Source organism: Haemaphysalis longicornis, unplaced genomic scaffold (assembly GCF_048455015.1).
Source record: "Haemaphysalis longicornis isolate Haplotype H1 unplaced genomic scaffold, Haemaphysalis longicornis Haplotype H1 scaffold_5, whole genome shotgun sequence".
NCBI lineage: Eukaryota > Metazoa > Arthropoda > Arachnida > Ixodida > Ixodidae > Haemaphysalis > Haemaphysalis longicornis.
Genome location: NW_027526385.1, coordinates 395,313 through 466,826, shown reverse-complemented (window position 1 = coordinate 466,826; position 71,514 = coordinate 395,313). Strand labels below are relative to the sequence as shown.

General features: G+C 50.0%; 2 protein-coding genes across 4 annotated transcripts; both read right to left on the bottom strand.

Annotated features, from left to right (window-relative positions):
* Positions 1-28,315: 28,315 nt before the first annotated feature.
* Positions 28,316-29,737, bottom strand: LOC144137756 (ER membrane protein complex subunit 8-like). The gene has a single exon (XM_077669700.1). It carries the CDS (start codon positions 29,635-29,637, stop codon positions 29,026-29,028), a length of 612 nt encoding a protein of 203 aa, XP_077525826.1. The 5' UTR covers positions 29,638-29,737; the 3' UTR covers positions 28,316-29,025.
* A 1,990-nt stretch (positions 29,738-31,727) lies between these two features.
* On the bottom strand, positions 31,728-66,557 carry LOC144137755 (mitochondrial glycine transporter A-like). Of its 3 annotated transcripts, XM_077669698.1 has the most exons (11): positions 66,165-66,557; positions 65,392-65,572; positions 64,618-64,705; positions 64,065-64,135; positions 61,565-61,704; positions 53,990-54,059; positions 49,787-49,885; positions 47,958-48,133; positions 46,858-46,950; positions 41,085-41,143; positions 31,728-33,649 (listed from the first exon to the last, which is right to left on the bottom strand). In XM_077669698.1, exons 1-10 carry the CDS (start codon positions 66,228-66,230, stop codon positions 41,129-41,131), a joined length of 999 nt encoding a protein of 332 aa, XP_077525824.1. In that variant the 5' UTR covers positions 66,231-66,557; the 3' UTR covers positions 31,728-33,649; positions 41,085-41,128. The 3 variants fall into 3 exon arrangements, with proteins under 3 accessions (XP_077525824.1, XP_077525822.1, XP_077525825.1); XM_077669696.1 differs by lacking the exon at positions 41,085-41,143 and having other exon boundaries at positions 66,165-66,554; XM_077669699.1 differs by lacking the exon at positions 41,085-41,143 and having other exon boundaries at positions 61,565-61,670; positions 65,460-65,572; positions 66,165-66,539.
* Between the last annotated feature and the right edge of the window lie 4,957 nt (positions 66,558-71,514).

The window sequence follows — 71,514 nt, the reverse complement described above, 5'->3', positions numbered from 1 at the left end:
GTGTATGTATATATATATGTATATATATATACATACACACACAGAAAGAAATGCCAGCAGTCTACAACGCCAAAGAAGGCATAGGGGAATGGTTAGACCATTTTTTTTACCGTTAGTGACGTTACATTATTATTTTTTTATTAATTACGTGAGAAAGAAAGAAAAACACGCGCACAGAGTGGGGACCGAACCCACGCCTTTCTATATGCCCTTTATACGCCCTTTCCACGCCCTTTATATATATAAATATATATATATATATATATATATATATAGTTAGGAAATGAGGGGCTCGTTAAGGAAATACAGAAAGATATGTCGGCAGTCTACAACGCCAAAGGAGGCACATGGGTGTTGTTAGGCTCTTTTTTTACTACGGTTAATGAAGTTCACATTTTTTTAATATAAGGAAGAAAGAAAGAAACAAAGAAAGAAAAACACGCGCCCAGAGTGGGGACCGAACCCACGCCTTTCGATTGAAATGCGTGGGTTAAAAGTAAAAAGTAAAAGCAAAAAAACACAGCAAGAACAATAACAAACAAGGTTTACTTACGTAGCGGCAACGGGACTTGCCTTCATCCGAGTACAGTTACATGATTTTGTTGTCACAAACATTTGGAACACATTTCTTATATAGCTTAAAAGAAAACTGTGAGAAGGAGCGGAAGATGTTTCAGAAACAGAGAGTATGCAGAGAGCCCGCAGAACCCTACCTAGATATAAGCACTGGACCCCTCCCACACAGTGTGATAGTTGCCTCGACATGTACATCAAAGCTGTTCAACGCGATGTGCGAAAAGCATACGAAACACAAATTTCTTTCCACCACAACATGACTACCAACGAAAAGAAAGCCCTAGAGGAACTCGCAAGCTGTCCCGACACAATTATTAAACCTGCCGACAAGGGAGGCGCCATCGTAATCCTTGACAAAACCGACTATGTTAACGAGGCCAATAAGCAACTATCGGTATCGACGTTCTATAAAGCGCTACCCAATGATCCCACTCAAGACTATAAGCAAATTGTCAAAGATAAACTTGCTCAGCTTGTTAAAAATAAAACAATAAATGAAACCACGGCTCGTTCCCTGATCCCCTTAAGCCCGGTAAATTCTATCTTCTCCCAAAGATTCATAAGGTGAACAACCCAGGGCGCCCCATTGTTTATGGCATTGGCACTGTTACCGAAAACCTCTCGCGCTATTTGGATAATCTCATTTGCGACATTCCGCCCAGCTTTCCCTCCTTCATTTAAGATACCAATGACTTTCTCTCAGACATCTCAAAAATTGAAATCCCTGATAACTGCCTCCTATTCGCCCTCGATGTTGCGTCACTGTATACTAACATCCCCCATGAAGATGGCATCGCCGCTGTATCCCTTGCGTATGAGCAGTCATCGTGCGACAAACGTATTGATTCTTCTGCTCTCCAAAATTTCCTTAGGCGTATTCTTAAACTTAACAATTTTGAGTGCGACGGAGTTCATTACGTGCAAGTCAGCGGAACGTCAATGGGAACTCGAATCGGACCTAACTACGCCAATATCTTTATGGCTCACCTCGAATCAAACTTTCTTGACACCCAAAATTTAAAGCCACTGTACTATAAAAGGTATATTGATGACATATTCATGATCTGGCAACACGGTGACGCGGAGCTCCTCACCTTCATTGAGGCATTTAACCTAGCCCATCCTAGTATTTCACTTGCTCATTCCTATTCGGAACACAGTGTAAACTTTCTGGACGTCACCGTTACTACCTCCCAAGGTCGGCTGCAAACTAAACTGTATAGAAAACCGACAGACACGCGGCAGTATTTGCACTTCCAAAGTAGCCATGTCAGACACTGCAAGACAGCAATACCTTACAGCCAAGCCCACCGATTTAGGAGAATTTGCTCAAACCAAGCCGACTTTAATTACTCAAACTGTAGAGAACTCAAGACCGCCCTACTGAATAAAAAATATCCTGAACAAGTTATCGACGACGCTATTGTGCGAGCCAACCAATTGACCGTAACGAAATCAGTAAGAAAAAAACCCCGAACGGTAACCCGCAAACTAAGTTAGTTTTAACCCACTCATCGTCCGCTCCAAGAGTGTCAACATCGTCCGCTCCAAGAGTGTCAACCGTACTAAAAAAACATCACAATATCCTAATGCAAAGTGACCGCTTAAAATGCCTATTCCCCGAAACATACGTTGTCTACCGGCGTAATAAGAATTTAGGCGACTTTCTTACTAACTCTCGTATCAACCGACCGGAAACTACTGGCTGCATGCCCTGTAATAAACCCCGATGCAAAGTATGCCCACACATGACCACTACACAGCGCGCCACCAGCACGGCTTCAGACTACGTAAATATAAAAGGTAACTTTAACTGTGACTCGCTAATGTCGTATACCTTCTAGAGTGCACTGTTTGTAGGCAACAATATATCGACCAAACTGAAACGCCCTTCCGAATACGGTTCAATAATCACCGCTCTCATGCAAAAAGCTGCCCTTATTTGCCCCTGTCAAGACATGTGAACAGTCCCGGGCATGCATTTGAACATCTTAAAGCAACAATTTTAGAATCCGCCTTCAAAACCCACCACGACCGCGAGGTTCGGGAATCTTATCTCATTTACAAGTTCGGGTCAGCGACGCTTGGAATTAATGAAAGTTACGGAAAACTAACGTGCTTATCCATCGATTAAAATTGGCGGCCTCATAATTTTTATAACGATGTTCATTAACCTACCCTTGAGTTTCCCATCAGAATTCGCAGAAACTCTCCAAATACAGCAGCTTTATTAGCCTAATGCGGCTCAACAATGCCATTTGTCCTCGGGAAGGAGGCCGCGTTCCCACCGCCACTTAGGAATGTGTAACCCTTTGTGATCTATAAACCCTCCCTATTTCCTGTTAAGTTGCTAGCTTCTGTGAAATGCCCTTTTGTGCCCTGTATCTATTCTCTCCATCCGTGGGGGGCACACACATCTTCGCTTCCGGCCCAACCAGTCTCCACAACCACTGAATAATTCCTTTTGAAACCGCGATTGTCCAGTTTTCGCATTGTCTGAACTTGCAGCCCACGCCGCGTTCGTGCCCCGTCATGGTGCAACCTTGAACGCTGCTTTGATAACACTCTCTGCATACTCTCTGTTTCCGAAACATCTTCCGCTCCTTCTCACAGTTTTCTGCAAAGCTATATAAGAATGTGTTACAAATGTTTGTGACAGCAAACTCATGTAACTGTACTCTGATGAAGGCAAGTCGCGTTGCCGTACGTAAGTAAACCTTGTTTGTTCGTGTTCTTGCTGTGTATCCGACTCTTTACTTATACTATATATATATATATATATATATATATTGTGAGCTGAGTTTGTGTCTTGCTGCCTGCTAGGAGATATTTGTCCCAATTGGTATTAATCATCATCACCAGTAGCTTGCGGCTACCGCATCATCTGCTGTACATACTCATCATCACCGGCACAACCTCGTCTTCGGCTAATCATCATCAGCAGGGACGCTGGGTCGCCATCTTGCTTCGTCCCCGCCTGACGCTTCGGAATAAAGGAGCTGCGGAAGCAACGGTCCCGTCACCTTCTATCTACGGCCTCACAAGTGGTGGAGTTGCAACTCGATCCCGAGCTGTACCTCTCCTTCGACACCCCTGGAGCTCCGTTCAGGTCGCCGCTTGCCCTCAGGACCAATGTCCATGTCGCAAGACACTCCGAGTAGCGCAGCCTCTGCGCCTCTGCGATGCATCGTCACCACTCCCCAGCGCGACCCGCCCGAGTTCACTGGTCTTCGGGGCGAAGACGTGGAGGAGTGGCTGGACAGCTTCACACGCGTCAGCGAGTTCAATAGGTGGGATGATCGCCTCAAATTGTTCAACGTTCGCTTCTCTCTGAAGAAGATTGCCGAGACGTGGTATTTAAACCACAAACATGAATTTACCGACTGGGCTGGCTTCACCACGGAGGTGCAAAAGATTTTTGGCTCCCCTAAAGCGCGGAGTGACAACGCGAGGAGGGAGCTGGAGGTCCGCGTGCAGCAAGCTAATGAGACATACACCTCATACATCGAGGATGTTATAGCGCTGTGTCGCCGCGTCGACAAAGATATGCCGGAGTCTGACCGTGTTCGTCACATTCTCAAAGGGATCGGCGAGTTCGCTTTCAACGCACTTGTCCTGCAGAACCTTTCCACCGTAGCAGACGTAAGAGCCTCCTGTCAGCGTATCGACGAACTTCAATCCATCCGCCTCCCACGGGACACGGCGTCTACTCCTCATCTTGGGAACGAAGACCTTCGTGCGATGATTCGAGCTATAGTTCGCGAAGAAGTGTACGGCAACACCTCTCATTTTCCGCATGGTGTTCGCCAAGCCGCTACGGCTCCTGGCCTTCGCGAGATGGTAAAAGAGGAGCTTGCGGCTATGCCTGTGCTAGTGCCGCCTGTCCATTCAGTTGCCCCATCAACACCGTCCTACTCGGATGTCGCTGGCCGGACACCTCTGCCGTTGTCCCCGATCATGAGCCACCCTTCGTCTGGCTATGTTGCGGCCATGCCCCACGCGCCGAGCTCAAAGCCCTACTTTCCACCAAGTCAGGATGCCTTCTCCAACCGGCCCGTGTGCTACTATTGCGGCATTCGAGGTCACATCTCCCGCTTTTGTCGACGCCGCCAACGGGATGAACGACGTGGTTATGCTGCCTATGAGCGCGAGAGCGTACCCCCGAGCTACTACGGCTACCGGCGGCGTGCGTACCCGTCGCCTCCACGCCGCTCCCCGTCTCCGCCTCAGACTGACGACGTCCCTCGCAGCTCCCGTGCGCAACGACCCCGCTCGCCTTCGCCAGGTCGCCGTTCAGTTTCCCCCCTTCGTCCTGCGTCTTACATCGCTAACCACCGCCAGGAAAACTAGTTAATGCAGTTTTGGGAGGGAAAACTGCATCTCCTGCGAAGCTTACAAGTCCTCCAGAGCGTCCGTCGAACTTGCTATCTGTTTTGGTTGAAGGTGTTTGCGTCGATGCCCTTATTGACACTGGTGCGAGCGTTTCAGTGATAAGTGCGGAATTGTGTGCTCGTCTACGCAAGGTACGAACACCTTACACGGGACCTTTTCTACATGGAGCGAATAGCAGTGTGATTAAGCCATCCGGACAATGCACAGTGCGGATTGTTGTTGGTTCTCTTCGGCATCATGTTCAGTGTGCGGTGTTGTCCCCCTGTGCTCATCATCTTATTTTGGGTTGGGATTTTCTCTCATCCGCATCCGCCGTCATTTCATGTGATCACCCTGAAATTCAACTCACGGATACAGAGCAGCTCAGCGGCATTTCTGAAGTACCACAGCTACACGTCACAGCCAGTGAAGATTGTGTTTTAAACCCCCGCCGCGAGACGGTGCTTTCCCTCTGCTCAAACCGAATCAGTGACGGAGACGTGCTTATAGTTCCCTCTCCACGTTTTCTGCCCAAAGGTGTCGTCATCCCGACATGCCTCGTCCGCTTCTCACATGGATCAGCACAGCTTCTGGCTACAAACGCCACTTCCGAATCCATATTGCTCCCCGCGGGTGCTACTATCGCTTCTGTTCTGCCTGACGATACGCTCTCATTAGTTCCCCTGTGCTCCGTCTCTTCCGTTCCGACGCCTGCAAAATCTGAGCCAAATATTTCCACACTTAAGGCTACCATCAGCAAAGACCTCTCAGAAAGCGAAACAAACCAGCTACTTCAACTCCTGGATAAACACAGGGACACATTTGACTGCCTTTCTAGCAAGCTGGGGCAGACATCTGTGACAGCGCATCGGATCGAGACGGATGGGACCCACATCGTCCGCCGTCGCCCATACCGTGTGTCATCGTCCGAACGGAAAGTCATCGAAGAAAATGTAGCGGACATGCTAGAACGAGACATCATTCGGCCGTCTTCCAGCCCATGGTCTTCCCCCGTGGTTTTAGTCCGCAAGAAGGATGGTTCCGTGCGGTTTTGCGTGGACTATCGAGCCTTGAATAAGATCACCAAGAAGGATGTTTATCCAATGCCGCGTATAGATGACGCGCTCGACTGTCTGCAGGGGGCGGAATTTTTCTCCAGCTTAGACCTGCGATCTGGTTATTGGCAAATACCCATGCACGAGCCTGACAAAGAAAAGACAGCGTTTGCTACTCCAGACGGCTTATACGAGTTTAACGTAATGCCGTTTGGTTTATGCAACGCCCCAGCCACGTTTGAGCGCATGATAGACACAGTCCTTCGTGGCCTTAAATGGAAGACGTGCTTGTGTTACCTGGATGACATTGTTATTTTTTCGTCGAATTTTCCTGAACATCTCCGGCGTCTCGATGAAGTTCTGACCAATCTGGCCAAAGCCGGCCTGACTTTGAACACCAAGAAGTGTCACTTCGCCCGCAGATCCATCAAAGTTCTCGGTCACATTGTCAGCAAAGATGGTATACGGCCCGACCCAGACAAAATTTCCGCTGTGGCTAATTTCCCTCGACCTCAAGAACAAAAATCCCTTCGCAGTTTCCTTGGCTTGGCATCATATTTCCGTCGTTTCGTTCGCAATTTCGCCACCCTGGCCTCGCCCCTCAATCAGCTGCTGCATTCCGGTAACCCCTTTGTCTGGAGTGACGACTGCGAGAAGGCTTTTCAAAACCTAAAGCAAGCACTTACTTCCGGGCCTGTACTTCGCCACTTCGATGGCACAAAGCCAGTCCTTCTTCATACTGACGCTAGCGGGCATGGAATTGGCGCCGTCTTGCTACAGCGCGATGCTCACTCGCGTGAACGAGTGGTTGCCTACGCAAGCCGCTCTCTGACGTCCGCAGAAAAAAATTACCCCATCACAGAGCAAGAATGTCTGGCTGTTGTGTGGTCTGTTCAAAAGTTCCGTCCATACCTTTACGGCCGACATTTCACAGTCGTTACAGATCACCATGCCCTGTGTTGGCTGTCTTCTTTGAAAAATCTGTCAGGACGACTTGGGCGCTGGATTCTCCGCTTGCAAGAATATGACTTCACGGTGATCTATAAGTCTGGTCGCAAGCATCTCGACGCGGAAGCGCTTTCCCGGTGTCCGCTGGTGAAGTCTTCAGACGACGTTGCCCGACATTCTAATGTGCCGCCTTTGCCCATTGCACCCATCGATATTCCTATTAATGATATCCCCGACTTGGTTGCCCTTCAACACGCCGACAGTTATTGTCGGACAATAATCGATCGGCTCACCGGCTCCACACAACCACCGAATAGCCGCCTACGTCGTCAGCTGCACCAGTTCCAGCTTCTTGATGGCGCACTGTACCGCATCAACCACCACACCGATGGAGCCAGATGGGTTCCGGTTGTGCCCCGTTCCCTCCGTCCACGCATTTTGGAAGCGTTGCACGACGACCCAACTGCAGGCCACCTCGGATTCCAGAAGACCTACGACCGTGTCCGAGGGCGCTTCTTTTGGCCAGGGCTTTCTACGAGTGTCGCCAAATACGTCGCCTCTTGTGCGCCTTGTCAGCACCGGAAACGCTCCACGTCACCCCCTGCCGGTCTACTCCAGCCCCTTCCGTGTCCAGCAAGCCCGTTTGAAGTGGTCGGTATTGACCTTTACGGTCCCTTGCCGCCGACAGCGGCCGGTCATCGCTGGATAGTTACGGCAGTGGACCACCTGACTCGCTACGCTGAAACCGCTCCACTTCCTTCAGCTAGCGCCACCGAGATCGCTCACTTCTTCTTAAACAACATTTTGCTACGCCATGGAGCGCCCCGCGTTTTGCTAAGCGATCGAGGCAACACATTTCTGTCTCAAATTCTCGCCGACTTGCTTCGAGCTTCCAACACCTGTCACAAGATGACGTCCAGCTATCATCCCCAAACAAACGGCCTCACAGAACGCTTCCATCGAACTCTCTCTGATATGATCTCTATGTATATCCAACCTGACCATCGCAACTGGGACGCCATCTTACCTCCTGTTACCTATTACAATACCGCAATTCAGACCACAACCGGATACCCCCCGTACTACCTTGTATACGGCCGCCACCCTTCGCACACTCTGGATACCTGCTTCTTCGCCGCTCCCGTGTCACCTTCTGCGACGTCTCCTGAACAATTTGTTGCTCGCGTTGAACACTGCCGCCAACTTGCCCGCATGCGCACTGAAGCGAGCCAACAGGATCGAAAGCAACGCTACGACGCTGTGCATCGCTCTCCTCAATTCCGACCCGGTGATGAAGTCTTGGTGTGGACGCCTATTCGTGTTCCGGGCCTATGCGAGAAGTTCTTGCACCGTTTCCTTGGTCCGTACAAGGTTCTCGAGGCGACCTCTCCTGTAAACTTTCGCGTCACACCGGTTTGCCCAAGTTCCGACCGCCGCCATCGTGGCACCGAGATAGTTCACGTTTCCCGGCTCAAGGTTTTTAACCGCCGCGACGAACTCTGAAACGCGGCCAGGTGGCCGCTTCTTTCAACGAGGGGGATAATAGTGTGAGCTGAGTTTGTGTCTTGCTGCCTGCTAGGAGATATTTGTCCCAATTGGTATTAATCATCATCACCAGTAGCTTGCGGCTACCGCATCATCTGCTGTACATACTCATCATCACCGGCACAACCTCGTCTTCGGCTAATCATCATCAGCAGGGACGCTGGGTCGCCATCTTGCTTCGTCCCCGCCTGACGCTTCGGAATAAAGGAGCTGCGGAAGCAACGGTCCCGTCACCTTCTATCTACGGCCTCACAAGATATATATATATATATATATATATATATATATATATATATATATATATATATATGTAATGGACCTCGAGGTCCACCGGCTGCCAAGCCGTCGAGAGAGAGCGGAGAGCGCACGTCTGATGAGAATGAGGGCTTTAATGGAACTAGAAGAAGTGGAGCGAGCCGACGCAGCCACGAGAGCATGCGGCAGCTCGTGAAAAGCAGCATGAAATGATGATGATAAGTGTCTTCTGCTAGGAGCGAGGAAGTCACAACAGTCTCCCCCGCCGACAGATGACGCTAGGTGGCTTCCAAAGGGTGGAGTAGCTGTACGGGGCGCTTGACGGTAGTGCCAGTAGTGCCGCAGGGCAAACGGAGATAGCAGGATCTGACAATGCCGTCTCGTCCGGCGATCAACTCTTCGATTCGCGCCAAAGTCCACAGTTGTCTTGGACGCTGTCGTTCACCTAGTAGAACAATACGGTCCTTCTTCAATAAATCTGTCCTTTTAGCTTTGTTGGATGAGAAATTCCGAAGCTCATTAAGGTACTCTTTTAACCAACGTGACCAGAAGGCTTGCCAATCTTCTTCTCTTTTGCGCCAAAGATTCTTTAGTTGATCGGTGGTCGAGTCGGTGTTGATTGTTGGATCGTACGGTGGTAATGCTGTCAGTCGCCTTCCGACGAGAAAGTCTGCTGGAGACAGAGGATATGGTTCCCGAACGTCATTGAAAACGTAAGTTAAAGGCCGCGAATTCACGACGGCCTCCACTTCTGTTAGTAGCGTGGACAACTCTGTCTCATTTACAAGCCGCCGTCCAAGCATCTTCTTTAAACAGGTTTTTACAGACCGTACGAGCCTTTCGTAAAACCCACCCCACCAGGGAGCGCTCGGGCATATGAATTTCCATTCAATTGCTGAGGATGAGAAGAAGGCAAGCACGTCGGGGTTTCTAATCGTTCTCCAAAGCTTCTGAAGTTCCTTGGAGGTCTTGACAAATGTTCGTGCATTATCACTATACACAGTTTGACACTATACACAGTTTGACAGACTACACGGGGAGAAGGGGACCTTTTTTTTCAACCCCCGGGGCGTGACGCGAACGTCTACAGCCTGTCATGAGCGGTTAACTGGCGGGAAACCCTCTTATGCTACTTCGGCATCAAGGCTGCCAGAACCGAGGCCCTCGCTAAGCTTTCGCACGATAATAGGGTTTGGAAATGAGGGGCTCGTTAGGAAATACAGAAAGAAATGCTGGCAGTCTACAACGCCAAAGAAGGCATAGGAGAGTGGTTAGACTTTTTTTACCGTTATGGACGTTACATTATTTTTTTTATTAATTACGTGAGAAAGAAAGAAAGAAAAACACGCGCCCAGAGTGGGGACCGAACCCATGCCTTTCGATTAGATCTCGAATGCCTGAATGCCTGATTAGATCTCGAATGCCTGATTAGATCTCGAATGCCTGAGTGGCGCTGGCTACCACCCTCAAGCGTCAGATACAGTTGTAGTTAATATAAATACCCCAGAAAGTGAAGCGGAACACAGTCGCCCAGATTGCCGAATTGGTAAGGCATTCGAGATCTAATCGAAAGGCGTGGGTTCGGTCCCCACTCTGGGCGCGTGTTTTTCTTTCTTTCTTTCTCACGTAATTAATAAAAAAAAATAATGTAACGTCCATAACGGTAAAAAAAGTCTAATGCCTTCTTTGGCGTTGTAGACTGCCAGCATTTCTTTATATATATATATATATATATATAATTATTAGCAAACGGCTAGAGCGTGGTAACGGGGGATGGTTGTACCAGAGGCCAAGCTAGCTCGGGAGTCCACGCGCAGGTCTCTCAGCAAGATCGTTCTCGATGGGGCTGCTCCGATGACTGAGCCTTGCACATAGACCCAGTTGGGGGATTGACGCCACCTGACAGTCAGCCTCGGTCTCAGTTGAGCACACACCCCTTTGGCCACACTGGCGCGCCTGCTAACGGCCACTATCTCTGCTACAATATATATATATATATATATATATATATATATATATATATATATATATATAATGAAGAAAATGAAAAAAATGAAACACGTCGAAAGAGGATAGGTTTTTAGGTTTTAACGTTTCGGCCTTCGTCAGAATATATATATATATTATATATATGAAAGGGGCAAAGCACCTGGTGAGGATCAGATAACAGCAGACCTCTTGAAGGATGGCGGATAAATTGTACTTGAAAAACTGGCAGACCTGTATACGCAATGCCTAATGACCGCAATGGTACCGGAATCTTGGAAGAACGCGAACATCATCCTAATCCATAAGAAAGGCGACATGAAGGACTTGAAAAATTATAGGCCGATCAGCTTACTGTCAGTCGTCTACAAGGTATTTACCAAGGTAATCGCTAACCGAATCTCTGCAACCTTAGATTTCAGTCAACCTAAAGAACAAGCAGGGTTCCGTAAACGTTATTCAACAATGGACCATATTCACACGATCAATCAGGAGATAGAAAAGTGCGCTGAGTATACCGAACCCCTATATATAGTCTTCATAGATTATGAGGAAGCATTTGACTCGGTCGAAACCCTAGCAGTCATTCAGGCATTACGGAACCAGGGGGTAGATGAGCATTATGTAAGAATACTAGAGGATATCTACAATGGGTCTACAGCTACCATCATCCTCCATAGGGAGAGCAGTAAAATACCTATAAGGAAGGGTGTCAGACAAGGAGACACAATCTCTCCAATGTTATTCACAGCATGCTTACAAGAAGTATTCAGAACGTTGGATTGGGAACAGGTGGGAGTAAGGGTTAATGGAGAATACCTCAGTAACCTCAGATTTGCTGATGACGTTGCCTTGCTAAGTAACTCGGGGGATGAATTGCAAAGCATGCTTTCTGCACTGGGCGAACAGAGTAGAACCGTGGGCCTGACAATTAATATGCAGAAAACTAAAGTAATGATCAATAACCTCGGGACAGCACAACAGTTTGAGATAGGAGGCGAGGCAGTGGAAGCGGTAAGCGAATATATCTACTTAGGCCAAGTTGTGACCCCAGATCCCAACCACGAGGCAGAAATAATTAGAAGGATCAGAATGGGGTGGGGTGCATATGGCAGACATTCTCAGATAATGAATAGCAGCCTACCATTGTCGCTGAAGAAGAAAGTGTATGACAGCTGCATCTTACCGGTACTCACCTACGGGGCAGAAACTTGGAGGCTCACTAAGAGGGTTCAACTTAAATTGAGAACGACTCAGCGGGCAATGGAGTGGAAAATGATAGGTGTAACATTAAGGGACAAGAAGAGAGCGGATTGGGTCTAGGAGCAAACTGGTGCTAAAGACATATTAGTAGAAATTAAGAAGAAGAAATGGACGTGGGCAGGGCATGTAATGCGAAGGCAATATAACCGCTGGTCATTAAGGGTAACAGAGTGGATCCCTAGAGAAGGCAAGCGCTGCAGGGGGCGGCAGAAAGTTAGATGGGCAGATGAGATCAAGAAGTTTGCGGGGATAAATTGGTCACAGTTGGCACAGGACCGAGATAATTGGAGAACAATGGGAGAGGCCTTTGCCCTGCAGTGGGCATAGATAGGCTGGTGGTGATGGTGATAATGATGATATATATACACATATATATATCGTGGGTTCGGATCCCACCCGGCGGGCATTTCTTCACCACTTTCTTTTCGACTCAAAAAATTCTTCATCTCTTTCTATGACCCACCACAACCTCCCCTTTGCTTTCCGAGGTTTTCTTGACTGCCAACCCTTATTTTCTATATATATATATATATATATATATTGTGAGGCCGTAGATAGCAGGCGACCAGACCGTGGCTTCGTAGCTCCTTTATTCGGAGGCCAGTTGACGAGAACGCAAGATGGCGAACCAACCCCAGCACTGATGATGATATCCGAAGAAGCGGGCTCATCGATGAGGATGAATATGTACAGGAAATGAAGAAGTGATCACCTCAAGCCGGTGGTGATGATAGTGAGCAATTGCTACCTACGGTGGCAGACAAGCTGTAGCCTCGAACAAAGCTCACACTAATGCCCCCTCTTGGAAAAAGCGGCCGCCTGGCCGCGGTTTAGGCAGGATCACGGCGAGTGAAGGCCTTAAGCCGGGACACGTGTACAATCTCTGTACCGCGACGACGACGGTCTGAAGTGTCACAAACTGGGGTGACGCGATAATTTACGGGTGAGGTCGCCTCGAGAATCTTGTAAGGGCCAAGGAAGCGATGTAAAAATTTCTCGCAGAGGCCGGGAACGCGAACCGGTGTCCAGATCAAGGCTTCGTCACCAGGCGAGAAGAGAACAGATCGATGAGCAGTGTCATAGCGTTGTTTGCGGTCCTGTTGACTAGCTTCAGTGCGCGTGCGAGCAAGCTGGCGGCAATGTGCGATGCGAGAAACGAATTGTTCGGGGGACGATGCAGAAGGGGAAACCGGAGCGGTAAAGAAGCAGGTATCCAAAGTGTGTGAAGGGTGCCGACCGTACACAAGGTAGAATGGGGTGTATCCTGTGGTGCGTTGAACTGCGGTGTTGAAGGCAAAAGTAACAAAAGGTAGGATAGTGTCCCAATTCCTGTGTTCAGGCTGTATGTACATCGAGAGCATGTCGGAAAGAGTGCGGTGAAAGCGTTCCGTAAGTCCGTTAGTTTGAGGATGGTAACTCGATGTCATCCTGTGAGAGGTGTTAGCAGCTTGAAGTACATAGGAGAGGACCTGCGACAGGAAGCTCTTGCCCCGGTCACTTAGGAGGACGCGAGGTGCGCCATGGCGAAGTAAGATATTGTGCAAGAAAAAGTGAGCGACATCAGCAGCGCTGGCCGTACGAAGTGGAGCCGTCTCCGCGTAGGCTACACGAGGCTACAGCTTGTCTGCCACCGTAGGTAGCAATTGCTCACTATATATATAGCCTCCACTTTTTTCTCTCCCCTTTCCAAATTCTTCATCGGTTTCAATGACCCACCACATCCTCCCCTTTGCTTCCTGAGGTTTTCTTGACTGCCAATCATTTCTGTCTTATTCAACGAGCCCCTCATTCTATATATTTTATATATCTATATACACTTTTTATTCTATATATATATATATATATATATATATATATATATATATATATAGAGAGAGAGAGAGAGAGAGAGAGAGAGAGAGCCACTTCAAAGCCCAGGGAAAAAAATTACCTTGAGATACGTACCCCTCCAGAAAAAAGGCCCTCCGGTAGCGTAGTGGGCACCGCACCAGACGCGTATTCTGGAGACCGTTGGTTCGGATCTCACACGGCGGGCATTTTTTCTCTTTCAAAAAATATACCTGACCTACGACATTTTCCCCGTTGGTTTCCATATATATATATATATATATATATATATATATATATATATATATATATATATATATATATATATATATATATATATATATATATATATATACACACATACAAGAGAAGAAAAACTTCGAACAAGGTAGAAGCACGATTGTGGCCTACGTTTCAGCAAAGAGAACTTGCTTTCCTGAGGAAAGCAAGTTCTTCAAAGTTCTACTACGCCCTGGATTTTATATATATATATATATATATATATATATATATATATATATATATATATATATATATATATATATATATATGTATAGTGGAATCTTGGTGATACAATTTCGCATATTACATCTTTCGGCCTAACACGTTTTTCTTCTCGTTCCCGGCCAACGTCCCTAGAAATAATGCATTCTCGTGCGGTTATTACGACCACATTTTTTGCCGAAAATTGGATTATGCGATCGCAAAAGCGGATCTCGACCGACATTTCTAGTAACCCTACGTTTATTCCTCGGCATACTCGCTCAAACCGCAATCCAACAAGCCACGACCTGCACGCTGCAGAGACACCGAGGGAGCGGAAGCGCCGGTTCTGCGCAGAAGCATTACTGCAATGCGTGGCCCATACCTCGGCAAAACTGGGCGCCACTCGCACTCACGCTCACTACGCGCCCTGCACCACTCGCGCTCCCACTCGCCGTGACCACTTGGCGAGTGGTCACCCAGACTCACGCCCGCACTGCCGCGACATCAACCTCACATTTTTTGCCTGTAGGCACACAGCACCACACTCACAACGTGGGCTTGAGAAGAAAGAAAAAAAAAAGTGGTATTTTAAAGGGACCTAGAAAAGCTTTGTGAAGGTGGCAATCAAATGCATTCAGGTGGTAGAACACATAACGGGGGATTTTTGAGCGAAGTGTGAGCCCCATACGTTGCACGGATAATTTGTAAACAATTTTTGAAGATAGCCTTTCTCGGATGAGCGAGACGCCGCAGCGAGCCGATCGCTGCTGACGCAACGGCGATCGCGGATGACGCAACGGCGATCGCGGATGACGCAACGGCGAGCCGCCCCCTGATTCGCCCAATCGCCAGCGAGGTCGGCCGCCGGCGACGTCACTGCCACTGGCTTCCGGCTGTTCTTCCTCCTTCCTGCGCGATCCTGGGGCCGTGTCCCGGGGTAAAGGCGGGTCCGCAGCGATTGACGCGTGCCTCGGCGCAGATATGTAGCTAGCGCAGAACGGAAGTAGAGCGTCGCGATGTTACATGGCTATTCCCAGAGTTTCCAGCTGCTTTGAAAGAAACAGAGAGGGAGGAGGAATCGATCGGCAAGGGGGGGAAAGGTGCAGTTAATTGCTTCTGGCGCAGCTAAAACTGAGTGTAGATCAGTAATTCCAACGGGATTGCAACGCTAGATTGGTGCTACGCGACAATACAGGCCTTTTGTAACTTACAAAAGGCTTCTCTGGGTCCCTTTAAGTTGGATTTTATTGGCGCAGCAGCCAGATATGACTATAATGCGCTAGCCACAGGGATAAATTCGATTTCTCTAAGGTAAAATGATCACGTAATAACGGGGTACAATAGGAAAATCAAATTTTCTGCAAAAGCTTGATTGCACTCAAAAATTTAAAAATATTCTCAAAGGGAAGCAAGGGTTCATCACCGAGCAGAAAAACAGGGTGCAATGGAATGTAAAATTTATAAAAAAAGAGAAAAGGATTCACGACGCTTGCTTTCATAACGAGGACACTCAACAAGTATGTGTATTACTGCTAGACGTTTCCCACATTGCTCACAATCTGGCGGGTCTTCTCCGAGCAAAAGAAAGTTGTGGGTCAAGCGCGTGTGCCCGAATCTTAGGCGACATAGCACCACCTCCACAAATCTTTCGTTATGTCTGCACCTCTGCCACTCTCTCAGGTGCGGCTTCACAAGGTGTAGCTCATTTAGTTCCGTCCCTTCCGACTGCCATATTTAAGTTACTGGCACTTTTAGCCTCCTCCCGTAATTCTTGTAGGGTAAGGTTTCTGTCACCTCAAGGTCCTTTGTCTGGCCTGTGAGGGCATCTGCCTTTTCATTGCCGTCAATTCCTAGATGACTCGGCCCCCAACAGAAACTCACGTCTAAATGATTTTTGCCACAGTTGGTTGATCACTCGTTGAACAAGCGGATTTTCGCTTTTCTTCCCTCAACACAAGGCTGCTAGTGCGCTAAGAGAGTCTGAGAAGATGATTGACTGCGGTGTACTTTCAGCGCGTACTCTGCTTGTATGGCAATTCTGCGGTGAAGGTACTAGAGTGATGTGTAAGCTGTTTGCATTCTGCATAATAAGGTCCGACTGCAGCCGCTCCCACATGTGTTTTTCCTTTAGAACCATCCGTAAAGTAGGTAGCACGTCCGGCATACCTAAACTTGAGATCTAAAAACTCTTGCTGCAGTAGTTATTTTGGAATGTTGCGCTTATTGTACTTGAGCAAGGAGAAGTCACGGTATTCCCAGGGAGCATAACCAGTTCTGCGGGTGACACCAGCGTGGTATCATCAACGTGAAAGTCAAGGGCTTCGTTATTAAAAGTTCGCTGCCCGAAAAACATGGTTGGAATAGTCCGAGGCCTGTTGGTAAAGGGAGTTTCAAACCAGGGTTAATCCGAAGACAGCTGTCGACAAGGGTGAGTGGTGCAGGGAAGGATTCTCATTGTCTACGCGTTTCCAAGGAGTACTCTTCGTTTGTTTAGTGAGCACTGATTGGTTTCTGCCTACAGGCTTTGTTCTGGGGATGCCCGGAAAGCAAAGCTCCTGCGCTTATTCTCGAGCCCGAGAGGTGAATTGGGTCGAGAGCTTTAAAACCAGATTCGCGGCCGGATCCATAGATAAAACAACCATAATCAACCTGGGAACGAATCAGACTGTTAAACAGCCGCAAAAGACAGGTACGATCAGAGCCCCGTGGTTATATAAGATGACGCTTTAAAACATTCATCGATTTCAAACATTCGTTTTATATGATTAATGTGGCTTTTAGGTGTCAACTTCTGGTCGAATATTAAACCAAGAAACTTGCGCTCACTGCGTACAGGAATTTTGGCCGATTTAATGCACGATTGAGGATTCAACACAATCCCTCGGTACTGGCTGAAAGGCACACAGACCATTTTTTCAGCACAAGCGTTATTTCCGTTTTTGTCGGCCCACTGCACTAGACGGTTTATGCCTATTTGCAGTTGCCTTTCGCAGGATGCTAAGTTGCGTGAGGAATAGCTGATCTGAATATCGTCCACACAAAGCGAGTACATTAAAGATTTCGGTATTACCCGGGCGACAGAGTTCAGTTTGATCAGGAACACGGTAACACTGAGAACACTTCCCTGAGGTACACCATTTTCCTGAGTATGCACATCTGATAGTACTGTTCCAAACTTCACTCGAAAAGACCGATTCGAAAGTTAAATTTTCAACAATTCCGAGCACTCTGCCTCTTGTACCATATCGCAGCAGATCTAGTACACCATGCTTCCATGTATCGTAAACCTTCGACAAGTCAAAGAGTACGGAGACGCAGTGCTGTGGTTGTACAAAGGATTCCCTAATTCTAGTTTCCAAGCGAAGGAGGTGGTCAGTTGTTGAGTGCTTTGCCCGGAGACCAAACTGAAAGGCATCAATAATGTGGTTTTCTTCCAGACAGTGCGTGAGCCGCTCGTTAATCCTCCGTTCAAAATACTTCCCGAGGCAGCTTGTCAAGGCAATTGCTGGTTCACCACGGTCTTTGGAAAGAAAAAAAGAATGGCTCAGGCTTAATCCTTCCAAACCTAGTTGTCACAAGCGAAAGCAGACACTACGCGCGCAGTGCTTCGTGAAAGTTCGCCTTTGCTTGAGGTTTTGCAGCCTGCCGTCTGACTAGATCTCCTGGATGAGCGGAATAATCCTTTCGCTGAGGGGCCGGCGACGCAGCCTTCACAGCTTCTCGGATTAACGGCTCGCTCGCGCTACGTGGATCTCTTGCGCCGAAGCGCACGCACAGCTGGCCGGAGCTGAGAGATCATGCGCAGGCAGAGCGGTCGCTTCCCCCTCGCCGAGTCACGTGGTACCGCCGCAGCGCGGCTCCCCGAGAGCTAGGCGATAAAGGCGCCTGAAGGTGACGTGCGGCGCGATGAATGACCTTGAAGGATGTAGCGTATAGTACAGCTTTCGCTCGGATGACGAGCAAGTGCAGGTCAGTATGCAGATTTACACGCGCCCATGTTCGACACATGCATGTACAGCAGCACACAACGTTGCAGTTCATCTGAGCATGCATCGGTAGCGTACCTGCACACGCAACAAGGTAGCCTCAGCCCCGACAGCCCGGTCGCTTTAGCCCCGCCGATTACGTGAACATTTTCAGCTGCCTCAAGGCTCGTGCAAGCGAAGGTGCGACGGGGTTCACAATACTCACACTTCACTAGCGTCCCATCAGGGCGCGCACTAGGGGTATTTGGGGAGGGGTTTTTTTTTCCGGCCTTTGGTGTGTTTGTACTGTGACAAGATGGCGAGATTTTAAAGTAAAGCTTTATTGTCCTCACTCATGTCGTTGTACGCCAATACGCCCTGCAGGAAAGCCAACATCCTGGGTGAAATGAAAGAAAAAAACGCTTCCCGTGGCCGGAATCTCTCTCGCATTGTGAAGCCGGCGCCTCCGATGGCTTTATTTCGACATGGTCAAAGCGGTTTGGAAAACTCGGACGATAACCAAAGAATTTGCCATGCGTGCCGTAAGGCTGCTAGACACAAGACGTTAGGCCTAACTTCCCATTTTGATGTTTAGGAAGTTAGGTCTTGGGGTTTAACACCTCAAACCGGCACCCACTCAAACAATCGCTCACTGAAATAACGCCAAGCAGCTGGTACCGATTCGCGCCGCACACCCCAAACCCAAACGTTCGTCCAGGGCACACCAGAGAGTTGGTGTACACGTGGGGGGTATTCAGAAAAGTGGTGCGCGCCTCCAGAGTAGCGCGCATGCCCGCAGTGTGGTACTGGCCACCCAAAGTGTCCACCACGAGAAAGTTTCGCGTTCAACCACTGTCGTCGTAAGGCCTTGATCGCCCTGCAAGCTAGCTTCCTTGGTGCCCTATAAAGATCCAAACAATCGGCTCTTAACTAAGTATAAGCCACGCGACAAGATGCAAACAACACCCTACAAAACAGAGATGAAACGCGATCCTCGTCCACATCCTATACGGCTGCTGCAGGTGCGTGCGTGCATTTTCCCCCTTTCCGTTGCGTCAGCACGAATGGCTACCGGAAACGTTTTTGGGCAGGGAACAAAAAAATTTGCGGAAATTCAGACAATTGTCTACTAATGCGTAGCACGCTTAATTACGCCGCTTCCGCATTTGGAAGAAACTTTTTACAATCAGATTTGGATATATGTTGGGTTATTTTATTGCTTTCCAGTTTTCTTTTCTTTCTTTTCGCCAATGGTGTGTGCCTTTACACCATTATAGCCATTAGGTGACTTTACCTCGCCAATTGTGTGTTTTTTCACAGATGCAAAGCGTTACACGGTAGGCAGGTTTTCGCTATTTTTTATTAGCGTTCCTGTAGTTCTTTTCCGGGCTTTTTTATTTAATTTTCGTCTTCGCTTTTTAGGATATGTACAAGATGCGTATTTTTGATTTCGCAAGATAACTTCTAGAATTTCTTAAGTTTTCTACTTTTGGCTTGTTTTGGTTTTTCACGATTATGTTTGACGAATTATCGCCATTTTATAATGACTGAGTGACTCCGCCAGTCACATGCAGTCCCTGCATGACTGGAAACGACAAGAGGAAACGAAGTCGAGCGAGCCATATACAGCTTCCCGCAAAATGAAGATCCCTGCCACCTATTTCTCACATGCCTTCGTTGATGGACTCATCAGTCAATCAATTATTTAGATTATTTGACTAATTAAAATGATTGACTGATTGGTTGGTTGAGATATTCAGTCATTAATCACAGCGTTGTTATTCGGGTATGGGGAAAATTGCCCTTGATTAATAAAATGCCGTCGGGGGGTCGAAGCCCCTTAGGGGCTCGGGCTGCCGGCGTCCCGTGTCACCGTTGTCATCGTATCTTGTATCTTGTGGTCACGGTCCTAAAACACCGGGACACTCGTTTTCCAGTGCCTCGCGCTAGAACGTAACGCATACTGAACGAACGCACCGGGACACTCGTTATCCAACGCTTCACGCTAGAACGTTTCATCTCCGTCGTCAAAAACTCGTACTAAAAAAACACACCGTGACACTCGCTTTCCAACGCCTCGCGTTAGGACGCTTCGTGCCTCAAAGACACGAGACTTACAGCAAAGCCATATATCCTACCCCCAAACGGTTTCACCTCCGTGGGAAAAAACGCCAAGCCGCCGAGAATACCCTTCGCCCCTCCGAAGGTTTCCCGTTAGTGGAGATGGCCCGGGATTAGTTTGCTAGACATGTGTAGGTCGACTCCGCGTTCTTTAAATGTACGTGCACAGAATATAACTTGCAGAAACGGCCTGTACAGAAGGTTTTGTAGCGGAAATAATTCGTCCAAACGTTTAAATGTTCGATGAAACGGCCGCCCGGAGTTCGATAAAATGGCGTTTGATAAATTGCCGGGAACAATTTCGCAGCCCGCCCACCTGCTCTCTCCCGTTTCCATTTTACAGTGTTATCTTTCCCGTGAGTGCGCGTTAAGTAGTTTTAAATATTTCCCGATGGCAATTTGAAAAATCTCAATTTGCAGCGCCAGTATCGCGACACAAGGAAGAAATCAAGAAGCTCGCCCTGGGAATTCGAAAACTTTAGGGGGGCGAGGAACCAACATTTTATGCTCTGCAGGGCTGAAATTTTACCTGTGAGTGTGCTTCAAGTAGTTTTGGGTATTTCGCGAAGGCCTTTTTGAAAATCTTTCTGTGCAGCACTATCCGCTAGTATTGCGAAACAAATCAGAAATCAAGGGCCCCGGTTGGAAAGCTTTAGGTGCGCGAGGAAGCGGTAATTAACGCTATACACTGCTCTAATTTTCCCCGCGAGTGCGCTTTAAAGGGGCACTGACACAAAATTTTGAAGGCGAGATAACTTCGGAGATAGATTGGTGGGAACACATATACATCATCTGCAAAATATCTACGGCGAATACAGCCTAGAACATATTTAAAATCAATTTTGAAGTGTGCGAAACGCAACCGAGCAGCCAGCAGAGGACCACGCGCAATTGCAAATAAACAACATCCAAACACGTCACGAGTTTGTGTTTGCCGCTTCCGCACTGCCGGCGCTTTTCGCCGGCTCACCCGGCTCGCCGCTCCAATCGGAGGGCCGGAGGGCGGAGCTTCTGCTCTCGAGAACGAACGACCCGATCGTTGGCGGCGGCGGCGGCGCCGTGAATTCGTCAGCTCATCGGGCAGCTTGTAGCGACCAAAGTTCTACAGCGATTCCAGGCACTCTGTTTCTATTAGGTACTTTTGATTTACATTGGACGCGAAAACGCGCCGGAGGCACGAAAAGCTCACTGAGCTAGCCGCACGGTCGCTGCGCAGGCGGCGGCCACGGCCGCGAAGTGGCCCAGGCCGGCGCAGGTAGCTCGAGTGATAGCTTGTTACCGCTGCACGAAATTGTCCCCAAGTCCCGACCATTGTGGCTTACATGAGAAAGGAGTTAATGATGCGATGGCGGGTTGCCTCTTACGAGAGCGGCACTCGAATATCCGCCGCAGTGCTGAGCCGAACACATCTGTAGGCGGACCTGTAGGCAGACCGGCCGGCTGCTCCCAGCGCGCGTCTTGCCACCCACCGTCTCGAGCGTCGCGCGTCGTTCTTTAGCCGCGGTAGCATTTGCACTCGCAGCGCCTGCGTCACATCCACGGTCGCTTTTTAATTAAGCGCCTCACGAGATCAGTACGTGGGGGCATTCGCAGAAACTGCCGTCGATGCGGATTCGACAGTGCTACGGCGGCTCTGCTCTGTGATATCCCTCCGACGGTCACGTGGTCAGCTTTGTTCACACAAAATCCACAAAATCCATCGTTTCGCGGCACTCGCTGAAACCGAAACTGCGACTGGCCGCATTGAAAATTCCTCTAATTAAACAACCGTCGCACCCTGAAGCAAACGAGGTTTCTACAGGTTATAAGTAGGTCACTAGCTACTTATCGCAACAAAAAAAACAAGATGCAAAATTTTTGTGTCAGTGCCCCTTTAAGTAATTTTAGGTATTTCATGAAGTCCTTTTGAAAATTCTGCTTCCGTTCGAGAGCTACGATTTTTTTTTTTTTTTTTTTTTTTGCTCCCTCCCATTCAGTTACGCTCGCCGTCGACGGCTGCCGCCGAGGAGAGCGCTAGGCGTCTTCGGAGGCGCGTGTCCCCGAAAGTTGGCGATGCGTGTGCAAATGCAGGACGCTACACGGTGTGGGCTGCAAGGGCACTCGGAACAAACAAACGGCGCCGCTTGCACTAGCGGTGCAAGGCTGGAGAGACAGCACAGCTGGCGGGGCCCCTTCGTCGGAGACCCGGCTGTGTCCCGAACAGAGTGTCCGCAGGCTTTCATATCCCTCGGGGCGAAAGAGTACCGCGTTAGCACGCGCTAGAGCCCGCGGCAACCGGCTTCGCGAACTCGGCGTCTGTGCTCTCCACTTAAGGCGCGAAGACACGTGAACTGGCGAGGATAAGAGCACGGGAGAGGTCACGCCACGAACGCTGGCCAGAGTGTTCTCGAAGACAGAGCTGCCTGATGGCGGGCGCGCCTCACGAGGCGCATGCTCACGTGCGCTCGGTAATTTTCTTGGTATTTTTGCGCGCTCATCACGTGGCACAAGCCCACGTGGCACAAGCGCACGCGCAAGCACTCCCAAATTAGGAATAGCAAGCTGCCCCTGTCACCCAAAATGAAAAAAAAAAAAATGTACAACCAGTGCACGCTGCCAGTTGCGACGCATGGTGCAGAAACTTGGCGCCTCACTAAACAACTGGAGAGCGAACTTAGGTCGGCTCAGCGGGCCACAAAACGAATAATGTTGGGAGCAACACTCAAGCACATGTAGGAAACGAGCGACCTGAACCAGAGAACAAATTAGAGTAGAAGATATCATAGTTCAAAAAAAGAAGAAAAAATTAACTTGGGCTGGTCATGCATAGTTCATACCACAAGCTGCATGCATGCACTGTGGGGGCGACATTGTTTTTTTGGGGGGACCACTGGATTGTGCGAAGAGAGGTGTCTCATCTCCTACTCGGATTCTTGCAGTCCACGGGACTAAGTGAGCTGTGGTGACATTGTGTGTCGGTTATTTTAGGACTAAGTGAGGTGTGATGACTTTGAGAGTATCTGATATTGTATCGGGGACGACTAGGCGGAGCAATTGCCGGCAGCTATGCAAGGCTAAGTCCGCCTCATTCAGCAATACTTACTACACTGTTGTCAATAGAGCGTCCAGAGAGGGCGCCTAACTCACCGTGAAGGGGGTTTCGAAAGGACCTTTCAGTCTCCCCTCTGGGCAGGTGGAACCGCAAGGCCATCGCTTTCCTTCGCGGCGAGTTAGGCCCCCTCAGTGGGCGCTCTATCGACAACAGCCTCCACAGCGCTGCATGCAGCTTGTAGGGTGGAGGCCAAGAGATGGGTCCAGCAGAAGGGGGAGGCCATTCACCCGACTCGAGCGGCGCAGGGCCGGAGCGGTGTGAAGTCCTTCGCCCTGCAGCTATTCTGCAGCGGACCCGAGCAGGCTGATGATGAGCGGTCGCAAGTTCGATTAAAAGCCGGGGATGGCGACGAAGGTTGACAACAAAAGCGACATGTGCACACCGAGACCTATCTAACCGACGGACCTTCCTGCACCGCCCGCCCTGTTACAGTGCCCCTGAAAACTGCCAGCGCGAGCAGACGTTTGACACTGCCGCTCTCGCTATCTGCTCCCGTGTCAGCGGGGAGCGCGCGAAACAATGGCCAGCGTAGCGTCCGCCTCGTCGCCTGCACGAGAGAGGAGGCTGCCGCTCGCGCCCGTTGTCCGCGCGCATAATTACCCCCGCTTATCTTCCGCAGACAGCTGTTTCGTGCTTATCTCCTGTCGCGGGCACCAATGCGCCCTGCAGCTGCTGCAGTCGCAAGACGCTGCTCACCCTCAGGGCGGCGGCCGCCCTGGCTTTCCTTCGCCACGGGGTCGTCGTTTTCAAACTCGCATTTTGCGGGTTTGACGCGCCCAAGCTATTTTTGTCCACAACTAACACCATTGCACCCCAGCAAAGATACCCAAGAAAACACCACCTGAAAGGGTGTCATAAACGACAAAGCGGGTATCTTATTCATTTTTTTAACTGTTTATACTGCGATCTTTGTTCAAGGTCTTGGCAGGGTGGGAGAGAAATAACATACACAATATTTACAGAAAAAGATGCGTGCGACTCGAAGGCAGATAGTGATTTTTCGGTTACCGCCTAGTTCCATTCGACAATGGTTCTTGAGAAGTGAGAGTGTATTTGAAGCAGTTGTTGCGTGCTCGATGCGCTGTGATTTAAAGCGCGTGTGGGCGTCTTGTATCGTAACCTGTTGGAAAATTAAAGATGTTGGAAGTGGCATACTGTCGCGTAGCTATTTGACAGAAAAATTTAGGACGTAGGATGCGATTCATTTCAGATACTATAGGCAGGTTGCTCTTAAGTGCAGCTATCGATGGGCGCCCGTAAGAATTGTATATAAACCTGACCGCCTTCTTTTGAATGTTCCCTAGTTTTTGCAATATTGGTTTGAGTGTAACGATCCCAAATAATTACCGCATACTGTAACATGGGACGAATAATTGTGTAGTGAGACGCACGGAGGGGGTCGAAAACTTCAAAGCACGCCTTAAATGAAGACTTTTCTAAGAGCATTAGCGAAGACAGCATCGATATGCTTAGTTCAGTTAGCATCATTGGAAACCCACAAGCCCAGGTACTTACAGTGGTTCCCTTCTGTCAGAGTAACGTCACCGGCAGTACAGATGTGTGAAGGACGGGGGCGTGTTATTTTCATGAAAATAGTTTTGCCAAAATTAATGCTCATTAGCCCTTGCCTACGCCAATCCGCAAATTTTGCTAGGGCGTAAAAGTTTTAGCTTTAAACAGTGAAAATTCACCTTAAGTCATTCGACAGTGTATACCTGCTACGAGGGGCGCCGCGCAGTGCGGAGCTCGGGATTAATTTTGGCCGCCTGTATTTCGACACACGCTTTCGCTTTTCGCCCCCATCTGAGAAGCGACCGGGGATCGAACAGGCGTCCTTCGGCCCGCGGCAAAACACTTTGGCCACTGAGCGACCGCAGCGGGTGCTGCGTGGGTATTGCACAATTTTTCGCTTTTTTTTTTCTTTCTTTTTTTGGGGGGGTGGGGGGTGGGGGGGGGTCGATGTTCGCGCCCCTGTAAACAACCAAACTCGATATCGCGATAATCAAACGCGCGTAACGTATCAGGAAGGCCTAGCAATTTAGCCGTTTCTTCCGCTTCCTCATTCATACTCGGGCCATTACGAGCAAAGGCAGAATACGGGTAATTTGGTCAACTGGAGACTCGTTACGTATCAGGAAACCCGTTCGCGGCGCCGACCGTGCCGAACGACTGTCCGTCCGCAGAAGCGAGAACCTCGTCACGGTGCACTTGCGCAGCAAGACAGCGGCGTGTTCACTTGTCGCTAGCTGTTTCTGCACCGTGCATTCCCGCGCGGCCTTCTGAGAAAAGAATGGCCGTGGAGATAAGCAGGACGAGGAGGGAAATGGATGGGCGCAACTCGGCTGCCGTGCCGTAGAGACGGGACTTCGGGGCCAACGAAAAGGGTGTCAACGTGGAGTTGCCGCTTTCGCTTTCTGCGGAAGCGCGCTCGCACTCCCTGGCTTGATGGCCCGGGAAAGACCCGAAGGCTCGCGACAACGGCAGCGGCGACAGGGTGACGAAATGGGCGCAGTATCTTTGCGGCGCCTGTTTCCTTCCTTCTTTCTGGTTCGACAAGCTTGGAACTAAACTCGTTTCTGTTTGTTGCGGTCAAACACCGAATCCATATACGCGCCTCCCTGTCAAGAGATAGTCATAATAAGGGCACGAGTCAAGGTTAGATCTTATGCAGCTACTCGGAGTGCTGTAAAACAAAAGGTAGCGCAGGGCATGCACGCGTGCCAGAAACTGGGCCTCGTTCAGCGATAACGGTTGTATAGGAGCGCGATCTACAAGCGTACACACACAATGACAGCAGGTCAGCGCCGTGCTGGCTAACGCTACGGGCATTCAGTGCCGGGATGGTGGCGCTGACCCGTAGGGAGGTGTTTGCAACAAAGAAGTGTGCGTTGATTGATTGCGCTCGGTGTACAACCGATAAAGCAATACGCTGGACATCATTTTGAGCCGTTTTGCCACAGTGCGCTTAATTATGCCTGGATGCTTCCAGCTACGTACGGCTGGTGGCCTGCTCGACATGGGGGAATCGTCCTTAGTGAAACTAACGGCTACAGCGCACCTGTTTGATGCCGGTAATTCGCTCACGCAATGAAGCCGATCACTTCGTCCAACAGAAGTGTGTGCTTTTAGATTGGAACTGGACACTTGCTTCGTGTCGGGATTCGGTCGCCCTGTTCCACGCGCGCGCGAGTACGGCAGCACCGGTTCGGCCAGCTGACACTGAGTGCCAACCAAACTCGACAAACAAATGCTCACTCACCGCACAGGCGTCGCGAGCGCGTCGCCTGGGACCCTTTGCTTGTTTTGAGCAGCGTCGAAGCGACACAACGCGAGAAGAGAGCGCTTCGAGGTCGGACTTCCTCGACGGATCCGGCGGGACGGTTTCGCTGCGGCGAACAGCTGCGCTGCTGGGACGGGCCGCCCGCTCGCTTGAAGCCCGACCGTCGGTACGGGGGAAAAGCGAAGGCTCGCCGGTGCCACACAGCACTTCACCAAAGAGACAACAAACTTGTTCGGCTTCCGGCGCACCAGAAACTTTTGCCCCCCTGCACAGCCCGAGAGAAACTCGCAACCTGGGGCAGCAACACTGAGCGCCCAAGGGGAAGCCTGCCCCTATTGGCTGAGAGTGGCGTTGACGTCACCCACAGCAATCGGCCGTCGTCTGCGAGCGGGCGCAACAAGTGTGATAGCAGACGACAACGCGTCCGCTCCGCAGCGCGGAGGGGATTTGTGTTTTCTTCGGAGATTACGAGAACTGCTTCTGTTCTCTTTGTTTAGTTTTCTTTGGCGCTTCTTGTTCCGAGAGATAGGCTCTCGGGGGAAGCTACTGTGCGGACTTGTGCTCAGCACAAAAGGTGTAAAGGCGGTTGCTGCGAATTTTATGCGCAACATTCGGAGGGAGATTTTATTCAGTTCAGAAATATCTCATTATTCACGAATTTCAGAACCCACAAAACCGTTGAAAAATAGTCAAAAATACGCACTCAAACTTTTACCCGGTATAACCAGAGCTGAATAACTGCGGAAATCTGCTGAAATAAAATTACCTGGCAGGGCCGTTCATACTTTCCTTTTTGTACGTTGCTCGCAACGCCTTCTGACGACACCGCAAGTTTGCTTTCGTAACAGGCTCAGTGTAACCCCCCCCTCCCACCCCCTCCGCAAAGTGGAAGCTTACCTGTGGTTTTCAAGGCTATGCACTTTCGTGTGCTTATTCTAGGCGTCTTTCTGGCTGCTGCGCGACGTTTAACAGGCTTGACAGCGGAGGTTGAAATCCGTTGTGCAACCGCGGCGAAGAGCACTTAAAGCCCCAACATTTAATGCTGCCCGCGAACACGACTCGATTTAGCCTTGGTTATGATTACATGACGCGGACGCCAAACTCTCTTAAATGGAATCAACGCCAATCATCGTTCGTATGCACCGTTGATGGAGCGCTTTTATTTTTTTCGCCAGAGCGTTCCTTAGCTATATTCACCCTACGAAACCAATGGCGTACAAAATTGGCCCCAGCTGCGTTTTTTTTTTTTTTTTGAAATAAGGACAATGCCAAGACTACATATAACGTAAAATCAGAGGCTAAGCCGCTTGGTTCAGCATTCCATAAGGTATGTTAACTTTGTTCTGTCACCAAAGCTGCTTTCCGAAGCAGTTTGGGCTCTGTGCATGCATTAAGTGGCAAAATAATGTACTTCCTCGAAGGTGATCTGCACTTTCTGCGCGAAACTTTTTTGTTGGATTAAACTGAAGATCCCATTCTGCGAACCACTCTTTACTCTCCCCCACCCCCACCCACAATCCCCCTCCCCTTTTTCCAACTAGGACTATCCACTTTCGTAACAACGTTTATTCAATTCACTTTCTGAGAACAAGGTTCAAGGGCAATGGAGCTCACACATGGCCCAATAACACATTGAAACAAAGCCTCAACTCATCAGCGAAAAAAATGCGATTGGAATTCTGAGCACACAGCATGTCGCAACTGATAAGCAAAACCCACAATATATAGTCATAGCAGAGTGCAAAACCGTTCGGCGCGTGCGCAGAGGCTTCAAAACTGGTCCTGCGCCTCAGCAGGTGTACCAGGTACCGTACCGGGACCGGTTCTCCATGTCTAATACGCCGGACATGCCCTGTACTACCATATCTTTTTGTTCCAAACCTTTGCAGGACAAAATTTGTTGCTAAATAGCAGTCCCCAAGTGTCGAACATTTACTTAAGTAGGCATCTTCATGTTTCTGCACCCACAAGCGGCCCCTACAGTTCAAAACGACGCCGAAACGTCGAAAAAAAAAAAAAACGACAAGGAAAAGGGGGAATGGTGAGGGAGGGGATTGCACCGACAAGTGTTCAGTCTTTTCGAGCGGGCCGACGTTATCAAACATTTCCATCAGGAGTTCTACTCCTCACGAAGTGGTGACACCGGGGAACTTGTCAAGTTGTCAGCCGGCCACGGGAGAAAAGTTTCGTCTCTCCGCTCCCTCAGAGTTTGGAAGAGAACCGGCCTTTGCGGAGACCAGGGCGCGGTGCGGACGACTAGAGACACCTGGCGATCTCGTCGTTGATCTCCCGATTGGCCCAGTCGCGGCGGATGTCGTCCAGGTGGTTGTCGAAGTCGGTGAGGGCGCGGTAAGTCTTGGCCTGCAGCAGGGCGGCCGTCACTCCGAGCGTCTTGTCGGCCAGGGCGAAGGGCCTCTCGCGCCACCGGCCGTCCTGGCAGCCGAACACGACCACGGGCGCCTTCTCGCAGTCGGCCGACACCAGCTGGTTGTCGACCATGACGAGGCAGGCGTCGGCGAAGTTCTCGGCCACCTTGTCGGCCACCCGCAGGGCGACCTGGTCCGGCGCGGAGTCCCTGAGGTGCTCGTTGGCCTGGTAGTAGCCGGCGATCACCAGGCCGGCGTTCTTGCAGTGCTGGTCGACCTGCACGAGGGCCACCTCGAGCATGGGCGTCAGTCCTAGGCACTGGTGGAACAGGGGCACGCTGTCCACCACGTGCAGCTGCCCGGGGTCGCCCGCGCGCCGCCGCTCGTCGGCCAGCAGCAGCCCGTTGATGGAGTGCTGCGGGTACTTGAGGCAGTGCATCAGCATCTTGCTGAAGGCGCGCACGCCGATCTGCACGTCGCCGCCGCTGCCGCCGGCCGCCATCGCTGCGTCGTTGACGGGGAAAACGGAAGCAGCTAGCGGCAACGCGAAACAGGAAGCGGTGCGTCGCCTAAAGAAGTTCGTCAGTCGACCGCCGTGCAGCCATGCGGCGCTAGTAGTTTTGCGAAATTTATGGAGAAACTTTTACTGCAAATTGATGGTGAATTTTTTTACAATTTACTCGCTTAAAAGGAGCGAGAATTGGGTTTTGCTGAAGCAAGTGTGGGCTATAAGACTTTGACCGAAACATTTTGTGTCCTAGTTTGTGGCGTACTTTCAGTTTCGGATCCGAAAAGGCACTGCTGGCGCTGCGCGCATGCATTTGAAACTAAACAGTGTTTGAAAAGGTTCTAGGAATGTGAACAACAAAAACAGTACAGTGCACTACAGACAGCTCTACAAGCTCCTTGAGTTTTCTTCTGGTTTGTGCACTTTTTTACAAACGCCTACCCTGTAGAAGGGAGGCCAACCAAACGCTGGGATAGGCTAATGAGGGAAGCGTTCGTCGGCGTATCAGTACTATTTCGCGCACTATTTCGACTCCAAAAGCAGTGTAGCGCATCTGCTAGCTGACCCTCAATTTGTAAACTCGAACGCTCGCATAAATCCATTAATTTAGAAGCTAAAACAGTAAATTTAGGTGCAACTGTCAATCACCTTTTCAGTAAAAATAATTTATTCAAGTTTACAAGGCAAAACGTTGCAGCTAAAGCACGCTCATTTCTTTGTTCCTAAATCTGCTTCATGTGGCGAAAAATATGCGCAAAACAGTCAGCCTCATTAAAAAGTACCGCATTTATTCGAATATAAGGAGGTTTTCTTTCACACACACACACGCCTTATAATCGAAAACTGTAATTAAAACTATTGCCTAAATGTAATCCACAACACAGGACATCTCCAGTTCCAAAAGACACGACACCACCCATAAGCAAGGAGCATGTCTAACAGGCTTTCCTGATCCAATTTCAGTAATCCCTCGTTATAAGGAAGTCAGCAGGACGGCAAAAAATTTCGTTAGAAGCGGTATTTAGATATAAGCGTAAACTACAGTAGTTGAGCTTTAATTGCTCCACAACTGCGAGGGACAAAAACAATGCATTCAGAGAAGCAAAACTTTACTTCAAGTGCAAAAAAGGCAGTGAGCTTCGACCATTTCTTGCAGGGCGCGAGCAACACCTGCTCCAATTTGACGACGCCTTGCATGAGGCTATGGTCACCGTGATTGGGCGCCGTGAAGAGCTGTGACTGGCGTCCGAACGCCTTGCAGACTGGAGAGCGAATGAGGAGGAAAGACAGTGGCAACATTTATAGGGGCACACAGGCGTCACGGAACGCTAAGAGATTTTCGTTCTGGAAAAGGAAGCAAATGTCGTGGCTCGAGTCTGAGGTTGTGTTTGTGATCTCAAAAAACGACTACCCGCTCATTCTGGGTCAGAGCGCAATCATCGAAACAGACCAATTTTGCACTAGGGACTTTGCGTAATCAGTGGACAATTTTTTTTCCGAGGTGTGCAGCCGGGATCTTTGCAAAACAAGTTTTTAGGTGCCCCGTTGTCGACGACACTGCGAATTCTACAGTTCAAGTGCCGTACGTGCACTGTCGCGTCCACGCTATTGACCAATGTCTGGGAACGAAATTCGATGACCCTACCACACATCTGGACTGTTTGTCTAAAGTCGGATTGCGCGAATTGAGCGCGACTGGTTCGAGAAAATCGCCGGGGAATCACCAGCTTGCATTCACCCGACATGTTGACAGCCTAGCCTGACTCGCTTCTGGGCCACCGCCACTCAAGACACACCCCCGCTCGCCTCTTCGCTCTAAGCGGGTCACGCTCTTTGTTCGCTTCGAGTAATGTGGTCCAAAATGCATGTGTTTGGGTTGGGACCAGAAGAAATTTCAAATAAAGCGATATTTCGAGTGAAGCGATTTCGTTATAATGGGGGATTACTGTACTTATCATGCAACAATATCTTTTGCAAACTCGCTTTATGCTAATGCTCTTCATCAACTCCATATTGTGAAATCAACATTCCACCGCACGTATACAACCCCGCACACTGGAATTTCGTTCAGAAAGACACAGGCAGGCGCTCCAAGAATATTCTCTTTAATCCGCAAAAGTATGCTCAATCTCTTGCAAGTCCAAAAGCAAACAGACAAACAAGTCATCGCTCTGGTAGAAGCATCCACAGATGTTGCAAACTTATCACAGTACACAGCAAGACCAGAGTGCATTATATCGGCACCAAAAAACACAGGTTTCAGGGCCGTGCTACTTAAAGCTCGGGTAGAAGCAGCTTGCTCTTTCAACACACTAGAGCTGCACGTAACTACCCCAGCGTCAGTCCTGTGTATTCCTCTGATGTCTCTTAGTGCTACATAGCAGCACGTCTTCATGAACTTTGTACAAGACTTGAAGCTAGAAATTGCGACAATTGACTGAAGGCCGTTAGCAGACAGTGGTAGACACGCACACACACACAACAAGATCATACTTCCCTATGTACAAAGGCAGAAAGGAAAACAAAGCAGCCCAAACAATCAGAGGGTCATCCCACGTAGTGAAACTGTATTTCGTGCGAGCATGCTTCCATTTCTGCCCGCAGTGTTCATCGAATATTTCTATCATTTGTGAGCCCACTTCCAGACAGCACAACTAGGGTCATTCTTGGTGCTGCACCAACTCTTGCCACCGAGCTTCATACACCCCAACCTTCACGGTGCAGGCACATACATGCTCACGCGCAAAACCAAGGGTGCCTTGCTCAGGTGAATGCATGCAAGTGGTAGCACTCGAGCGGGGGGGGGAGGTATGCATGGTAGCAGACGAAGTGCTTCCGCCTGCACTGCCACCACATCTTCTTCCCTCTATATAGCCTCGTCGGTTGATGAGAGGCTTCACACTCGGCCAGAACGATGCTGTCAAGTAAGGCGCTTCCTTGGCTGCTGCCCACGCATACCGATACCTCAAAACGCCCACATATTCATTTTCCCGTGGCACACGCCCTGGATATTTGCTCACCGATTTATTCATTCAACCTGCTGACTGACTGAAAGGGCCCAGTGAAACCGTCCCTGAACGTACTAAGGCACTGCCTGATACGCCTCTGCAGTATACATGCAGCCGTGTGCGAGGATAGAAACACCGGCCCATCCAACGGCACAGGCCCTCAACCGGCAGGCTGCACACATTCAGGTGCACCGCGAACCTTCAAAGTGGGGCAGCACACGCACAAGGAGTGATCGTTAAGTGGCAACGCTCACTGAACTTCCTAGACACGCAGCTGCTAAGAGCCAGTGCTTGAATGCAAGAGCCAAGTTCACCGGCCGAACAGTCACACTCGATAAAAGACCCACTTGAAATTCCTGCACACACTTCCACGGGCAAGGCACGTAGGGTAGAAAATTGCAGGCACTCGCATCAGTATCGAAAGCACTGCGCAAACCTCGAGAACGTCTATGACTCCAGCAGCCTGAAAACGATGTCTTAACCAAGGTGCTGCAAATAGTCGCTACAATGCACCTCATGAACAACCTTAGAAGGCAAGTTGGTACACGTGGGCAAATGGTTCATCCATTTGACACACAAACAAACGATTCACGAGATGGGGACATCACTGAAATGATGCGCAGCTAGAATCCCTTATTCTGCTTGGATGTAGCTGATGAGGCTAACACAAAGGTAAATGCTGGCTGCTACCAAAAGTGGCCGCTGCGCATTTCCCCCCAAAAAGTAATTGGCAAACGGCCACTGGGCCCAAACGACAGATGCTGGGGTAGACTTCCCACCTGGTGCGCAGTGTGGTCTACTCCAAACGGCATGACTAGACATTCTAACACGTGTCCTATGTCCAGAGGCAAAGGGTTTCATCGGTGGGACAGAACGTGAGGGCCCAGCTGCCTGGGCGACTGTTGTTGCCAAAGGCAGACTGCTTCCCTCGACTACGACTCGTTCCAGCACTTTCTGAAAGACCTAGTACTTCATTTCTTGACGAATCCTTTGGTCACCTGCACAGAAGAGACCATTCGGAGAAGTTATTTCCAAACCTGCACTCCACCTGTGACGTGTGAAGGGAGAGAGAGAGAGAAAGAGCTCGAACAATGCCAGAGGCTGGCCCTTCTCTTGAAATGCTTCACAAAAGTAAACATTGTCACATTCCTCGGGAAGGATTTATGAAAAGCTACGTCTTGCACGCACTGAAATGCCACTTTAAGGAGACCTGCACTTCTGTACTGAAAGACTTGCGTGCATGTCCTGACAAGGCCTGACATTGGCCCAAGTTGCGACTCTGCACAGTCATGAAGGCACCAAGAAACAGCACAAAGTAGGCTTCCAGAAACAGGGAATAAATACACACTTCCATGCAGCTTATGGCAAACACACTCTTTCAGCACTGTTTGGTCCCATCTTACAACGGACACGACAGCTTCCTCAACCCAGTTGGCATCTAACTTTCTCCCCCTAGCCGTACCTACTGGTTCATCGCTCGCAATACTTTAGCGGTTGTCAGGACCAATGCCCTGTGAAATTTCCAAAGACCATCGAATCCGAGCAACATCACATGGCCTACTCCAAGGATTACCCGGCAGCTTGGTTTGCCCAATTCTGGTGGGCAGAGAATGAAACAAAGGTGCGAGAATTGAGGAATCTGGAGCTGCTGAAAGAAAACTGCAACACCAATCCCTTTATTTCTTCTGCTGTCTCTATTTCCTTATACAACTGAATGACACCTAAGAAAAGCGACAGTGAAGTCAAGTAGTAAACACTGTCTCATATCGTTACCAAATTGAAGCTTTCCGGCCGATTTACATGTTTCTTGTTCAATAATAAAAAAAGCGCATTCTAGAGTGCGATTTTCCTTGCAGCATCCTCACTGCCAATTGGCTCACGTCTGCTCTGACGACACAGTGGCAAGTCCATGGGGTTACACTACACGGATTGCCTGCACGCTTGATGCTCCCCCTACCTGGGCACGAACGCGCTAGTTGACACACACCACGAAATGGCATTGGGTAAAAATCTGGGACACCAGCAAGCACACACTGCTTTCACTTCCGCCGTCCACTCGAGGCAAACTAAGGCCCCACCCACCAGCTGAGTAGTGAAGTAACAAACTGCACGGGTCGCACTGCTCGGCGCAGCCACAAGCGCCACTTGGACAAATTCACTCCAGCGTCCCCTTGGAAGAGTGCGCCTTCCGCTCCTGCAAGCACTGCCACTGCGACGGCAGTGGGGGGGACCGCCAGCGTCCGCACACGCGCTGTGATGACACAGACGATTCCCTCCCAGAGCAACGCTCGCTGGCCAGGGGAAACGAGGGCAGGCGCTGACACCTCTGATGTGGGAAAGTGACGCACTGCCCACCTGCAAATGCAAACTCATGCCAATGGGGAGGAGGCCCCATTAGGAAGAACGACAATTCAATCACACCGAGAGTTTGTTCGTGACGATAATGATTTACTCAGCCCAAGATAATCGATGGTTGAACAATGGATCCGCAATCCCAACATTTTGGTTTTCTGTCCATCGTCGGCCCTTGCGAAGAAGTCATTGAATTCGTCACCTCTTCCGTTTCTGCTGATGCATGTGCCATCGTGCCGTGCCGCCGAAGTGTAGCGTATGACAACCAGACTGGGCGAATAGCTCCCTCAAGCGTTTTCAGTCCTGCAGGCTTGTATAAACTGTAGTAAAGGTGGTGTCGGACAATTCTTAAATTTTTGCTGGAGCCGTAGGTTTGGTGTAGCGAGTAGAGTGGTGTTCCCCAATCAGTACGTCGCATGCCTAGAGTTTTCCTTTTGGTCTTTTCCACTTCTGAAAAGCCTGCTTTCGTGCTTGGTGTCAGTACTGTGCAGCTGTGCTGCTTCTTCACCACAACTCACTGTTTCTTGGCACTGACAAGCAGTGAATAGCAAGGTTTCTTCTGCAGTTTCAGTTTCAGTTTGATGACAGATTCGCGCGTGACTGCAGCCTTCTCAACTACTTCGACGGTACGAGCTGGCCGGGTCTCAAGATGTTCCAATAAGGATTCACCCTTGATGAAGTTGGGAACGAATGTGTACTCAAACCCAAACTGCGGAGGCTCTGGCTTTTCTTTCCCGTCCTTAACCTCACCTTTTTCGTCTTCCATTTGGATGGAAGCAGCCGAATCGTCCCTGTCTGGGGCAGGCGTAGCCTCGCGTTCTTCACCCTTGCCTTTCGTTGAGACGCTCGACGCTACCTCGGTGTTGAGTCCCGCCTGCATGTTCGTGCGTTCAGCCTTTTGGTATGAAGAATCCTGCGCTGCGACGACAGCTTTTTCCTGTACGGAGACTTGCGAGACGTTACCGGGCAAATTGTTCTTCACAGTATTCTCTTCTGGCAGGAACAAGAATCGTTTCCCCGCATCGCACGTCGCATTGGATGTAGCGTCTTCTTGCACCACCCCCATGGAGACGCTGCACTTCGACGGACCTGCTGGCCTCGCACTATCCCCAGTCGCGGCCGAGTGCGTCGTGATGTGCGCAAAGGGACATAACACCTTCTCCCATCATTTTTCGGCGCCATAGATGGAAACTGCTCCCTTGCCGGATCATTCGTTGATAGCGGGTATAGCTCACGCTGACGATCTCAGAAAAGTCCCTTTGGTTACGGGTTGTCGACTCGAAATGGTTCCCAGACCCCTGCCATTCATGCGGCTCACCGCTAAATGTTGCATCCCTGAGCCTTGGCACGACAATTGGCGAGGTCGCTGCCCGTGAGTGGACGAGAGAGTCGCCTCGAACGGTTGTTAGGAGAGTGCTGTTGGCCACAATGGTCGAAGGAAATTTGGCTCGCTTGATGTGGGGTTCACGGTGCCTCTCATGCGGGACGGGACGCCTTCGGGACCTTGAAGGCATTGCAAAGCCGGTTGAGGGCACGGCATACACCTCCTCGGTACGCCAAGGCCTCAAAATATTCGGGATCGACTTCCCCATGGCCAAGAAGGTCGACGATTTTCTGGCCTATTTCGTACATTGCGGCACCTTTGCTCTCCAGCAGATCAATGGTCTCTTGCAAGTCGTGCAGAGATGGTGAAAAGACTCGCAAAACCTCACTCGCTGCCTTCAGCAGTCTCGCAGCAGCGCCGCAAAGGATGCGTTGCTGCCGGCGCAGCTTATCCATCCCACACTTACTGTCGGTCATCACTGGACGGTCAGGGCCAGCCATGCCGACCTCCGGCTGAGGGCGGGACTGATCAGCGCAAACAACAGTCAAAATTGCGGGGTTCTAGAAACCTCAAACCAGAGGGGACGTCGGTGGTCTCCTTTGTCGTGTGCGGCCATCCTCCCAGGTTTAACCGCACCAAAAAATGTAGTGGAAGAACGACACAAGCGAGACCGCGGCATGGCTGCCCTTAGCGGGGATGACACATTTAATGACAGTGCGAGTTTGTTCATGATGATGATAATAATCGGCCCATACCCAACGGGAGATTTAACAGTTGTCACCACAGAGTTGCTCTAGCTTTTTTAACTTTGATTACACACTGTTCAGTTGCACCCTGGGAGCGAAGCTGGCAGCTGAGCAGCTCGAGGACCCCTGACAATTTCCACGACGTTCTGCCAATTCCACCGAACTCAAACGCCATCGATCATTGTCAACAGTGGTTGTGCAGCCACCAGTTGTTTTCAACGACCACTCAAACACGTGTGTCTTATGGGACGGATGTCGAACTGCCAAACAGGCAATGCCCACAAGATGACAGGCGTTGGCCTGCAGTGTTCAATCAACCGGGTTTCCCTTCCCTCTTGCAAAGGTCATGTCAAAGGGCAACGCGGGCTTCGTGACTTGAACCTTTTGATTCCGAGCTGGTTCGTGCCAAGGGGCCACTCAGTGGCCCACATGTGGTAAGTGGGTCACAAACAAATCGCACCCTTGCAGTTTGTCAGCCCACTAGCTGTCTACTGGGCACTTGCATACCATGGGGTTATACCCTGGAAAGGCACGGCAACGAGCCCCGATTGGAAGGAGGTGGCCAGTGTTCCAGCAGAACACCCCTCAGAGCCATCCAACTCTGGCCAGTCATAATGGAGCCCTCCTTCAAAACTTTGCCCCCTCCCACTAAGGAAGCAACTGTGCGAGCTTAAACCAGGTTTCCTTCATAGAGTTTCATACTAATATATACCACAGGGAAACCTGGTGCCACTTGTCCTTGGCGTGGCTCATGAATAGGCTACAAAATTGCCTCGGGCTGAAAACAAAGCAACAATATTACTGGGGAAGAATAACAGAATTTGTTTTGTCATTGCGAAATTGAAGCTCCAGAAAGATTTTGTTCTCGGGCATCATTTAGAAGCTTCATGCAAGATGAACAAGAAAATGATCCTTGTTGAATTTGGCTTCGAGACAAAGCAGAAGCCATGTGTGGCAAGGAACGTCGCTAGCTGCAATGGCGGCACCCCATGACGGCCCGCCACTGCAGCACCAGATTTCCCTCGGGTAAACGCTAGTATGAAACTCCCGTATTTACTCGCACAATGAACCCACTCGTGTAATGAACTCTTTCCCCACTATTCCTGTTGAGAATTAACTTTTTGTCACTTTGAATAAAAAATGCAGCAGGAATACGTTTTTATTTCAGCATAGTTGCTGATGCTGTAGGCAATCGCAATAACTTGTTATCGCGCTACAGTACACACAGAAGTGCTAAAAATTAGGGGTGTGCGAATATTCGAAACTTCGAATATTCGATTCGAATGTTTTGGTATTCGATTCGATTCGAACGACACTTTTATTGTTCGAAACATTCGAACCACCCAAAACTCAAAAAATAAATTCAGAGCGTGTCTCAGCAGCAAAGTTGTGAAGCATGTACACAGCGAACGGTATGTGCTTTCGCAGACTGTATCGGTGTTTATTCGTAGTTACAGTGCAATCTCGATGATACGATTCTGGGGGTGCTAATTTCGCGATGGTACGAATTTCCGAAAAATCCTGGCGAAATTGCATTGTTTGCAATGGGAAAAAAATTCGGCTGTTACAAACAGACCTGCGCGGCCCGGCGGAAGATACAAACGAGCCGCCGAGGCACCCGACTGCCGAACGAGCAAGTGACAGCTCTCGCTCCCCTGTTTGTCACTCATTCTCCAGAAACGGCCAGGCTGTTGTTTTCTGCTGGCGAAAACGCTCTGCGCACGCCCAACGCGCGCTGACACCGCCACAAAACCACCCGCACGTTGCGCGCGGCGCGGCCGGCGGCGTCAACATGGCGTTGGCTCCAGCCGCGAAGTAGCGCGGGCGCTCGAGGGACCGCTTCTAACCGCTCTTTAAAATGTGGCTCAAGGGAGACACGAAGTTGCTTGTGCGCTAAAGGAGCTGATAATGCATGCGAAAATGGTACTATAAAACATCAGCCGCGCCGCTAGTGGAAGCGCCCATGAAATATTTGCCGGGGTGCTAAGCCTAACCATCTCCAGCGGAGCCAAGCCGGCTGTCTCGATCTCATCGCAAGTAGTGAGTGTGTAGTCAGGCTCCTCCATTCTGCCGTGTGCGTCATGCGTCATTTTCTGACCGAGGTAGGCGCTACCGCGGGAGCGAAATCATCGATGCGGGCGTGAAAATACAGCGCTCGCACAACCGAGGCGGGTGAATCGCGTGCAAAAACGCACCATGTGGTTCACGCTTGACTGTTGCGGCGTGTAGCGAGCTTGGGCACAGCGATTGAGGAGACAAGAGCAAAGCTTTATGTGCTCCAGAAAGGACTGCTTTGGGACTTGGGGGTTAAAAAAAGCAGAAAAAAATCGCGAATTTCTTCACGTGAAAGTAAGAAAAGAAATAAACGAAAACTTTTTTCAGCGCTCAATTTTTTGGTCTGTGTTGGTTCATACGAATTTCGGATGATACGAATATTTTTCGCAGTCCCGCGAGATTAGTATCATCAAGATTTTACTGTATCAGCGCGCGGCAATGTGCATGGGCTCGGGCATGCCAGCTACTAGTGTCTCAAGTGAGCGGCTGTTTTCGGTATCTGGTGGAGTCGTGACGAGCAGGAGGTTGTCACTGCTCCCCGAACATGTCGAGCAGTTAACCTTTCTCCATGTTAACATTTAAGTGAGTGCAGACCTTAACCAGTTGAGTGCAATGGTATTGTGTAATGCCTAATTTTACTTTGTGTGATTTTTTGTGCAATAAAGTTGCAGTTTTTGTGTCTCTAGATGGTGAAAACTTTAATTTTACAAAAAACAATAAGTATTCGTATTCGAAAAATGTTCGAAAAATATTCGATTGATTCGAACTTTGTTTTTATTATTCGAATTCGCTTAGAAATAAAAAAATTGATATTCGCACACCCCTACTAAAAATGCATAAAAAAAAAAATCTCAACAGTAGCCGGAGACGTGAGCGCGAATGCCGTGGCTAACAGTGTAAAAATTGCGCGCTTGCGGAGTGCCACCTGTTGAACGCAAAACAAACCTTGCGCCATAAAAACGTTGCTGTGTGCGAACAAAGTCAAAGCACTAAACGTACTCCGCACTCCTCTGCTCTTGCTGTTCCGCGACTTCGCCATTACGCTCTGTGGTTTTGTTGTTTAGCTGTGTTCCGACTTTCTTTTGTGCTCCTGGCGCACGCCCTACAATGGGACAGTACACGAGCTACACAGCCAGTTTTAAACTGAAGGTGCTGGAGCATGCGTGGGTGCACATGGAAATGGCGGTGCTGGGTGGCACTCCAGCTACGGGTGAAAATGAGAAATTTCCGGGCGGTGAACAGGGATCGCCGCGTGCATCGTGGGCCCATAAAAGGGAAGTTTGCAGGTGTCGGAAAAGAAATTTTGGAGTGCCTTAACAGCACGGAATACGGTGACAACAAATGTGAGGCCGCAAGCGACTTCAGTGCGGAGGAGGACAGCTCCATGGCGAAGGGGTACGATGGCGAGTTGCGAATAAAATTTAAATTTCATTACCTAATTACCTACTTGTTTTCACAAAAATGGTAAGGCTCTGGCAGCGCTTCTCTTTGCTACAACTTCATTGTATGGAATGTCAACTGTTGCAATTTTTTCCCGCAAATTGAACCCTCTCCCCCAATTCATGCCGAATTTTCTGGAAAAAAAGTGGGTTCATTACGCGAGTGAATACAGTATATGGTTTCCTTGTTCTGGATACCAGATGCCACCAGCCAACACAGTGCAGCTGAGAGTTCGAACTGTGAACCGAAAAATGTCAGGATGCTCTCAAGGGGTCGCGTTTCCAGCACTTGGCACTTGTTTCTGAAGGGAACAAAAGTGGATGGCTCAAATCGCACAGCCTTTTGCTAGCTAGCACATTCCACGGCAATGTCTCCGGCACTGCTTTGCAGACATCGCGGCAAAGAAATTTTTCACACACAACAAAGCTTTTGTGCAACGCTCATCAAAGTGCACCAACATCCAAACAAACACACCACACACGGGAGCGCACAGAGCAGACAAAAGACACTACTTGCCAGCACACAACAGGGAAAAAGCTGCCCACTGGGTAAAGCAGACGTCACGATGCAGTGGCCTGGAATGCAGACATGGGAAAGGGAAAAACACCAGATGAACACTTCACCCAGAACCCTCTGGTTCATTTCACTCGAAATTCGCAGTTCAAAGCTATTGGCAGTGAGATGTTTGAGTGGCGCCCCCTGGCTCTGACGTCGGCTTAGGGACTCGCGCCGCTGTCGTCTGCTACACTCCACTAGCAAGAGGCCGCAGTGCCAGTGCTAGAAATCGACCGCTTTGATGGTTTAGTGCCTTAAAAGGCGTATTTCTAGTAATTCAGTTCTTTTTGCCAGCTTCTGACACATCTGAATAATTTCCAGCTGTATCACCCACAAGTTTGCAACACCCGAGGAGAGAGAGAACAACTTTCTACAGAGCATCGGTCAGAAGATCGTGTGTCACTCGGCCTTTCTAGCGTATTCGCGAGGTTCACCGCTCAGACCTGCTCGGTAAGTATTCAGAATGCCGAGGCTTCCCTACATTATTTTTGAGATGCTCTGATGAAGACTCAACAGTCTAATGCTACGTACCAAGCAGCGGGCACGTAACAGAAAATAAAGCGGCTGTGTTCCATTTCTTTCGTTGTTGTTGACTTGTATCAAATGAATGGTTTTTTTTCTGTGCCCAGCGAATTAACTTTCTGCGCCGTTACAAACTTCTTATTTGTAGTTCTGGGGATTTTGGAATGTTCACAAAGGTCGTGTGGATATTTCCCTCAGGCTGTATGGCGTACATTCCGTTCTTCGCAAATTGGCTTTCGTTATGGCTGCGTGCAAGAAGGGGCATATCCCCAGCGTGCATTGTTTATTCACATGCAAATACTATGAGAAGGTTTCTGCTACGCACCGCGATCGCGCCTCAGACAACGTTGTATCGAGTACTCGAAGGCGGCTTTTCTGCTCCGAATTTCTATAGTAAGCACCGTTATCATAACGAACTGACTCTCAAGCCAAACAGTTATGACATGATTACGGTGCTGAAGCCTTGATATACTTGCTAACGAACTCAATAAATAGTATATATGCATATTATAACTATAATCGATACAAATGAACATGTCCAAGCAGCTCTTTGTTGTTTTCCAACCCCTCCAGGCGTAAAGAACAAATCCTGGTCTACTCGGGATGATATTCTATGAACTGAAGAAAACTATTCTTGCTCTTTTTGCCTTCACTGAGGAGCCCACCCACTAACCAGCTAGATTTTGCTTGCCTGTTAAGGAGGGATCTGGCTTTCAACATCAACTTTTTTATTTCGCAGTGGATTTTGATGAAAATTAGCACAGCAACTGGAAATGCTTCTGTGATAACACCATAAAAATTTCAAAGCAATATTTCGAAAATATTTTTATTTATTAAATTTTCTTTCTGTTCTGTTTGTACCGAGCTTGAGCCGCTTATAAAACACAATAGAAATCTTGTTCGAAGTGCTTTGGATTCCCAAATGAATGGGCGAGGTCGTGACAGTTCTAGAATTTTTTGTTTACAACACAATGTTTTTTAGTTTTCATTTTTTTAGAGGTCAATGTGTAACAGGCATGTCGACTGTGAACGACTATTTGAATAAAAAAATCACAAAAAACAAATCTGGAAAACCAGGAGTGTTACGACCTGAACTGTTCACCAAAGAATGTAATGCAAGAAACGGAATCAAAATAGACCCAGCGGTCACGAAGAAATCCCTGGAACAAGCGACACAGGTGGTAAAAAAAACTGTTTCGAGAAAACGGCTTCCAAAGTTACAACATAGTTTTCACTCATCAAAAGTCGTCAGGGCTGTAGCCTTTCGTGTCCTTTTGAACATGAGGCTTCTGGAAGGCCTTGCCTTGAAATTGGAGTGGCTTTTGGAGCCTTTCTCTTGCCACAAAACATCATTTTCACGATCACTTTCACATCACTTACACAATCATTTTCAGCTCCTCTGTGAAGAGTACATAGCCCAGTTTGCAGACCAAATGGAAAGGGAGATAGCTTTCAATGCAAAGTAGGTTAGCTGGTTGGCTGTATCGCACTGGACAACCTCCCTTTGCAGTGTTGTCACCATGGCAACAAGTGAAGCATCTTTTTTACTTAAATTTGAAAATTTTTGGCTCCTTTAAGTTTTATCATCTTGCCTGGCGCAGCAACTTAGCACTCATACGTGCAGGTGTTCATTGCCAAAAGTTTGCATACCACAAGGATGCAAATGAGCTACTTTAAAGCTTGGTATAATATTCTGCATAACTCCCAACCTCAATGCAAGGGCATTTTTTTTACTAATTTTGACATTCAAGGCATCCAATATTTCTCGCAGCACAGCCAGTAAGCCCTAATTCCATAGATGTATGCATTGGTATCCATAATTTCCCTAAAAAATTTACTGTTAAATGCTGCGACACTAACGTACATTTTTAACGCAGAGAACATATTTTTATTCCTATATTACTAACTCAAACCTGTTTGCATGATTATTAGAAGTGCACGGGAAACGTTGCGCAAAAAAGGCAATATAGCTCACTCGCATCGCACGCTTACCGCGACATATCGTACTTTAATTATCTCTGATAAGGCTGTCAAGCCGCTTTTAAGAATAAATCTAACGTCGCAGGCATTAATTACAACTACTGGTGTTCAATCGTAACCGGTTGCCCAGTCATGTGATGCTCCAATGCGCGTCGGCTATGCCGTGCGCACCGCAGCGTTTCACGCGTCGACCGTTTCTTTCCCAAGGCTAGCGAGCCCACAGTCAAAACACAGCAATAACTACGCGTATAAACTTCGCAAATCCGACTAAAAGTTCACTTCACGAACTCCTATCGCGAGCGCACACACCGCGTCACCCTCCGGGGTCTGGCGACGGTAGAGTCACGCGCACCAAGAAGCGTTCGATGACCTCCGCCTTTCGAGCCACACAACTTCCCGTAATCTGGCTCGTGATCTCAGGCATTCCTATCGCGATAACGTCCGTTTTGAATACCACCAACTGAATAGAAACTTGGCCGAGCGAAGTACTGAAAATGAACTCAAACCGCACGCTCCGCAGTTCTGGCGGCCGCCATCTTGCGTTGCGCCGCGACACCCAATCATGAGGGTCGTCTTAGTGCGCCCCAACCGGAGGACCAATAGCGCTTCAGCATCTATTTCTAGCTTCGTTTGTGCGTCGTTTCTTTTCTGCCGTTTGCACGTTTGTAAATGAATGCAGATAAGAGAGATGAGCGGAACCGCAAAGGCGATCGCTCGGCCGATCTAACGATATCAAAATGGCCGCGCCCGGTGGCACCGTTGCGGAGATACACGCTCCGAAAATTGCCGTTTTTTCGGCCTTTTGCGCTAATACTTCGTCACCGCGCCTGGCAAAAACATTTTCTTATGCCTCTTTGAGACGCTTTTCAGCGGAAAAACTATGCAGACGCACAGAATAGGAAACATAGAAGCCGAATATGTGGGTTTCAAAAAAACAATGTTTTGGTCATTTTTCCGAAGTTGAAAGCCGTGTCAAATAATGTTTTCTCCTCCTCCTAGTCCTCCAGCTCCTGAGTTAGTGTTTTACTACAACAAAAATCTGAATTTTGGGAAGATATGGCTTCGGGAAATGTACCAAAATATCCCTCCAGATCTGAACAAACATCGCGTTACTGTATTTTTACCGTAAACGTGACTCATTTTGCTCAATAAACTTCAATTCTGGTTAGAAGCCTGATATAAAACCAGCACGCGCCCATACACACAGTGGGTTATTTGGAACTCAACCTGCAGTTTCTGCGGCCCATAGTGCCTGTCGGCATAGTTTCATGCCATGACAACGTAAAGTGATGTGATGCAATACTTTCGAGCGTTCGGCAAGGTCGCAAAAACTGTTTTACCTTACGTACGATTACTGCGAATCGTAATGCCTTCTGTCAAAGCCGACAGCCCCGAAAGCCTGGAATTTCTTTTGGTTTTGCATTTTCGCTGTTATCGGTTACTAGCAGCTTGCTCTTCCCTTTGTTCGAAAGATTACTTAGCGCAGAAGCTGACGACTAGCTCCGACTCTTCGCGCTCTGCACAGGACTGGCTTTGCAGGGAAAGGGGCGACGCCGGCAATCTTTCTTCCGTAGCGTTATCCAAAACTATACTATAACTCACGCCTTGAGCCAGCGTAGGTGATTTTAAGTCTATTATTACGATAAAAAGTTACGCACATGCAAAATCTGGGACGGACAAGCAGCAAACGTGAAGCGAGCGCAAAGCAACAGCAGGGAGAGCGAGCCCGACTGAAGCAGACGACAAATGCGAGAATCCCTAAGCCGACGTCACAATGGCGCACTTCGCAGCGCCGCCCGTGGTCGCGCCCAACGCCAACAGCCCTAGCAGCAGAGGTTGGTAAACCGGGGGCACACAATGGCAAAATTATTCTGGCTTATGAACATGGTTTCCCCGACAAGGTGCAACCAAAGGCACTCGATGTTGGGATTAACTAGCCATGGGGAAAATATTAGCAGTGCAGTGTTACTGCACACACGCTCAGGGCAAACACTGCTGGGTCTAGGGCATTTACAGTCTCCTGGACATCATGCCACTTGCTGTACTTGCACAGTTCATGAAACAAAAACGGGACACTAAACAGAGGTGCCAAAGCACAAGACTGTGTAGCTCACGTTCCAAGTTTCAGCAACACTTTTATCACGTAGTTTTCCGCAAGAAAAGTGAATTGAAATGTGCCCTATCCCCTGTGTCAGTCTCCTGACCCGATCTGATTGATTGATTGATTGTGGGGTGTAATGCACCGACGCAACGCAGGCGATGAGGCACACCGCAGTGGAGGGCTCTGGATTAATTTTGACCACTTGGGGACCTTTAACGTGCGCCGAAATCTCGAACACGGGCGTTTTTGCATTTCGCCTCCATCTGAAAAGTGGCCGCTGCAGCCCAACACCTTAGCCACTGCAGCAGGTTCCTGACATGATCTGGTTTTGCGTGCTGTGATGGCAGGCTCAAAAGATTTTAGGCCCGTGGTTTAGCTTGCTCACAGCACTTGTGCCATGTAGAAACTCTGCCCAAATGAGAAATAGGCGCAATTTTTTCCGATTAAATTAAACTTTCATTTATTTCCGACAGGCGAGAAGTGCATTCAGGCACGACAGCACATCAATTCTAACCAAGAGGTTCCTTCAGGTCGTGGGATGCAAAGCATGTAATCACTCAACTGCCTACAGCCACCTTCCACGAGGGATCGTCAGTGTCGTCTGATAAAGCGAGTGTGCATTGTGCAACCAGTTTGAGTTCGTTTCCACGAGCCTCCACTTGTGTCCGTGCCACTTGTGTGACACACCCACTCCTCTTCCCAGCTCAGTCAGTCGCCTGGCCCTGTTCGCAGCAGAGCATTCTCCCACCTGTCTCCTATTCATTGGCCCATTCTGTGCTTGGAGGTGTTGGCCACCTTGTGGGCCACTGGTCGCTCATGACGCTGGACTGCCCATGACCCCTTGGTGGCAATGCATTTGCACTTGCGAGCCCACCCGATGCCGCTGCTGCAAGGGGCACCTGGCTTATGCCCCCTACTTCATCCTCCGAGCTCCAACTCTCTACACTTCAGCCACATTGCAAACACAAAAGTTTCCTCGAGAGTCCCACCACACAATGGGGCGCCACTTGGCATGCCAACAGATCCCCTCCGGTGTCCCCTCACTCGGGCCGCACAAGGGGAACAGAAGTGCTGAAGTGCCCGAAAAGAGAGAAGGCACCCAGGCAGCACCAGAGCCAGAGGAGCACTCGCCTGCTCGTAGAAGGACCAGGCCATGGCGGTCACCAGCGTCCTGCGCAGCATGCGGGGCACCAGGCCCCGGAAGTAGCCCACCACGCCTTCCTCCTGCAACGGGGGGAATGGACGGAACGGCTGTGCTACACGAGCACGCCAGGGGCAACCCCCCCTCCCAGCTGCCTTGGCGACAGCACCACCACTGCCGGGGCTCACGGTGGACAGCCACAGCCGTCCGTGTAAGCTGCAACACCCAGTCGGGGCCCATTTGGGAGGCGTCCGCTTAAGTGCAAAGGCTTCCAGCATGGACGTGTGCTGAGTGCCCTCTCCCGGCATATGGTGTGTGGCCCAAAACAAGCGCTGTATCAACCACTGCAAAGCTGAGATGCCACTAATAGAGTGCCGTTCTTTTTCCTTTTTTGTCCTCCTCTCTCTCTCGGGAGATCCCCCTGTCATCCTGGATAAACCAGAACCCCTATGGGGTGCTTCAGCTCGCTTCAATGGGAGGCTCGAGACTCCGCACCCACTCCGCAGTGCACTCTGTTTATCTCCGTAGGATTTGGTCGCCTCTCTAGATCGGCCAGTGAGAGGTGGTGGGGTCTGGTAACCTGCCCTCGCCAACCGCACAGCGCACCAACAATCCCCACTCCACTCACAGTGATCGCAGTAGGTGCAACCAGAGTTGCTCCCCATACACCAGCTGCAAGGATCCCCACAGGCCCCACCACGCGTCAAAATACAGTCTTCCCCTGCGCAGGGGCGAGCATGCCGCAGCTCCATTAGCCTGCCACCTGTCCAGGGAATGCGGACGTGGTACTCGCACGCTTGCGGCTGTCACGCATAAAAGAAAAACCGTGCAAACACAGGCGAACAGTAGCCAACACAGGGTTTCCTCATTTGGAGAGCAAGCCTGCTCTTGTGAAGCTGCGGCGAGTGCTCAGCACAGTCTGGTTTCCGTCCCCCGTTCCGTACACCTGCCCCCCAGCTCCAACCGAGCAGGGGCGCTAGCACGGCCCAGATTCCTCACTGGCAGAGTTTCAGAATGGCGTAGCTTTGCCACCGGCCCGTACGGGAGAACCCTGGGCACAGACAGGGGCAGGGGGGCCCACGCTGCTCACCCTGGCGACGAGCAGGACCGTGGCGAGGATGGAGGAGAACTTTGCTGGCGACAGCTGCATGTGGGTCTTGATGACGTCCGCGGGCTGCGTCACCACCGAGGCCAGCAGGCCCGCCACCAGCCCGCACGTGAAGTTGGCCGCCACCAGCTGGCCGCCACTGCCCTCCTGCTGCACGCCTGTCAGTGTGTGCCGGGAGGGAGGGAGGGGGGCTTCAGCCTCCAAGCGACGCTTTGGGGCACGAACCTCACCTTTAAAGGGGCCCCGCAACACTTTCGCAAACTTTTCCCCAAACCTGATATGCTTCCCGAACACACCGTCAACAAGCGCATGCAGTGCTTAATTAAAAGAAAGAGTCACAGAGCCCCTCGAATGAAAATCACTGCTCTGCACTCGTCAGAGAAACTTGCTCAAAAAGACTGCTCTCTCCCCCCACTCAAACTGCACCCCTTGAGCAGTGCTGCGCCCACTGTCCGGCTTCTGTTCAGCTGCAGCAGTGAGTGCATTCAATAGCCACTGTGAACAGAGTCACCACAGAGGCAAAGCAGGAACTGGAAGGCCTATCCGCTGCAATGAACACACAACACAGCGCTAGTCTGTGCCAGAGATCCCAGTGCTTCCAGGCATGAGAGAAAGGCTGGAACGCTTATTGGAGGTGTTGTTGTAGGGTCCCTTTAAGAGTTGTGGAAGCAGAGCGTTCACGCACAGTTACATCAACAGAACTGCAGCTAATAACAGCCACTTATCCTGGAGCTTCCACTCCACCAAACAGATGGCTAACAACTATGCGCCAAGAAAGCCACAGGAAGATACGCAGCAAAGACAAACGTAAACTGCGCAAGTTTCACACAGGCAATGCAAATAGTATCAACCTTCACTGCAGCAAACTGCGGCACAAGGAGCCCATGCCAACGGCAGATCACGTGTAATGGCCTGACGACACGACAATCTTCCACACTTAGTTTTGTTGCACTACGGTGCTCACAAATCCAAGAGGACAGATTAAGTCGTAGGCCGACGATACGTCCATTCTACAAAGGCTACTGTGCTCAACACAAATGGAGTGATGGCGGCATCACTGCCTACACGCATGCTGCACAAGGCTCACCACAGCACTCAGGCAGCACCAGACAGCAGCCGCCGGTCTGGTCGGCCCATGATGTAGAAGTGGCAGTAAGGTAGAAAGTTTGGCTGTCACAAGCACTTCACCATTTGCCTCAGCTCTAATATCGATAGCTGTTCCACATGAGCGGTGCCACAACACCTAATTTGCAGGTTAATTCACTACACATAGCATCATCGTCTTCTTTTTCATGCTCATTGGGCCACCAATGAAACGATGACCCACCAGGCTCGCAACCCGACACACTGCATATTACCCTACATCACCAAAGGCGTGCGAGCAAGACGGCGACAAAAACGAAACTGGCCGCATGACTCCACCCATAGCACTTTCCGCAAGCCACCGAGAGCCAATCCGCATCTACTTCTACCCATCCGGTCCACCGTGGCGGACGACTGCACTGCCAGACTCCTCTCCGGGTGTCACTCTATGAAACTCTGTTCTTCCCCCACACTGAGTAGGCACTGCTCAGCTAGGAATGTACTCCGACAAAGGGAGCATCGGCAGACGACACAAGCAGTGGCCCGAAGTGGACAATTCCCAGCAAAAACTGACAGCCACTGCCTAACGGCTGTTCCACACAGTGGGGATTGAGCAGCACGCGTACGTGTTTTCGCACAGCCAGTGAAGCTGCGTGACCCCCTTTCGGGCAGGGTGGCCTAATTACAACGGCCCATGCCTCTGCAGAAGGAGAAGGGAGAGAGCTCACTTTGTGGCACGAAGCGCTTTGCCTGGACGTAGAAGACGAGGTAGATGCCAGAGTAGGGGGCGTCGCGGATCAGCGTAGGGATCAGGCCCGAATACAGACCTGCGCAAAGAACGGAGGCCGAATCAAAGAGAAGAACAGACTGGTAGCACACAAGGCACCGAAGTCAAAGCACGAAGTGGGGCTGGTTGGTAGTGAGCACAGCAAGACAGGACTACCAGCGTAAAAAAGCCTAGACTGGCCTTGTGGCCCCACTTGTGCCCCTGTGCTGTTATGCCAGTAATCATGCCTTTTCATGTTTGAAAATGTTAACAGGCTTGTCAAGCGTTCCCTCTGGATGAAAGAGCCTCCTTGAGGTGCGAGTTAAGCAGTGTCATCCACTTATGTCCACTGCAGGACCAGGGCCTCTCGACTTCCTCGATGAGTGCAAATCCATTCCTTCACCCCTGCATCTAGTCGATATTCTTCCCTGGCCACTTCCCATCCCGTCTATCAGACGCCACTGCCACAATACATGCCCAGCTAGAGATCATTTTTCCCTCTTAGTCTGAGCCCTGGTGCCTTCCACCAGAGTTTGCTCCCTGATTCAAGGCACTCCCTTGCCGTCCCTTACATGCTTCTTTCCACTGCTCGCTTGGCTGACCCAAGCGTTCCCTGTTTGGTAAGGTGCCACATCTCTTCCCGATGAGTCATCACCAACTGGTTGCACATATGCCATTCTTTTCACAGGCATATGTCATTCTTTCCTCCCACTAGTTCACTACTCGACAGCGCTGGCCAAATGCACCCCAGCTCATGCCAGTTGCATGCATTATTTTGCCTCTCGTGGCCTACACTAGCACTATGCCAGCCACGATCTCAAGACGATGTCACCCGCCAATCTCCACTGGCTCAAGTATTCGCCCATCGTCCCCAAATCCCATCCATCAAGCTTCCTACATGCCCCCTCCAGGGAAGATGCAAACAACTTTGTGGACCAGCTGCTTCCTCGTCTCGTGCCCAACAGGAACTTGCCACTCTTCGTGCGTCCCCTGAATGTGCCCTCCCAGAGTTTCGTGCAGCTCATCTGGCCTCTCAATGCTCCCAGTACTGCAGCAGTGTCCACTGAATCAAACACTGCTCTGCAATCGATGGATGCCACATCAGGGCTTCGCTGCACCCCACGGATGTCTCAGTCACCTGAGTGACGACACAAATGCGGTATGTGGCAGAGTGAGTGCCTAACTTTATTGAGCCCGAGAAGGAGGTGAGGGAAGTGAGGAGAGGGGGGGGGACCCCGTCATTCTTCCCCCTCAGACGGCGCAGGAGTCCTTATGCCCTGGCGGCGTCTCCGGCCATCTGGACGGCCCGGAGTCGAACGTCTTGGTCTGAACTGAGCAGCACGGCCTCCCACTTCTCCGAGGAAGTGATGTCTAGTGCTTGAGGTGTGGTGTTCACTTTATGGGGGCAAGCCCATAAAATGTGTTCATGGTCGGCCCTTGCTGAACGTAATTTACACTTATTTTCGTATAGTCCGGGGTAACAATGACTGCACGTCACCGGGTTCACAAAAGTGTAGGACTGAAGGAGACGCCGGGCTACTGACTGCCACTTTCCCAAGGTGCGGGATATCTGGCTCTCCCTAATCTGCAATGATCAATTATCTCCCTATAGGTCACCACGCGGTCCCTACCCCCCGTGCGGAACGATGTCTCAGGTGTTTCTGGGCAGTCTCGGAAGCTGAGACCACGAGCTGCCTCGTGAGCGTTTTCGTTCCCCGGAAGTGCCGAGTGCGCCGGTGCCCATATAATTCGGACCCCTCGGAGTTTTAATGATTTGAATCCTCTAAGGATTCCTTGGGCCTCGGGTGAGATCCTTCCCTTTGCGAAGTCTATGATCGCAGATTTCGAATCGCTTATTATGAATTTCGCTTATGTAGAAGAAAGCACCAGTGCATTGGCTGCCTCTTCTCCTACCTCCGGAGTGCATGTGGCAGAAGTGTCTTTCCTAAGTCCCGCTTGTTCCCTCGGCTGTTTAGAAACCTAGGGTGTCGCACATTATGCAGTCAGCCTCGACGAACAGCTTGTGTACAACAGGCAGGGAGTGGGCTCACAGACAACTTCCACATCACCTTTCCTCTGAATCAGAATTATGCTGGCGTTCTTTTTTAGGCCAGTGGCACGTACTTCAGTCCTGGGGCACTCCGAGAGCAGTGCGGCCTCCAGTGGAGGGCCCACTCCGTCCTCTAGTCAGGGGTTCTCAAGCATGTTGGTCCCAGGGTACCCTGCTAAGTTCCGTTAAGTGCCAAGGAACCCCCCCCCCTCTCGGCAGTTTTCATTCCGTTCATGCTACATTAACGTGCAATAAATTCAAAGCAAGCAAGGGTGCCGTTTTTTTTCCCGTCGGCTTTATGTGAATGTGTACGCTAGCGGCACCTATCTCCAAACAGGAGAAATGCGCATGGGGGTAATATAAGGCCGAGATTCAAGTGCAATAGTTTAACCACGTGGCCCGTTTTCGGAGTCTGGCTGGCTACAAGCTGCTGGCGAGATTTATTGCGCAGCTCGCGCGTTTCGGTTATGCGCCGAGATGTGCTTACTGACACTCGGGCGTGAGTAATGGAGGTTCCTTAGATCGATCGCAACTCAGGTTTACCATATAAGACTTTGCGACTGCGGAACCAGGGAAAATTTATCAGTGGCTCGCGGAACCCTGAGGAGGGGCCTGCGGAACCCACTTTGAGAAACCATGCTCTAGGTCAGTGGTTCTCAGCCATGGCTGTCCCGGGGACCCCTTTTGTGCTTGCGAAAGTGATGGGGGACCCCACGATGGAGCCTATATTGATTGGTGTCATAATGTCAAACAATTTCTACTTGCAGCCTACGTCGCCCACACACTTATTCGATGCCCGCCTTTTATGGTTGACGCCAATGACGATGCGCACCATGTTAAACAATCTGGTCTTGAATCTAAAATTCTTTTAAACACCTATATGTTGCCTCTTCTGTGTCTGCTTTTTTCCTTCTCATAGCTGGCGTGTCGTGCAAAAAGCAGATGTTAAAATAGGTGCGGCGCGGAGAAACTAAACATACATGTAATCCGGCAAAGCTACCTTTTTGCATTGCAAGAAAGTGCTGGCAAAATCGAGAAAAGAATGGCGGGAGTAAAAGCTTTGAGGTAGGCTTCGCGGGCCCCTCAAATACTCTCGCGGACCCCCAGGGGTCTGCGGACCCCCATTTGAGAATCACTGCTCTAGGTGATGCGCAATCACGCCGCCCCTCTCCTCAGCCCAGTGGTGCTGAGGCCAGTCTTTACCGTGCGAGACGACAGGCAGCCTCTCTGCACAAACTGGAAAGCTGAACCGATCTCCACTGGCCAGAAACGCATCTGCAGTAGCAGCCACACTCATGTGACGTGACGAGAGGGCAGCCATCTGGGCTCCTGCCTCAACTCTGCCACGTGCTCACAGGGCACATGCAGACAGATGTGCAGCCTGCCAGGTGATGCGTCAGGGTCTTCTCACATGCTGCATCGCTCTTTCTTTTCTCGCCCTTCTTGAGAGGGCCACCCGTTCTCGGGTCTGCAGTGCCACATCTGGGCAGCGGTTCTGCGGTCTGTGATCGCACGTTTCCCTTCTACCGAACACGCTACGTTGACAGCATCCAGCATGGGGTCCCGGCAAGGACCCCTTGGCCCGACCCCCAGGGCTATTTCTGAAGCCGGCTGCCCTACCACGTGCACGCCTTCCGTGCTCACTGCAGGCAAGAATGTGGGAGCATCCGATGCCTGCCGCTCTTTCAGAGGACCTCACCTCCACCGCTTGAAACGCAACCAATGCACAAGGCGTGGTCGGCATGCACAATTCAGCCACGCAGTGCGTGGAGTGTGACACCAGTGACCGTGTACGCACACTGGTTAACGCGTGACCTGCGAGCACCAGTGGATACACGCAGTGGCCCGTGACACTGCCCACTCTCCCCACCGGCAGGAGAGCCCTGGGCAACAGCGGCTGCAGCCCCCTCCAGCTTCCACGCCGCTCCCCGACACAGAGCAGGCTCCCCGATGCTCACACTCGAGCAACTTGGAGGGTGCGGAACCCACGTACGTTCTGCTCACAACCAAGCTCAAGTAATGACCACGGCACACGTGGCAACTGAGGGCCCGCATTCGACGCCTCCAAGCCCCGCCCTGCAGCATCGCTTCACCCTTGCCCCGTGAGCTGCCTACCTCGCATGCCGTGGGTCCTGTAGATGTCCCGGGTGGCTTCGCTCATGCTCCTGTAGTGGTACACCTCGCTCTGCAACAGCAGGAGGCACACGCGCATGCTGATTGCACAACAAGGGCAGAAGCGGGAACGGGGAAAGGAAACGCCAGTGAGGAGACCGGCCCTGCATGCACACCGCTGCCAATGGTAAATTCCACAGCTGTGCGCAAGTACTCATTTTCTTGCAGCAAATACAATGTTCACCATTCTGATTTTGTTTCAACAATTCGCAAACATAATTCTCTCGCCTACCCGGCTTGGTGCACGTGGCCACGCGAGTGCGGCCACTCGAGAGGTGCCTGCAGCACAGGGTGGAGCAGCTGCTGGGCAGCAGTCCCCCCAGAGAGGGGGGGGCAAGCCAGCAAGGCGGTGCCTGGCAGGGTGCCCTTTTCAGTGACACCACTGACTGCTCTGGCGGGCTAAGCTGGAACCGCAACGTCTGCCATGCTGCCGGAGTACGCCACAGCAAGCGCAGATCTGCCCCACCCTCGGGACACAAAGCCCTGCCCCACCTCATCCTGCCCTGTCCCCCTTTCCCCACTCGGGCTAAAGAAACGAGAAGAGCGAACTAAGACAAAACCTGGGCCCGCTTGCACGAACACATGTTCTTATTGGCAGTCTTATTCACAGCCTAGTCTTATTCGCGGACTTTAATAAGACCGCGAATAAGATTCGGTCTAGTGCGCTTGCTCGAACGCACTCGGGCCAGGCTACAGAGCGGTCTTATTGAAAACTATAGGGACAGCGGGTACCTAGATGAGCACGAGAGGCGCGCCTAAAGAAAAGCGGGGAATACGCCGCAAAACTGCTTTGTTGCCGTTGCCAGCATTGGGCAAGCGTTTATTTTGAACCACGATTGGATAAATTTAAGAAATGCTGACCATCAGACGGCGTATTTGGGCCTTGTCACAAATACGTTACAATAATCCGCAATCCTTGGTAGGCCAACCCACGCGGCCGGGCCCCGGTCGCCTGGCCGCGTAAACGAAGTCATAAACAAAGATCGTCTGCTCGAAGCGTGGGCCCGAGAAACCCACTGGGCTGACGCAAAAAGCAGCGACGTTGTCTCACGTTGTCACAACACGAGTCGTGCTTTTCATCTCACTGTGAATTAGAACGTTGCGAATTGGTTTCGGGTTAATCGTCGTAGACGTGGATGCAAAGAGCACTCCAGCGGCTCACGCCGCCTGGAACGGCGACACGATCGCAACAAACCGCTGCCTAGCCGGCAGCACGCTAGCGAGGGCTGCAGCTGTACACAATCGCGCTGTAGAATATAGCCGAATGTTGATATTATGCATGCTGTTTTTACGTGCCGCCTCCGGATACCTATTGTTCAAGCAGAATGCGCAATCAAAGTACAAAACCAAAGAATCAAGCTTCGTAACCGCCACTTTCAATGAGAAGGATGGAAAGACACGAACTCTGCGCAGCTTCTCGTTGAAAACGAGATTTTATTTGGCACTCATGGGCAGGGGTACTACAGGCTGCTAGCGTTTTGCTGTTGTGTGTAATTTTGTGGTCACATTGCAGTTCTATTGTGAACGCCTATCTGTTGTTCCTGAGTTAATGGGCATGATTTTATAAAACAATACATTTGTCCCGTCCTTTCCATGCCGCCTTTTCGTAGCTACTGCAGCGACTGACAGCCATCTGACAGCCGACATAGCAGACGATCACACATTCACACCGCGCGCTTGGCCGCCCGATGTCTGCTCGGGACTAATACCAGGCTGCAGACTATCATTCCTGTCCATCTTTGTTTAACGTGATGGAGAAAAAAAGCCGCACTACCCGTGGAAAACAAGCACACACCCAAAGCACACAGCGAAAGTTGAAAACGGTGGTTGGCTGCAGCCATCGGTGCCACATCAAAGTAGGTAGGCCTTGCGGCTTCCGGCGCCGGCGTTGTCTGTTCCTTTCCACCCTCTCTCCCGACAGCGTTTACAACGGCGTCGATCTCCTCGGAACAGGCATCTATTTGTTCCAGCAGACGGTCTAACAGCCGCCGCTTGGTATTGTTCGCCACTTCTACGGCTACTGCACTCGTTTTTCACGGTATGGAGGTCGATCTTTATGATGAAATGACCGACCAAGTCAGCATAAGACTGTGAATAAGACTGCTCGGAGCAGGCTTGTTGACAGTCTTATTGCGTTCTTATTTAGAGTCTTATTCACTGTCTTATAAGTTTCCAGAAAGCGTCTTATAGCCTAGGGAACATAAGACCCCGAATAAGACTGCCAATAAGATTAGACTGCGAATAAGACTGTCTTATTTGGCTTCGAGCAAGCGGGCCCTGGCCTTTTATAGTCTGGCGTCTGCAAACACCGGACTGCCCAACAGCAGGCACCCAATCGCCACCCTCCTGGGGTGACTCAAAGGAAAAAGGAGACAACAAGCGGCCCTCCGATTAGCGGCAGTGCTGGGAAGCCCCCGTGGGCCCTGAAGCGTGAACGCCCGCCCAAACGCACAACTGCCCGCACCTCCGCACTGTCAGCGAGAGAGGTGAACGACCACGGAAGTCCCCAGCCCAACGCATACCCAGGGCGTCTGCTGTTGGCCTAACTGATTAGATAAGAAGATTTCCGCAGATTTTGGGCGCCTTATCTTTTGCCCTCGAGGTAGGTTTCAAGCTTTCTAAAGGTGTGCGCTGCAGTTGAACACAAAAGGCGACTGCACAACGTCCTTCTGGGAATGATGCATAAACAGTGCAGCGAACAAATTCAGCAGTGCTGTTTTTCAAATTATTAGTAGAACTAATCAAAGAAAGAAGAAGTACCTAGTGGAGCCCTTTTTTACAAAAGTGGAAAGTTAAAAAAAATCCTCTTTTATTCCAAAGACGTCATCAGAGTGGAATCGCCTTCCAGCAGCGGTCGTTGAAACTAACAATCTAGAAGAGTTCAAAAACCGGCTGCGCACGCACTTTGGAGTACAGGCTGCTGATTAGTTGCCTGCTTTGCACTGTTGTCATTGTGTACATCTTTTGAGTTTTTTGTACGGTTCAAGTGCCTGATTGTTGCATTTCTTGTAATCAAAAGCTGTTCCCTTTTTTTTTTTGCCCTTGTACGGTATTGGATAATACCGCTATCTTTTTTGCGTTTAATTTATGTCTGTAAAGAAACTTGTTGAACATTTTTCTCTGCTAAAAATGCACGCTGTACCACTCCCCTCTCCAATGCCCTTGGGCCATGAGGGTACACGAAATAAACAAATAAACAAAACCCACACAGGTTGCTAGCACAGCCAAGGAGCTTAAAACAAGCAACAAATTGCACCCACATGCACAACAGCAACATGCCTCCTCACTCAGTGATGGAATCAGGGAACAGAACGAGGGCCTTCTGTCAGGCGCTGTGCACAGACACCCACGCATAGCAGCTTCCGCCGCACTTGTGAGATGCGAGTGCAAGGCGGCCACGGCAGGAGAAAATGGAAACCAATCATTTGCAACTGGCTTCAGCTTCGATTGCCACCGCTGCCCAGACGTGGTCTGGCATCACCAGGTTCCCAGCTACCGGGAACCGTTGAGGAAGTCAACTGCGGGTGTCAGGGCCGTAGCCAGAAATTTTTTTCAGGGGTGGTCATGGGCTCTGGGAAGGGAAGAGCTTCGGAGAAAGGATTGCTAAATCCCACTTTCACACGCTGCCTGGAAAAAATTCCCTCGTGCCCCCTCTGGCTCATAGGCAACTTCTTGAGGGTGGGGAGAGGACAGGGGGAGGGGCAAGTGCGGCAGGCCCCCAGCGCACCCATCCTGCCGATGCCCATGCTCTGGCTACGTCCCTGGTGGGCGTCAATGAATCACGAGGGCTTGACAAGGATGGCCACCCACCGTGCCACACAGAGTTTCTCCCCAATGTACACTATACAGGGACACCTGACACTAGAGCCTAGGCGAGCTGCGCTTCAGTACGTGCGCCGCCATGTACCGGGTAGGGACGCTCAATCCTTACTTGGCATGGCCCATCAACAAGCTTAAAAATTGCCGCTGGCTGCAAAACAACTACAACGTTATTTCAAGAGGTCATTCAAAGTTGTGCTATAAACAGAAAACTGGGGCTCCAAAGATTCATCTGTCAGGAATTATTCAGAAGCCTCACGCAAGGCAAAATGTTGCCCCGGCCAAAGAAGCCACGTGGCAAGCCAAGCCAAGTAGAAGTAGAACGCTGCTACCTGCTATGGCAGTGCCCACAATGGCACACGATCTCAGCGACAGACTTCCCTCTAGTACACATTAGCACGAAAGCCTATGGCCTATGTGGGCACTTTGCCACTGACGGACAGGTTCAGACTGTTCTTAAATAAGCAAAACACCAAACAGAAATCGTAGTCTCACAGCTACGTTGTACTGGATGGGACATGCCTCCGGGTACCAGGGAAGCTATGAAATGAGTACCAGAATACACAACACTGGGCTCTCAATGCTCACTGGGAGGTGCAAGGAGAGCTCAAGAGACAATGCAAACTAGAGCCATTTCTTTGCACAAATCAATTCTTTGGGAAAACATTGGATTTTCACTCACTTGAAACCGACTACCTGAGGAGAAAGAAACGTGCCTAAGATTGGCTACGTAGGGAAACAAAACGGCAATCAACCACGCGGCTTTTTTCTTTCTTCTTTTTTTCTCATTTGGGTCAACTGCTTCGAAGGCCCTAACCTTCGAACTTTCAGGCAATGTTGTGTACACAGTTGGAGACATTAATGTGACCCGAGTTCATGGCAAATTTCTTTCTTTTTCTATGTAGACGACTCAGCACGTCTAGAACACATTGACAAATGCACACAGAAAAAACATTCTGCAAACACAACTATACCCCAAAACTGACCATCCTAGTTCAATCAGCAGCCTTGCAAAGGTTGTGCCACGTACCATAACTGCAATATGAATTTTCCAAGGCAGCCCGGTTCATGGTGCAAGACCAAAAATGGACACTAGGGAGGCTACACCAAGAGAAATTTTGGCAAACTCGTAAATGTTCACTTGGTCACAAAGCACTTGTAAAAAAGGCTTGGAAGAGAACTAGTTAATGCTTCAATGCAAGCATGGCTAGAAGTTGCTAGCACCAAGTGTCTAGAAGTGTGAGAAAAGAGCACCGTAAAGTATGCAGTTGTGCACTTCATTTTGCTTAGCACTGAATTAAGCTCAGTTTTCCGGGGCATAGGTTTTCCAAAACAGAAAGGTTGGTTAAGGTATGTTTTCCAAGACTGCGATACTGGGCAGATGCAAAATTCAGAAGGCCAGAGAACTTTAGAAAGCACGTTGCATAAGATTCAAGGGGACTGGGTGTGTGAGTGAAACAATGGTAATATTGTTCAATGCTGATGTGCAGTTCTTAGACAAACTCCTTTGATGAAGCATGTTGGCATGCGTAATGTGTTTCATTTTACGCGTTTGGGTAAAGATGTAAATGTACGACACTAGTGGTTTCGAATGAACAGCTGGAAGCAGGGCCTGCCACAGTCCCCACTCTTGTCTTGTGTTTATTTGCTGCACTAACAACCACGTTTTGAGAAGGTTAGCTTGGCAGCAGAAACGCTTTGCCATTGTCCGCACCCTTGGCAGCCAATGCACGCGAGACCAACCACAGGTTGCAGCAAAGGGTCACGTGCTTCCGCGTTGTTGTTGACAGCAACAGGGGAGGAAGATTGCGCGACATCTCAATTATCCCCCCGCCCAAGAGGAAGACAAGCGTCTGCCAACAACACCGCGCTGTTTGCTCACGCCGCGATAGCAGCCTGGTGGCACGCCCAAAGCCACCCTCGGGAGTGCGCCACTGTTATCAGTGTTGAGGCAGCCTCACTATCAGTGCCACTCGGCAGATTGCAGCACCACTTCTGAGAGCCACTCACTTGGCTCTTGTTGACAGGGAGGCCTTTGTGACGGGGATGCTCGTATCAAGCTGCCACTTCCTCTCTCAGTAGTCCCCTCTGCTCACGATATTGCACCCTTTCTGCTGTTTATTTCCCTTTCTACAGAAGAGGGCACATTTTGATTGGCCTTGTGTAGATCCCATCACACCCTGGTCGATCTTGCTAGCATGCTCCTGAAGGCAGCGGCTGAATTTGGGCTTACGCTGACTCGGCAGTCATTGAAAACATGCCAGCCGAATGTTACGGCAGCCCCTGGAAATTATCCCAACTTCATTGCGGGGGTTTGCAACCGCACGTAGAGATGGTGCAGAGGCAAGTGCTGCCACTCGCTGCCGTTTCTCCACTACAGCTGACCTCTCGACGCAGCACGGCTGCAGTGCCACGGGCAGGGCAGGCGCCGTCTCCACACACGTGCTCTGTCGCGTGGAGTGCTGAACACCATCCCCTCTGTTCGGCGAGACGTCTCGGGTTAGCAAACGAAATCCCAGAGCTTTCGCACTTACGTTTACATTATGACGACCAAGAGGCGAGCCTTGTTCAAAATGCTCGAATCGCTTCTTTGCTGGCTGAAGGTTCTCAAGGGAAAGGTGATTGATACACTACAGAAGGTCCCCCAGTGGTATGCACGACCACTTCCAGGCCCGTAACAGCAGCAGTGTTTATCCAGCTGGTTGGGCTCTCCCTCGCACAGACAGTGTGACCAGGAAGTTCGGAACTGAGCCATAACAACAATGAATTGCTAACAGGGGATTCAAAGAACTAAACAGCAGAAGGTTTAATTTGCTCTTTCGGAATGAGACGGGGAAAAAATGTGCAGGCGGGCCCCATTTTTTAGTGTCAATTTTGCCACATGGCAACGCAGCACCTTTTTGTCTGCATGGATACGTCCACAATCCGAGTGTACCTAGCGGTTCGAACGCACGCATGACAATCAGTTATTAGCAGGCGAATAATCTGATTCTGCACTAAATTTTGTCATCTCTTCATCAAGACTCGTGTCTGTTTTGTTCATGACATCATGAGCCAACCAGAGGTTGCCAAAATTGAGAGTGGCCGTGCTGCACCAGCGAATGTTTTGGCAGCGCGCAATTGAAATTCAACCACCCGGAAAGCCCCAGGGACCATCGAGATCAAATAAAAATTTGCCCAGTACGAAGGAACAGCTACCGTTGGTAACTCACTCAGCCACACTCCAGTCACAAATGACATGAAAAATGCAAGAAACATTGAAAAACTTTCCAATTCGGTGCCACAGCGATGTAATGTGGGCAGGAGTGAGACATAATGAGCCAGCACTAAAACATGGTCATGGGTGCGCTGACTGGCCATGAGCATTCGAGTGATGCGATGAACCAGGACCCCACCACAATCACTCAGCCAGGTTTCCGCGGCAGTGGCTGCCCACTGCACATGCAAGGTTCTGCGGCGTCACACGCAAATCGCTGGAAAGTGTGCGGGGGCCGCCACTGCTCCGTCTGTTCTCTTTAACCCTGCCACTATTTTTCTCGAAGGTTGCTGTAAGATGGGAATCATTGTTACGGGAACACAGCAGTCTTTTCATCAGTGAGCCAAACTCGCGCTCTGCCTTGGTGGCCCCCTTAAGAGGCCGATCGGTAGGAGAGAGGAGCGCATGCTTCAAGGAGCACATGCTCCAAGGAGGAGGCGCACCTCAAATCTCGTCTTGATGACCGTGACTGGCAGCAGCACCACACCGGCGATGGACCGAGCACTGGCACCCAGGAACATGGCCTGGCCGGGGCTCGGGCTGTCCAGGCTGCAGCAGAGCACGCACGCCCTGGCCTCACACACTGGTCATCGGGGGGGACAGGCACGGCACGGGGGGAGGAGCCAGTGTCAAGCTCGAAAGGGGGACAGAGTGGCCTTCACCCCCACCCAGCCCAATGCAGTGCACGTCTGCACGAGGCCAGCAACCACTGGACGGCCAATGGAGTCTTGCGCAAACACAGCGTCCTTCCTTTCTCCTGGACCACGGAAAGGCATAGTTTCACGCTAGATAAAGCTGCTGCGGAATGTGTGGCCTCTGAAAGTACTGCCACTCCACTAACGTCACACACTGGCCGAGGATACACTCGTCTACAGCAAGCAGATCACTGGTAGCATCAGCAGAAGCAAGGGTTCCGGGGAGAGGGAAAAAAAAGCGGGGCTTCATAGACCGCTCGGTATCAGATAACAGGGAATTGACAATGCATAGACTGCCAGCACACAGTTCGGGTAATTACTGCTGCTGCAACAGAGAGAATGCCCCTGATATTTCTATTCTTTGCAGCTGTAACTTGTACACTTATATTTGGCTCCTGAGAGAGAATCACTATCATTTATTTCACCATTTTTTGCAACAGTACAAAATGTTGCTGGGGTATAATTTGTATATTTGCAAGTGGAATAGTTATTTACACCTCACAAGAGCGCATAACATTACAGGTTGCCGTCACTTAACCACACTCCCAAGCATTACTCATTTATTCTCTTCATTCATTCTTTCACTCATGCTTTACATACCTAACTGCAGGGTATTTTCTCACTTCCTACATAGTCCTTTCCTCTTTACGAAAAATAAAAAAAAATTAAGCTCTGTTTTCAAGATTTCAGCAAATTATACCTGCAGTAAGAATACCTGTCAGTAAAACCATTCGTACGATTTATGTTCAAAAACTGAGGAGACCCCCAGCCCAGAGCAACAAGAAATCTGGCCCTCTTGGCTGCCGATTTCAAAGAAAACAAACAAGCGTAGTAATCTCCATTCGCCTGTAGTCACAGCAAAAGCAGACAGGGCACCACCCCCGTTCGACTGAGCACATTCCCTACGTGACTGCGCCCTATGCTGTGGCCGGCTGCCAGATACGTTTGGGCAAGCAAACAGCCGTGACTTGCGCATTTCCATTCTGTGCGGCAGATAAGGGCGGCTTGCGGGGAACGGGGCGTGTCAGAGACACAATCAGCAGGGAGTGCCTACGCTCTCCTTATCGCAGCTCACAACAATTGCCAGCAGTCACACGAGCGCCGCAGACGGACACTCGGCTCCTGGCAAGATGCCTGTAACCCCAAGCTGGTCTGCTAGCAGTTCGCAGTGTTTCCTTCTCGGCTGGGAAGCTCTACGGGTACGGCATGAAGATTCTTGCTCTGCTCTTGCTTTTGCAGGCACACAGCTGCTGCCCATTATTGCCCCACAAAAGCTCACTCTGCTCTGTGAAGCTTCCCTTGTTCGCCATTTTGATGACCCTAGAACATTTCACTATAAACGCAGATCCTTTCACCATCCAAACCAAGCTGAAAAAGTGGCACTAAGTGGAACTACAATAAAACAATTGCTGAATCATGGTCACACATAAAAATGAACAAAGCCCCAAGAGGGCCAACTGCAAGATATTCTGTATGTGACGGTAGAGAATCTGTCGATTAAGACGACAATCGTTGCACTAGCCACACTAATATAAATGATAACATGGGTGTCTCTACTGATAAGCCCAAACATGCAAGCAGCAGATATGAATTCCCAAATGCTGATCATGAATTTGTGTCATTAAAAAAATCAAATGGCCCCCACCTCCACAAGTATTATCACCCTGGGTGAAATTTGCAGCCTTTTATCTGTTTGGAGGACCCACAAACACTAGAAATCATCAGGTTTTTTTTTTGTTCCATTTTCTTTCTGTGACTATTGGGCTCCTCAATATCAAAGATGTATAATACAGGTTTTATGCGACATCTGCACTGGCAAGGATTTCTTTGGAACAGCTTGCTATTGCTTCTGGTTGTTTTGCACTGCTTTCAAAATTTTCCACATTAAAACTACCCAATTCTACATGGCCCTAAGAAAAGCGCAAAGCGGACATCAGCCCCACGGCTGTTTGCAATCAATGCAAACTATTTCATCGTATCCAGTACTGGCTCTTCAAAGTGGGACCAAAAAAAAGTTTAACAAATTGCATCCACACAAAATTAGCCCAACTCAAAAGGAGTGCCCTGCACAATGATATCGCTATCAGCAAACTTGTCTATGCTTAACCAAAGAGAAAATGCTAGTTTACGGTTGTCTCCCCGCACTGCCAAATCGTTCTGGTGGGCTTCCTAGTTTCTCTTCTGATTTCATCGAAAGGCCCAGTAAGTACACCCTGAATCCAAGAGCTGCAAGTGCTGGGCCACTTACTGGAGGCTGGTCTTGAGGAAATGAAGGGTGCAGAAATAGAGCCCGACTCCGGGAACACAGCGGACAATGGACTGCAAATGGCCAACAGGCAGGTCTGAGAAACATTGACTATAGCGTCGAGTACTCTGTACAGAAGTCAAGATTGGGCTACGCAGCACTGTCACATTAACAGAGTGCAATTTTGCACGCTTGAATTATACAAAGTGTGTAAAAAGTAGCAACAACTTGCACAATGAATGAGGCACACACTATGAACTGCCTCTGTTGACTACAGGCTGTCAGCTGCCACACATTACATTTCACAAATGCGCGTCCCAATTCCGGACAACAATCACGGTGTAAAAGCCAGTGAGCAAGACAAACGGGACAGAAATCAGATGTGTGTACGATGCAGTGCCATGCACTGACGTTCCCCGATATTTAAGAATTTATACGTGTTAAAGCCAGACAGGCACAGAAAGCACCCCCACTCAGACTCACACTCAAGTTTGTACTACCTCAAAATTAATTGAAATCAGCAGGCTGTGAAGACAAACAACTTGGGGCAACTTACAGGAACCGTGCCTTTCCAAAGACCGAAGACTTTCTCGTTCTTGATAACGTGAGCAATGTGCTTGAACATGCCGGCCCTCGAAGTCTCACTGCAGCGAGAGAAGAGCCCAGTGAAAGAGTTTAGCCCACGAAACTCTACGCAACCACCACAGTACAAAAAGGAAACTCTGGGAAAAGATGTGACAGAGGCACTCCATTTCATTTGTCCGAATTGTTGCAATGAGCACAGTAGGAAACACAGATTCCAGCCTTCTAATCACTTGACCATATGCTCCCTGGAAACTGCAACAGTTGCAATTGTTATCCGAGCACGGCTGATCCACAGCAGGTGACTGTGCTGGCATTGGAAGGTAGTGCAGTGCATGGCGGATATCTTTCCACCTGTACAGCCAGCCCCAACTCCTTTCACGGCAACAAGGCTGGGCAGACAGGATGCAGTGCGAGACCACTAGCCACATGCAGTGGTTGCAAAAGATCTTGGTTGCAAAACGGCACTTCTACACTAATTTAGGCAAGCACCAACAATGCACGTCAAGCACTGGCCACTCTAGCTGGTAAAGTCTTGAGCCACATCGTGCACCAGCTAAATATCACGTAAACAAGAGCACTGAAAAATTGTTGTTTACCTACACATGCTAAAGAAATTACCAGCTTCCTCATGGACATGGGATGCAGGCATTGTTGTGACACAAATAATGTCACGCGTTAAAGGCCATTATTCTGGCTTGGAGTTGGCTGCTTCTTTGCCTGGCCAGACCCAAGCAATTGCAATCACCTTCGGGGTAGGCCTGTTCATTCGGGAAGTATTGGCGAAGTGGTGTGTTAACGAATGCCGCAACGCACCCGGCTGCTGGCGGCTGCTGAAGCCTCGTCTTCAGCAAGTCCAGTGGCTGGAACAGCAGAGTCGAACACGTTCCGCTCAGCGAACCAGCCAGGAACGACTTCACCAGGGGCGACTGGAATCGCAACGAGGCACGCTGAGCAATTGCACATCTGCCTCAGCAGGAGAAGACGGCTTAGAGTGCACCGGCCCTTAAAAACGAAATTCGTCATAGCAAGCGCATTTCACGGTACCACCGTTAAAGCCACTTGCCCTGGGCGACACTTCCGGCTGTGTTCCCGGGTAAAAATAAATGTGCCCACAATACATAGCCAACTTAAGCGTGTCTGTCCTTTTCTGCTCACCCTGCATCCGGTGCGCGCACTTTTTTCGTCCCGAATTGGGACCGACTACCCTGCTTCCTGTTTTATTGCTACTTCGCAACCGCTGGCCCTCTCTTTCAATGACCAAATAAGCGTGCTTCCTTACTTAAAGCAGCGCCGAAACTCGGGGCGCTAGAAAAGCTGTTTAGCCAGCAAACAGCGGGTGCTAGCAGACGACGTTCGAGTGCGACACCGCATACAGCGACAGCTCTGGGCTATGCAATACCCCCGCCTAGAACCAGTTCAATGTCACGCAGACAACAGCGCATTAATAAACAGCTCGCACACCGGCAACCAATATAGTATCCGACGGACGTGGTAGAATCAGGTGCGCGATAAGCTTACGCTGATGATGACGTCCGCCATCGCCTTGCTTGTGCGGCCGGACTCCTCGGTGTCAGAATGGCTCATGGAGCCGCGACACCGGCAGGGCTTTTCAAGGCGAGATAGCGCTTATCGTCGTCGCGCGTCCCTCGTCACAGCTCAAAGTCGCACGCCTATTCGCCTGGAGGGTGGGGGACGTCGCTGCATCACCGATAGCACGCCAGACGACCGTCCAGACAGCAGTGGTCGCGCGGAAGAGGACGGGTACCGCACGTCGGGTGACGGCGCACTCGAGAGGGAACGGTGGCTGACGCGGTAGCAGCTGAAATTTCCGACGCAACGAGTTGCAGAGTGACGATGTTCGCGCTTTTCACCATGATCTCACAGAACAGGGATGATCTGAACGCTGCGCCGCTGCGCTGGCTGCGCTACATTTTCTCCCCTTTTTTTTCTTCTTCTCGTTTTTTGAAAGGGTCACAGCCTGCGTCTATGGCTACCGTAGTTTCGGATGTTAATCTTCTTGTACTTTTGGTCACCCACTCAAAAAAATTTAAAAGGGCTTGTTTTTTACATAAATTACGCTAATTTAGAATTTTTCTTCAAATACTTACCAAAGAAAGAGTCGTCGCAAAGATCTCCGACACGAACGCGATTCCGCGCAAAATTTGAAGGTTGGTGTTTTGGTCGCATGGTTAGATCAGTTAGATCACCATTCTTACGTTATGCTGTCCTTCCTGCTCTCTCTTGGCGCCGCTTTGCTTGTTTGGAGCTTATCGGCAGCGATGGTATGCGGCCTTGCAAGCAGACACCGCACTACGGCCAACAACGCGCGCACACTCCAAACACGTGTGTCGCCTGCTCTGGCGTCCCGGTGCCGTCTGTTGATAACCAATTCCGCAAGTGCGTCGTTGTCGCTTCTTTGCCGTTTACCGTGGGCAGGAAGTCTGCGTGAAGCCGCAGTGATGATTTCCTCGAGTCGCTTCCGTATAAACGTAAAAAGAAAAATTCTCACGGCACCTAAATAGGTCAGCTTACGTGCCTGACGATACTCACTCCTCTACTGCTAGATCATAATTCTGTCTCTTTCTCTTTCTTTGCTTTCGTTCTTTTTACTTTTGGCACAGATCACTTGGACCAGATTCATTTCTTTTCCTCACGTGGCGTAATGTTCAGGTTGGCTGGTTGGTTGGTTGGTTGGATCCTTAAATCATGGCGCGTACCCACGCGGGGTATAGGTAGGGTTGTCACCTTTCCCCCAAAAGAAAACCGGCCCTCCGTAATGGGGGGGGAGAGGGGGTATATAGAAGGTTGAATTTTTGTTGGAAAACAGACGCCACGGGCTTTTTGCCATGCAATGCCGGTGATTGTAGCGTTTTCCAAGTGAGAAATCAACATAAAATTTGCGCAGAAAGTGCTTAAGAGTGTCTAAAAAGGAAACCTAAACGTGATTTTCTGGAAACACGCGACGTATTTTCTTTGCTCACGTGTCTTTGCGCAGCTCATCGGCACATATGTATTGCCGTAGTCGCTGAATTGATGCTTACAAAACGCCAAAACGATCATAATCGTGGCACGATGGCCAAAAAACCGGCCAATGACGGCCGGTTTTAGGTATGGACCGGCAACCGGCCCGCTGTCTAAAAAACCGGTCGGGCCGGTCAAAAACCGGCAAGGTGGCAACCCTAGGTATTGGCCAAGAGGCTGCCTGTAATGATTAGGCTGTGACGCGGTTTATTCTAGAAAAAAAAAGTGAAGCACGAGAAAAATATTGAGAAAAAAAATCTTTGGATAGAACAGGATTGTCAGGGGAAAAAAATGCGAATGAAGACATGGCTGTCTAGCGGTGTATCCGGCCTGTCGCCGCAACAGATGAGTGAAAGGCGATCACATCTCTGTGGCAATATCCCAGGACGGAAGCACCCAGGGAAAGAATAAAGGTTGAAGATAACGGGAGATTCAGCCGATTAAATGTGTATTCAAGGTGCGTGCGTCGCATCGAGGAGCGTCACGCGGTACGCACTGTTCCAGAACTTTTACGTTTCCAATGCATAGTTTTGTGAATATTGTGGAGCGGGCACGTTAGCCCCTCCCAATTCCTGGCCAGTCCTCCAGCGAGTATGTTCCAAGAAGAAATGAACGCCAACAACAGTTGTTCTACCGCGGACAACGGGTGGAGCTGCAGTGATCTTCTTGGATGACTGCTAACGTTTGTAGTGTGTAATAATTGCAAGTTTTCCATGCAGTAAAAAAAGCGCAGTGGTAATGCATCGGGTTGCTACTTTGGAGATCCGTGTTGAAATTCCATCAGATCACACGCGTTTCTTCGTTTTCTTTTTTTTTTTTTTTTCAATTTTCTCGAATATAGTCCAACAACGACGGCTTGTCGCAGAATGGGGTACTTAATGATTTTGCCCTAACAACTGTCAAAATCACGTGTTCGCACCTCGAAATCAAAGTTCCTCTCGTTCAGTTTCTTATTGGGTTGATTGATTGATTGTGGGATTTAACGCGCCGACGCAACGCAGGCGATTAGGCGCGCCGTAGTGGAGGGCTCCGGATTAATTTTGACCACCTGGGGATCTTTATCGTGCGCCGAAATCTCGTACACACGGGCGTTTTTGCTTTTCGCCTCCATCAGAAAAGCGGCCGCCGCGGCCGGGAATCGAACCCGCGACCTCGCGCTCAGCAGCGTAACGCCTTAGCCACTGAGCCACCGCGGCGGGTTTCTTATGGGGTTGGCGACAGCCACAGAAATTACACAGACCGCTGGCAAATGCATCCTAGCGTGGGGGCGTTCGTTCACCTGCGGAATGCCCTGTACAACATCAGTGATCACTATCCGGATGGCGCATAAGACGACACTCCAAGTGCCGGTCGCGTTCACAGAGGGAGAGTGTGCGAGTTCCATAGCTCCATCGTGCACTCGGCCCTAAAGGCACATCCCGACGAGCGTAACAGCAACGGCCAGTGGCGGACCCCCGAAGGCAGCGCGTGTCACTTCCAGCCCTTTCCCATGACCCCGCTCAGAGGGTCACACTGGATCCGTGTCTGCCGACATCGGCGTGCACAAAGACGTGGTAAATCTCCCTGGGAACCGCCTCAGCTCGCTCCAAACGTCACAATACCCAAGCAACCACGTACGTCCGTGGGACGTCCGAAATACAGCCGAACATCCATTGCCCGGCTTGGACGGCCACTGTACGTCCATTATTGGATGTGGACATCCAGACACGGATGTACAAGCCAGCATGACATCCGCCAATGGACGTACAAAGTTATTACCAAGCATCAAATACTGGCTTAAATTAAATATAGAAGCGAAAACGAAAAAGCTACTTTGCTTTTCAATTAAAAAGAAGTTGTACGCCAACACCCCGACTTGTATATTGCAAGTTTCATCTGCATATTTTTAAAATTAAGACTATTTTTTTTTACTTTTTTGAAGCATGCTCGCCGTATCCAACGGTTATCTGTTTGGAGAAGGATGTATAAGAATGGACAACCGCTTACGAATCATGTGAAGCAAGTTCACTGTGTTCATGTATGCCTGTCTGCCCGGTAGTGTGTTGGCCTCGTGCACTGCAGTAACTTCTCGTTATGCGATTCTGGAAATTTTTACTGAACATCCAAAATACATCCGATTTCGCACGTCCGACTGGACGTACGGAAGTGTTAAATCCGGACGTCCCACGGACGTACATGGTACGTCACTCAGCACTAAAACGGACGTCATACGGACGTCCGCTAACGCCGGAATGGACGTACGGTGGCCGGCCGACGGACGTGCGGTGGTTGCTTGGGAGGGGCTTCATTTAGGTTCTTATGGCCGCTACACAATGCTCAGTATTCGTACCAAGTATTTTTAGCGTAAACGTAATAAAAGGTGCTATGACTAGTGCCCTGTACCTGCTTACATAGGACGGCTTATATTGCCCCGGGAAAAGTGTCTTCCCTGCAATTCATTTGTACTTAGAGGTGAGGCCGACTTTTAAAGGGACAGACAACCGATTTTCGTCGAGTATATATTCTCTATCCCGAATGAAAGGGCATCACTTAAAGCACCTTGATGAGAAACGGTTTTGCTGATAACGCCCTAGAACCTCTTAAATCGAAATTTTCAGATCTACGAGCCGTATGTGTCCCTCCCAAAAATAATGCTGGCAACCACGGCATAGAGTAGCTCGGTAACATACTTCTGTCTGTATGCGAAACGAAAAACGATATTTAAAAACTTGTCCCAGCTAAAAAAAGTTTGAATCGCAGGCTTTCCTGTTCCTTTATGTGTTTTTTTTTTTAATTCAACGGTCTATTTTAAGGTCCCTGAAAGAACTAAGGTAGCGCCAACTGCTCCCTCCTTCTCCGCTGCCCTCCTCTTTTTTCTCTCCCCTCACCCGCGGCGCCTCCGTCCCTTTAACTCCGCGGCGGGGCCGCCATATTTGTTGGCCACTTGAGAGCAGACGCCCTCGCTACGCTTCAGGGCGCTCGCTGCAGTTTGCTCTTGTTTTCGCGCCGAAATCGCTCTTTGGTAGCATTTATAGGATTTCTAGAGCCCCGTTTTACCAACAGGCACTGAGTGATAGTGTTTTGTTTTATATTTTTGTCTACAAGGGGATATTTGCGGGGCGGATGCCGCTGGCGCATACGCACAGCGCGGTTTTTGTTTACGTGTGCGGCATTCTGTAACACCTCAGGATAGCTCGTGAATGCGAAAGGATCGAGCGTGGACATTTCAAACTGCTCTGTTACGGTAGTTCCGTTCTTGCATTCGCGTGACTGTGGTTGTGCAGTCACTGCACAGAGGTCTTGCGCACGGTTCGCGGCAGTATACAGTGCGCTTCATTCGCAAATGCCGTAGTTCGAGCGCTGCGCTGGCGTCCTTGCACTCGCCTTTCTTGCGATAATTGTGTATCCTCAGCGGCGTTCACTCTGCGCCCGCTTTTACTAACGACCTACAGCCTACCTTAATTACGCGCAGTTTAGAGTGCTTTGCCGTTTTTGTAGAAATGTTTCCTTCACCTTCATGTCGTTATAGGCTGCTGTGAGTAGACTAAAAACATACACATGCTGTTGTGCGTGTGTGCACGTACAGCGACGTGAAAAGCCCCTGCTTCCCCGACTTCGCAGCCGGATACACTAAACTACACTCGCGGCCGTACGTTCATGTGCGAACCTAGTGAAAAACGCAGACTTGTAATTCTGGGAATACGCGCCAGAGAAGACTGCGATCAATCGATCGGGTAAACTGAAATTACAGTCCCTCTAGGTACAAATTATGTAACTAGTTACTGCAGTTAATTAATCATGCAATACGTTTTTTCACCGGGCGCGGTCGTTTACAGCCGTTATTAATGGAGGCGCCTGGACAGAATTG

Excerpts from the sequence above, each read along its gene's own strand:
- LOC144137756 (XM_077669700.1), bottom strand. The coding sequence starts at position 29,637 with ATGGCGGCCGGCGGCAGCGGCGGCGACGTGCAGATCGGCGTGCGCGCC.
- LOC144137755 (XM_077669696.1), bottom strand. The coding sequence starts at position 66,230 with ATGAGCCATTCTGACACCGAGGAGTCCGGCCGCACAAGCAAGGCGATG. Across the intron at positions 64,136-64,617 it reads TTTGGAAAGGCACGGTTCCT|TCCATTGTCCGCTGTGTTCC; the intron begins GTAAGTTGCCCC and ends GGCCATTTGCAG. Across the intron at positions 49,886-53,989 it reads CAGGACCCACGGCATGCGAG|GTCTGTATTCGGGCCTGATC; the intron begins GTAGGCAGCTCA and ends TTCTTTGCGCAG.